We start from the raw sequence: 55,015 nt of genomic DNA on the forward strand, positions 1-55,015 counted from the left end.
AGAAGGAAAAATAACTAATGATCTCAATATAATTTCATGAGGGTGCATGCGTGCTTGGACAGGATGCTCCTCAAAGAACTGGCAGGCAGCGACTCCTATTTACCGTCTCTCCCGGTCTCCCTTCCTCCCAAGTTTCTCTCTGTTATTTATGGGGAAGATGAGAGTCTGTGCCTGGTGGAGTTAGCTGAATTTCGCTTCTAAGTTAGAGTCAATTCCTCGGTTAAAAGCTCGGAAGCTTACTGGAGCTTGAAAACAGAGGAGAGAGAATGAAATTGCGGGCCGAATTGAAAAAATACTTTCTTGCACGTCTCCATGGAACGGTACCCCAAAGAGGGGAGATGGGGGCTCGTTAGTTTCAGTGGCCAATTTCTTTCCAAATTGAGATTGAAATCCCTCTCAGGGATCAGTGGCGCGCGCCGGGTCATGATCGCAGAAAAACTGTTTGATGCTTTTCTCCAGCGAAAATAAAAGTAGCTTTCGACTCCGAGATTGGTGTCCAAAACGGAACCGATGTTAATCGCCAAGTTGGGTTAAACTCACTGTTGAAATCGTCGGGTAATTAGAAAGACCCAGAAGTGAAATCCATGCACCGACGCTCGGTTTCTGCTGCATACCAAAAAACTCTTTTCCCCATTATAGTTGTTGTAAGATTGGAGATTGTTCTAGTCTTTAACGAGCCAACACGGACAGTCCGAAATGAAAGCAGTCTTTTCATACCGAGACGATGATTAGTGAGTTCGATCTCTCGCATGTCGGGCCCTCTAAATCAATCAGCCTAAGGCCACATCAAACTGTTACTTGGTACTCGTCTATAGCATTGATATTTTGTTACATGTAAATGAGCCACTACTTATTCAATATGGTGATAGTTTACGCAATTAATCGAAAAAATTATATATATCCTCACCTTGAGTAAGTTTTACAATCATATTTGGAGTTGCATGATTGGTCTTGTGATCTCGATACCCATTTTTTTATGGGGTTAATTTCTTAATATTTTTAATAAAGTTTTTGTGACAGAAGTTGTGGTGAAACTGGATTCAAACCGCCTACCTTGGTCATGTGTTGATTATAATTGAGCTAAGTTTCTTATGCGAGTCTCACATTAGAATTAGTTACAACATATCGGCCGAATTCAGGAAGCCAAAGAAGGTCGGAATGGGTAAATTTGTAAATTCTTACGAAGAGAGAGAGAGAGAGAGAATCCGCTAGTTTAGAGGCTGAGCCTGGTGTCACCGAAAGAGTCGGAAATGGCAGGAGAATGGGCCACACACGACGTCAGCTCGACGTCATAACAGTGAATTGGCCCAGCCGGTTGACACGTGGTTCCCGCCTGCCTCCTCTGCTGCATGTCGTCCCCGTTCGGCCGCTGCCCAGGTAAGCCCCTCCCTGCCAATCGCAGGAAATCGGGAGACCCCGACGGCCCTGGTTCACCGACGCAGAAGAAAAAACCAAAGAAGACGGCGCAACCAAGTGGCCAAGTTGGGCCCATTGTGCTTGAAGCCATCGGCGAGTCTTCTCGTGGGAGGATGAAAGCGAGAGAGAGGCGGCGGACAACCATTGATGTTCTCTGGGTGTTTGACGATAAGGCACTTTTGATGGGATTTGAATCATTCAAGGCCATAAAAAACAAAGTTTGTTCTCCCTCAAATCCCTGTCTTTCTCTTCCGTCTCCCATAATCTCATCCCCCTTCTGTTCATCTCCGCTTTAAATATTGCTTCATTTGACCATTTTCAGTACACTAATCTCACTGTCTTCGCTGCTAGGGGTGGCTTCGAACCGAGCTGGTTCGTAAGCCGGTTCGGTTCGGCTCGATTCAATTCGTCATTTATCGAGTTCGAGCCAAGCTCGAACACCGAAATTGGCTCGTTTACCTTAACGAGCCGAGCTCGACCGAAGCTAGGTTCGGTTCGTCGACTCGCGAGGCGGCTCGAAATGAGTCGGATCGATATGAATCGGTAATGAGATCGCGAGCGAGCGGGGGAGCGGGAGTAAGAAGGAGAGCGAGGGGGGAAAAATTTCTACTCCTCCCTCGTCACCGCCGACCCCTTCCATCAGTTGTTGTCGCCGCTTCTACCGTCGTCGTAGTTGTTCGCCGGCGTCTATACCGCCGTCGCAGCTGCTCGCCGGCCGCCTCTGTGGCCATCCATTCGATTTCTTCCTCTCCTCGCCGTTGCCTCTGTTTCCGTCACCGCCGCTTTCGTCGCCGCCGACTCCGTCATGGCCATCATCCCCGACGATAGGTCCTCCCCGATGCCGTAACCCCCTTCCCTCCGCGTCGTCTTGGGCAGAAAACCAAAACAGGGGAGAAATAATCTCCCCCTTCCCTCGCGAGAAGATGATCTTGCATGTGCGATTTCGCATGTGCGAGATCATAAAATAAAAAAAAAAAAACTTTTTCCTCTGGAAAAAATTAAAAATAAATTTTATATAAATAATTTTCTATAAACTATTAGTGTCTCATTTTTTTTAAACATTTTCTAATTGAATTTTTTTATTAAAAATCATATAATTTTCTAAGTAAGATTTTTTGTACCAAGATGGGGTAAAAAACTGTATAGAAAATTTTTGAATAAGTATTTAACAGTTGATGCTGTAATACTTTTAGCATGAAGCAATTTTTATTGCAATTTTGTGTTTGATATTTTATTTAATTAAAAATTTATCGATAAGTATAATAATATATTAGATTGATTATTAATTTTTATTTATTTCCCTAGAAGAGACAATAAAAGGTCCATTTAACTTTCCTAAGAAAATTTTAAAATATTTCCTATAATTTTCTAATAAGTCACTAATAGTAATAAGATTTTATTTAAAGGTTTTTTTGGGAATATGTATCATAGGAAAAATATTTTTAGTTTTTCCTAGAATATAAATTTTTATTTAGGGGCACTAAGGATTCAAAAATTACAAAACAAGCTAGACAACAATTGGAGTAAAAAATATTAATATTGGTGCATTTTAATCCATTATTGAAATTCAATCCTGAACCTCCCCTATCATTATATTTTTAAAAAATGTATGCATAATTTTATATATAATTTATTCAAAGCCACCCCTACGTGCGAGATCATAAACAAGGAAAAAAAAAAACTCTTTGTCCCTTCCTCATGGCTCTTAAATAAATTGAAAAGATATTTTAGTAGAAATACGTTTCTAGAGACTATTAGTGGTTTTTTTAATAAATGTTGAAAAGACATTTTTAATAGAAATATAGGGACCATTAGTGCCTCATATTTTTTCAAAATATTTTTCTAATTATAAATTCTTTTTAAAAAATCATATACTTTCCAAGTAAGATTTTCTTGCCAAGATGGGTTAGAAAACCATATAGAAAAATTTTGAATAAGTATTTGACAGTTGATGATATAATACTTTGAGCATGAGGCAATTTTCATAGCAATTTTGTGTTTGACATTTTATGTGATTAAAAATTTATCGATAAGTATAATAATATATTAGATTAATTATTAATTTTTATTTATTTCCTTAGAAAAGGCAATAAGAGGTCCATTTAACTTTCCTAAGAAAAATTTAAAATATTTCTAGTAATTTTCTAGTAAGTCTGTAATAGTAATAGAATTTTATTTAAAGGATTTGTAGTTTTTATTTGGGTGATTGTAAATTGATAGTGATATTTTATTTTATTTTGTTGTGTTTGATTATTGTGTGGAGTTTATTTATAATGTTATGCAGTGTATGGAGTGTTTAGATTATTTTATGGAGTGTATAAATAATTTCATGAAGTGTTTATGGAATGTATAGACAATTTTATGGAGTGTCTATGGAGTGTTTATGCAGGTATTATGTATATTGATTATGCCCAATTTTAAGTAGAGGTCATGCCCAATCTTATACACATATTATATATATAAGTTATGCCCAATTTTATGTAAAATGTATGCATAATTTTATATACATTTTAGTTGATATAAATTTTTTGAAAAGTTTTAAATGTATGTTGAGGCTCGAGCTCGGCTCGAAATATTTAAATCAAGCTGGACTCGAACATAAGCAATTCGGGCTCGGCTCGATGCCACCCCTAGCTGCTGCCTTCCTCCCTCTTTACCCAATCACACCCAGAAGCAGTCTCTTTGAAAGTACCCACTTCTGTGCTCCAACTCATGCTTCCTGGTTGCCACCATCTTCATTAAATGGCCTTCACCCCTCCACCCACCCAGATTGCTGCTAAACGTTAATAATTTTCCGCATGCAAATGTACAGTTGGGTCAGCGAATGTATTGTATGAGATACGTACAGTTTGAGTCTTGTGTTGAACTGTGAGAAGACGGATACATTGCAGGGAATGTTGAGAAAGAAATTTGATTGATTAGGCTGGAGGTGACGGACAGTTTGCCCACTGAAAGCGGGAAAGGCTAAGCAACCTTTTTGCTTGCTATATTATCTAATTTACTTTTAATGCTATGAAACATAAGTTTTTGTTTCTAATTTGATCAGTCAAGGAAAATTTCTAATCAAATACTTGATGAATTCCTATTTGGAATACTTTCCACTATAGAATCAAAACATAAACTTTCTAATGATAGACTATCCCGAATTAACAACACTTTCTTAAATTAGACTTTCCAAATACAAGATATTTCTAGGATCAAAGTGTCTTCAAAAAAGAAGATAGAGTTGAAGTGAGACAAAAAAATCTCTGATTATAAGACAAATATGGTTAAAAATTTGGATTTTAGAAGAAAATTAAACTCAATTCACATCCATGTCTGGAGAGATAATATGAGAGAAAATAAGAAAAAAAAAATATATTTTCAATAAAACTGACCTTTGGTATTTTGGATATCAATATTTCAAAAAAAATAAGTCAGAATCACATATGATTTGTTTTTAAAGAAACTAGACTTGAAGAGATTTAATTTGATACCTAATTTGATACAAAAATATTATTTCTTGAATATTTTATAACCTCTTCATTTTCTTCATTTTGTTACTTGACCCTTGCTGACTCAATCAATACCTTTCCTCCAAGTATAACTTTACTTCATAAAATATATTCTTTTGAGATACAAATCTAATAGACTTCAGACTCTATAATCAGGCTGAACTGAATACTTTTTCTTCTTTGGCCAGCATGACCATTGACTCTTCTGATATTGATATCTCCATCTAGAAAACTCAGATCGAGAATTGGTTGAATTGGTAAGAAATTAGACTTACAAATATTTCTCTTGATATATAATTTTTCATATAAAGTCTCATTCTTGAGACATAAAATGGCTTGGAAGTTGAAGCTCTTTACTATTGCTTGAAAATTTTTGGCCACTTGATCTTTGCTGCTTCAGATGTCGATTTCTCTTTCTAGAAAAATCCGATTTCAAAGATTCTTTTTGAGTTGGAAACTACACTCAAAGATATTTCTAAAGATATATAAATTTTAATATGAAACATAGGGTAAGGGAGTGAAACATTCAATGAAAAAAATAAATTAGAAAAGAAGACTAAGGGGGGGTTAGTCCACAATGAACTTGTATTGAAGTGAAGAATTGAATTGGAGTAAAATTAATTGATTCAACTTGAACTCATGTTTGGGTGTTAGTATAGACGAGCTCAAGTGGCTGGAAAACAGATCCAGTGTTAGTGCCCCCAAATGAAAATTATGATATAAAGAAGAGAATGAATAACCTTTTATAATATACTTAAATAGAACATATACATAAACATATAATTAACAAAAATAAACGTGGTTACTACACTTATAAGTGATTTAACGTAGTATTAGAATATATTAATATCCTAATTAATGAAAAATATATTATATTACTTAATGATTATAATTTATTATAAATTAAAACAATAATTACGTGTGACTAGAATAAATTATACAAAATTAATAAAAAAATTAAAAAATAACACAAGAGAATATAATAAATAAAGCTAATGGTTTAATTAATTATAATAATTGGATAATTAAACCAATTAATGATTACAGTTTATTATAAATTAATATACTAATTACGTGTGACTAGAATAAATTATTTAAAATAAATAAAAAAATTTAAAAATAACATAAGTGAATATAATAAATAAATAAATTATTTTTTAATAACATAAGATATAGTTTAACATTAAAACTCACTATTTTAATAAAAAATAAAAAATACATAATAAATAAATAAATATATTAATTTATCAATAACATAATATATATTTTACATATTATTAATTAATAATATATTTACAAAAAAATAAAAAACTAATGGTTTAATTAATTGGATAATTAAACTAATTATGACGATGGTTTAATTTTTCCTAACTTAGGAAAAATTAAACATTGTCTTCGTCTTCCTCAGCAGCGGGCCAGTGGGCAACGGCGACAGAGGCGACACTCCGACGGTACGCCGAGAGGGAAAAAATAGGGAGACCGAGAGAGAAGAGAAGCTGGGAGGCCGAGGGGCTCTGCGATAGAGAAGAAGCTGGGAGGCCGAGGAGCTCTGCGATAGAGAAGAAGCTGGGAGGCCGAGAGGCTCGGCCTCTGCGTCAGAGGTTGAGAGGGAGAGGAGAGGGAGGACGGCCGACGGGGGTGGGGGAAGAAGGAGGAGAAAAAAACACTTTGCTGAACGATCACGGAGGAAGCAGAGATCGTCATGAGATGAAGGCCGAGGAGAGGGAGAGCAGAATAGCGGGGGGTTGGGGGGGGGGGGGGGGGCAAGCATCGCGCGTGGAAAGCTGATGATTAGCAACATAGGTAGGAAACAACTTTCCCCCGTTTTTTGCCTGAGTGAATGAAATGGTGTAATCTCACTTCAATTCAAGTCTTTCTACACTAACGTCATTTTTTGATGAACTAGGTAATGCAGGGGGTATTCATTCCACTTCATTGTGGACTAACACCCCCCCCCCCCCCCCCCAAAGGAAAATGAGAAACTCCTTTTTTTTTCCTTTTTCTTTTTCTTGTTCTTGTTCTTCTTCCCTTTCTTATCCATCTTCTTCTCCTTTTCCATCTCAAATCTTTTCTTACCCTGATACCATGTTGATTTCTAGGGACAACAAATAAACCCAAGAGATCTCAAGGGAATGAGAGAAGAGAGGAACTCGAGCTCTTGAGAAAAAGGAGAAAAGAAACCATGGAAAAGAGAAAAGGAAAGAGAGAGGTGTAAGGACAAATTTGAGCTAAGAAGAAGACGCTTGAATACTCTACCCCATGCTTGGAGGCTATATTTATAGTTGTGTGAAGGTGTTTACAATGATTACAATGCCCTTAGGGCTACATGCTTCAAAAGAAAAAGACATAAGAGGACATATACCAACTTACATAATTATAATTCTATGCCATATATATGAAAGTTTTCCTTATTTACTAGCCATGCCACCCCTACACACGTGTATGTCTCTTAACATTAATAAACCTTCATATTTCTGACATATACAACAACATTTATCTCAAGGAAAAAAAGAGAAGAAAAAACTTATCTTTGTGAACCAAAAGAGGTTCAAATCGATCCTTGATCAATACCTCAACTTCAACCGAGAGATTTGACAAAAACTTGATTAACCAACATCATAATTTCTGGATTCTAAGCCTAATATTCCGATACCATATTAGATTTAGGATCCCATGATAGGTACTCGGACAAGAGGGTGAGAGAGGAGATAAAGTAGAAGAAGATAAGAAGAAAATGAGAGGAAGAAGGAAGAGAAGAGAGCGACTGCTAGGGAGAGAGAGAGAGAGAGAGAGTTTGAGAGAAAAGTGTAAGGAAGAATTTGAGAGAGAAGAAGGGAGACTTAATGATCTACCCCTTGCCTTGAGCCTCTATTTATAGTTTATAAAGGAAGGTTACAATGATTTCATTGCCCTTAGGGCTACACACTCTCAAAAGAAAAAACATAAGTAGACATACATCATCTTCTTTATTTACACCCTTGTGTCATCCTTATGAGGAGGACACTAATTTACATCATTTTTCGTCTCTTTGATGTGGGGAAGGTATTTACCTTAATGCCTCTTTGAGATGTCTCCTAACATGATCAATTGATCGATCAATCACTTTTAAGTGATCAATAATCAAAGTGCTAATTTTTTCAAACGGGAAAATAACAACTAGTTTGAGTTGGGGAACCTATAAATACTCCACCAAACCGTGTATAGAGGAGTGAATGAGCATGTATTGGAAAATACTCAAGCCATTATTCTCTATCTTCCAAAATTCATTTGAAAGTACTTTAAAGTGAAAGAGAGAGACTCACACCTTTGAAAAATCTCGCTTTTTCATCAATCCTTTCATACATATAGTCAAAAAGCACATTCATCATTTCACATCATACTACAAAGGAAGAGAAAACTTGAATCTCTCAAGGAGAAACATCTGTCCAAGTAAGGGTGTATTTTTACCTTTCTTTTACTTGTATTCATGAAAGGTTCATTTAGAACCTATATAATCTAAATAGAAATGCATAACTTGAACTAGAATCTAGCAGCAATCTCTTGGGGAGATTGGCTTTGTACAAATCGTGTATTGAGTTACACGTGACCAAAGAGAGCAGAAATCTCTTTTGTAATTTCAGCTATTAGAACTTTTTAAATAGTAGAATTTTCTCAAGCAAGGGTTCTTGTGCGGTGACTACTACTAGGGGAACATCGACAACAAAAAATTACTTTACTTTTGTGGTGTGTGCATGTTATATTTTATCTTGAATTATTTTTATGCATGCTTTTAGTTACACACACGACTTGTTTTTTAACTTGATAATCTCAATTCACCCCCCTCTTGAGAAGCCACCTCGGCCAATAATTGGTATCAAAGCGGGTCAAATACTTAATTGAATTCAGAATCCCCTTGATTTTGGAAAAGATTAAATGACATCTCAAGATAAATTGATCCTTCCTAAAAGACAATCTACCAACCGTCCACCTTTATTCAATAGAAGAAAGAATGGATATTGGAAGGTAAAAATGGAGTTCTTCCTTCAATCCATGGATTGGGACATATGACATATAACCAAGAATGACCCTTTTTAGCCTCAAAAAGCTTGAAAATGGTGGTCCGGTTGTAAAGGAATTCAGCTGATTATGGAAGAAAAAGAGCAACTCAAACATGGAAATATGGAAAACTAGAGGTCACACATTAAGGAACTATTGAATTTCAGAAAAAGAGAAATGCTTTACTTACTAGTTGTAATTTGTGTACAATGAACCTCTATTTATAATAGAGGAAACAAGTAGAATCCAATTACAATTAAAGTACCCCTGTTTCAGTTACACCCAAAGTTAAACACTAAAAGATAAGTCCTAGAACAATTGAACACTAAATATAAATAGAAAACTAACGTAAATAAAACACCTTTAACTGAGAATCTTCTATGAGACCTCCTCCTGTGAGACTCCTATAAGACAACACCATAATAATTTGGGCTCTATGAGACTTCTTGTTGTTAGAGTCCTGTAAGACTTTTTCATACTTGCTTTCAACACTCGCACTCGAGCTGGATTTTATAACTTCAATTTGCAATTAAAATGATTCTTGGTCTTCAATTGTCTTTAGCTAAAAAGAAGTATTCATAGATGCAAAAACTTCATCTTTTGCACTCCCCCTTTTCGAATATTTTGGTCAGATAAAAATTACCACAACATGTGGAACAATATACTTTTTTCTTCTACTTCTTCTCCTCAAGCTGGGAATAAAACGAACATACAGACCCAACTTAGATAAAAGACTATATGAAAGAATAAAATCACTCCTAGCCATACAAAAAAAACTCCATCACCAGTAAAAAATGGCCATATTCTGAAACACACTCCGTTCAATTTTAAAGGTGAAAAATGGCCCAACTTTAAGGCACAAAAAAGAGACTACTCACTTTTTAAGGGTAGCTAAAACACAAATCACCTATTGGGTGAAGAACAAAAGACTTGACTCAAGTTAGATGTTGGGCACATTCCTATACATTTTAGGTAGTGGTTCTAGGCATTGCACTGAAGTGATAAAAACACAAAATGATAAATTGAAGAAATACTAGAGGAAAATAACTTTAACCGAAAGGAGGCGACTATGCGACACTCATACTTCCAAAGTGACTCTTTTATAAAAAAAAAGACCAGGAGATACTATAATGGTAGAACTTAATAAATTTGGCCAAGTATAACTTTTTTTGGGGTGACCACAATATTTTGGAGTTAACTATGTGGAAGATACACAACCAAGTAACAAAAAACGCAAAATTTGAAAACAACATCAAAACAAGATATTGCATACCTTGAGTGAGCACATCATGGAGTGATTAAGTTTAATTAGAAGAAAAATTTGGCTAAAAACCTCTGGTTTTGGGAGATAAGGAAACTCAATTCATGTCATTGCATAGAGAGATGATAGGACAGAAAATAGAACGAAAAGAGAGATTTTCTAAAGAATTGACCTTCGGTACTTCTGATATCGATTTCTCCAAATATATAGCTCAGAATCACAAATGGTTTATTTATAAGAAACTAGACTCAGAAATATTTAAATTTATACTTATTTTTATATAAAAAACTTGATTTTTGAATCTTTTATGACCTTTTGATTTTATTTATTCTATAGCACGACCCTTGCCGACTCCAATGTGAATACCTCATTAAATATAGATCAAATTGACATGAAATTTTCTCCATATGAAACTATGACTTAATACCTTTAATTAATATTTAATTTTTCTTCATAAATTCTTTTGAGAAAAAGAATCTAATAGATTTTGGACTCTGTAATCTAGTTGAATTGAGTACTCTTTCTTCTTTGGCCAGCATGACCATTGACACTTGCAAAATTGATATGTCCCTCTAAAAAACTCAGAATGAAAATTGGTTTGATAAGGTAGAAAATAAACTTAAAGATATTTCTTTTGAGATAGAAATTTCCATGTAAAGTCTCGTTCTTGTGGCTTAAATGACTCAAAAAGTAAAACTTTCTGCTTCTGTTCGAACGTCTCTTGCATTCTGACCTTTCTTGCTTCAAATATCGATTTCTCTTTGTAGAAAAATCCAATTGCCAAAAATATTTTTGAGTTGAAAAGTAGACTTGAAGATATTTCCTTAGATATATGATTTTCAATATTAATATTTCAGTATGGAGGTGATAACACAAAGAAACCAACAAGTACTGGGACAAAAAAAAAAGAAAAAAAGATAGAATAGGAACCTAAACTACTAGAGATGATAGATCAGAAAAGGATCACATTCTCTCTATGAGTTGACCAAATCAAATCACTGAACCTGATATCATGTTGAATTTCTAGAAAAAGAGAAACATTTTACTAACTTGATGTAATTTGACTACAATGAGCCTCTTTTTATAATAGAGGAAACAAGTAGAATTTAGTTACAATTAAACCACCCTTGGCTATGTGAGACTTCTTGTTGTGAGAGTCATGTAAGACTTTTTCATACCTGCTCCTCAATTGCAACCACTAGAGTAAAAGACTCTAGGATTATCCTATTGATAGCCCAATACGATAATTTCAAAATGAAACCAAGTGAGTCAATAGCTGAAATGAACTCAAGATTCACTCATATAATCAATGAGTTGAATATTTTTGGAGAAGAGATTTCCTTGTATAAGCAAAACGACAAGCTTCTCAAGGTACTTCCAAGGTCATGGGACATGAGGAAGACAACCATTCATGAGAATGCTAACTTTATAACTATATGCTTAGAAGAGCTACTAGGCATCCTTCTCACATATGAGATGGAACTAAAAGATGTTGAGAAAGAATAACCTAAGTAGAAAATCATTGCTCTTAAGGCCAAGATGAGTGCTAAGAGCAACTCTAGTGAAGAAAGCTCAGATGAAGTGAGTTTCATCACTAGTCTTCTTTAACTAATTTATAGGGAAAAAAAGAATTTCAGAAAAGGCCAATTTAGAACTCAAAATCACAAATTTCATAAGAAAACTGATGTTTGTTTTGAATGTGGAAAACCAAGACATAGAATGAACAAATGTCCAATGTTAGAAGAAAGAACCCTATCCTCAAGCAAAGATTAGAAGAACAAGAAGAAGAAAGTCTTGATCTAAGCTTGGGATGCGTTATATGATGGGCTCAACCCCACACGTCCAAGAGGTGGCATATTGGTAAATAAGAAGACTTCTCATAAAGATGGCATGAAGATATAATTACTTGTCTATTTATGTCTCTTCTCTTGTAATGTTGTAGCCCTAAGGACATTGTAAAAACTATAAATAGAGGCCCTTAGCTAAGAGGTAGAGCATTAAGTTCTCTCCTCACTTCTCAATCTCGTCCAAACTCTCCTCTCCCTTCTCTTAGAATCTGATCTCTAAACTCTCTCTCTTTTCTCTCTTCTTCTCTTCTTCCTGTTCGTCTTCTCCTTCTCCTCTCCCTCTTTGGCTTAAGATCAATATGAAGGATTCCTAAATTCTACATGGTTAAGTACCTTTGAAGGTTTCGTGCAAGGTGCCCTTGAAGGAAGAGATTCAACCATGAAAATATAAGTGATTTTTCTGTTTATTTATTTTTCCATACATTCACACTATGTACCGAGCCCTTAATCTCTCTCTATATTACATCAAGACACAAATGGCTTTAATGTAAGAAGTTGTGAAAGCTAATACTTGTTGTTTAAAGGATATCATGACCTTGATCTTCTTGCACTCAAAATATTACAAGTTTGATCAAGATCAATTGCCTACAAGGTTATGAAGACCTATTGATTATGAAATAGATGGTTATACGAAGGAAGAATGATATGAGACTTAGGGGGGGGGTGGGTGGGTTAGTTCTCGATGAACTTGAATTGAAGTGAAGAATTGAATTGAACTTAAATGAATTGATTCAACTTCAACTCATCCTTGGGTGTTAGTGTAGACGAGTTCAAGTGCATTGGAAAACAGATTCCAGTGTTAGTGCCCCTGAATGAAAATTATGATATAAACAAGAGAATGAGTAACCTTTTATAATATACTTAAATAGAACATATACCTATACAAATAATTAACCAAAATAAACATGGTTACTACACTTATAAGTGATTTAACGTGTAGTATTAAAATATGTTAATATCCTAATTAATGAAAAACTATATTATATTACTTAATACAATAAACTATATTATAGTTTATTATAAATTAATACAATAATTACGTGTGACTAGAAAAAATTATTAAAAATTAATAAAAAAGTAAACAATAACAGAAGCGCATATAATAAATAAATAAATTATTTTGTAATAACATAAGAAATATTTTAACATTAAAACTCACTAATTTAATATATTAATAAAAAATAAATATAATAAATAAGTAAATATATTTATCAATAACATAATAAATATTTTTTGTATTAATAATTAATAATATATTGTCACAAAATTTAAAACCATTGGTTTAATTAATTATAGCAACGGGATAATTACACGAAAAATATTAATCAAATATTTTAATTATGACTATTAAATAAATAATTTAATATAGTAATTATAAAATAAATATATTAAATAAATAAAAATATTTATTTTATAAATAAAAATATATATTATTATTCTTATTACGATGGTTTAATTTTTCCTCAACTTAGGAAAAATTAAACCATCGTCTTCCTCATGGCGTGCATCTGTCTTCCTCAGGGCGCGTGTCGTCTTCCTCAGCGGCGAGCTAGCGGGCAATGTCGACAAAGGCGACGCTCTGATGGTACACCGAGAGTGAGAAGAGAGGGAGGCTGAGGCTCGGCCTCCCGTGCTCTGCGACAGTGGTCGAGAGGAAGAGGAGAGGGAGGTCGAGAGAGAAGAGAAGTCAGGAGGCCGAGAGGCTTGGCCTCCTGTACTCTACGACGGAGGACAAGAGGGAGAGGAGTGGGAGGCCGACGAGAGGGAGGGAGGAGAAGAGAAAAAAAAAATTGGCCGAAGGATCACTAGGGGGGGAGGGGGGAGGAGGAGGGAAAGAGCAACGTGTGATTCAATTGGTTGATTCACAAAATAGGTGGGAAACCAAATTCCTCGATTTTTGCCTGAGAGAATGAAGTGATGTAATTTAACTTCAATTCAATTTATTTTACACTAACGACGTTATTTAATGAACTAAATAATATGGGGGAAATTCATTCCACTTCATTGTGGACTAACCCCCCTTAGTTTGATCTCTCATTATTCAAGACTAGTAGTTTAATTGATATTTTTGGATTAAATCAAATTATTTTATGATTTATGGTACCCAGATTCTCCAAACATAAATAAATTGTTTGTGGGACTTTTCTGAGCTAAAAAATAAATTGGTTTTGGTGTTTTATGAAATTTTGAAATTGCTAATTCCTTCTCCAACCCTTTAAGACTTATGAGCAATTTCATTTACTAAAGGAATTTTTTTAAATGAGCAAGGGAAAAATGTCTTTTTATGCGATAAATATGACACATATCATAAGGAAAAGTTAAGCCAAGCTTGGGTGAAGAACCAACCATGAGTTCTTGAGTTTTGAAGAAATAAAGGATTTGAATTGATATTGAATGAGTAATTGATTTACTCCACTTAAGGCACGCTTTTTGGGGTGCGTTTGAAGTATGATTTAGTGGCTAATATAGTGGATAAGAAATTATCTTTATTTGAAAGTGGCTCGTATTTGAAAGAAGATTAAGAACTTATCTTTATTTGAAAGTGGTTGGTATTTGAAAAAACGCTGTTCAAATTTGATTAAGTTGGCAATTTTGAAATTTGAACTATGGAATTTTTTGGCAAACATGAGCCTCCCATGATTGAGGTCTCAGCTTGAATAAAAATTTGAATTGTTTTGAACCATTAAAAGTCCCTCTTGGGTTAAAATTCGGATTGGGAGGAAAATTCCCTTACTCGAGTTACCTATTTTTTTGGACAGCATATCATTGCTTTAAGTGGGTCTCAAGCTTTACAAAGTGACCTTACTTCAATCCCAATCAGCTCTTAAATAGTGGGTTATAGCAATTGGGGCCATCTAAATTGGGATTTTAGTTTGATTGGATCTCAATTGGAATTACAACTCTTCTTGTTTATGCTTTGTTAAGCATTTGTCAAATTAAGATGGCTGAAGGAAATACAAGTAGTAAGAGTGACATACTCAAAATTACTACCATTCCCTTAAAAGGATTATCCAATTATCTTAGTTGGTCACAATCAATTAGAAGATTTCTAATTACTTGAGATATTCTCTATCACTTAATCAAGCCTTCACCACTGATTGATGAAGAAAGTCAATCCCATCTAAAGTGGGTTAAGGATGATAATTTAGTGATTAGTTGACTTATTAATAGTATGGAAGAGCATGTAGCCAACAATGTTGTCCACTTAGAGTTAGCCAAATAGATTTGGGACACTTGTACTAAATTATACTCTAGTACAGTGACTTTACAAAAGTCATTTGATGTATTGCAAAACAAACTCAATACTAAGCAAGGAGATAATATTCATGAATATTTGGCTCTGTTTTGAGGTTTACTTCAAGAGTGGAAGATCACTCAACCATACTCTACCGATATTTCAGTTCAAGAAAGGCAACGAGAAGTTTTAGTGGCATCAATTTGTTTGACAAATATTAAACCATACCTTGAAGTTTCTAAAACCCAACATCTTGGCTCCTCCACACTTTCGTCCTTTGGTGATATAAGTGTCACATTGCTGTGAATCCTTGATCTGTCTCCTAACTCAAATAATGATGTTTCATCTGCTATGTATTCAGATAATAGAGGTACATCATCCTCCAACCGAGCCTGCTAGAGAAATTCTAGAGGAGACTGAACAAGAGGTGGTAGAACTAGTCCTAGTTCCTCTCGCATAGATCTTCAAATATGCACTTATAGTGGCGGTCAAAACCACCTTGTGAAAACTTGTTGAAAGCTTTATGGTAAACCAGAATGGGTCACGGCTATTCCAGCCTCCATTACAAATGATAAATGGGAAGAAAAGGTTGAATCACAAATCGGGAAGGTTACTCTCACTCATGAAGACAATGAAACATTTTAGAAATTGAAGTCATTCATAGGGTCTTCCCTTACATCTTCAATTACGGCTGCTACCACTACTGCTTCATGTATGCTTTCTTCTACTTCCTCTTCTTCATCTTGGATAATAGACTTCGTGGCCTCCGAACATCTCTTAGGTAACAAACTTATGCTAATTTTTTATCTCCATGTATGCCTGATAAGTTTGTTACTATAGCTAATGGTACCTAATCCAAAGTACTTGGAAAAAGATCATCTTCTAATACACCCTCTATCCCACTTCGAGATGTCCTATTTGTTCCTCAATTCTCTTTAAACTTACTCTTGGTAAGTCAGCTCACAAAACATCTAAATTGCTTTGTCACTTTCTCACCCTCTTCTTGTACTTCAGGATCTAACAATGAAGCAAGTGATTGGTGGAGGCCACGAAAAGGGGAGTTTGTATTACTTGGACCTACATCCGTTAGTTGTACTTTCATCATCTCGATCCAAGGTGCAACTTTGGCATAACTGGTTTGACCATCCTTCTACATCTTCTCTTCGATATTTATTTCTTTTTTTAAAGTATTTGTCTACTTTAAATTGTGAGTTTTGTCAGTTAAACAAACACTAGAGGAGTACATATTCTCCTCGCCCTATCAATAAAAGTGTTGCTCCCTTTTCTCCAATACACTCTGATGTACCTCTGAGTGTCTCAAATATTTCTCAAGTTAATTATTTTGTTACTTTTGTTGATGATTTTACCCGGGTTACTTGGTTATATCTATTTAAAGAAACATCTAAAATATTTATTATCTTTAAAGTCTTTCATGATATGGTATGAACCCAGTTTGGTGAGAAAATTCAAGTACTTAGGTTTAATAATGCTAAAGAGTACTTGTCTAGTGAGTTTCACTCCTTCTGTCAAGGTAATGGCCTTATCCATCAAACATCATATGCCTATTGTTGATTTTTAGGACTCCATGAATTTAGATCATGGAGAAAAGGGGATAGAAACCCATTGGGAGAAAACCAGAGGAAGAAGGGTTGTGGACTTGATGTCCTAACCCTCACCTTGAAGCTCTATTTATAGATTAAAGAAATTATTGTATTAAAATAATACCCATAAACTTAGGGTTTAGGGTTTAAGGTTTTAACCCTAGAACTTTAACCTAATTACATCAATTTCATCTCTATGAGATGACCCTTTATTTACAATCCTGCCATCATTGTATGTGGGCCTTTGTGCCTTCTCCTTGATCTGTGGACCTTGAGTCCGTCTTCTACATCTCTTGGATGTATGGGTCTTCCTTGGTTTTATGAGTTTGAGCCCATCTTCCAACACACTTGGATATGTGGGTCTTTCTTGGTCGTGTGGGCTTGGGCCCTATCTTCCAACACCTACAAACCTCAATAGAATGGTGTTGCCGAAGAAAGAACCACCATCTCCTTGAGGTTGCCTGGGGCTTCCTCTACTCCATGAAGGTACCCTACTTTTATTGGCATCATGCCATACTTACAACCTGTTTTTTTATTAATAGGTTACCTTTATTTGTACTTGGTCATAAGACTCCATATTCTGTATTATTTTCTAGTGAAGATCCATTTTCTCTTCTCGTGAAGGTCTTTGGGTGTACTTATTTTGTCCATCTAACTTCTCCTCATAAAAGTAAACTTACTCCTCATTCTATGAAGTGCATTTTCTTGGGTTACTCACGCACCCAAAAAGGTTATGTCTATTACAATCCTACCCTTCGGCGGTTACTTGTGTCTAGGGACGTGAACTTTTTTTAGGACACCTCATTCTATTCCTTCAATAAATCTCCTCTGGGTCTTTCATTCCCTTCGGTCACTCCTCATCCATTTGTGCCCTTTAATGCCGATGTCACTCCGCCCCCCGAAGCATTGGCCAACACCACACCTATGGAGTTTTTAGATCCTACTAAGGTAAGGTCTTCCCCTATTCCATTTGGTCCACAGTCTGATACTCGGCCGATTGCTCTAAGAAATGAACCTTGTATTTGCTCTACTTCTCCTCCTAAATCAAATTTTGTTTCTTGCCATCGGTTGTCTTCTTCAAGTTGTCAATTTCTTACATCTCTTTCTTCCATCTCTATTCCATAGTTCTATTTGGAGACCCTGAAACATCCAGGATGGAAGGTGGCTATGGATGAGGAAATGAATTCCTTATGTGAAAATCAGACATGAAACTTAGTACGACTTTCGACGGGTAAGAAACTGGTGGGTTGTAAATGGGTTTTTATCTTCAAACATAATTCAGATGGTTCCATTGTTCGCCTTAAGGCCCACCTTATCGCTAAAGGATCCACTAAATGTTATTGAATTGATTATGAGGAGACCTTCTCTACTATTGCCAAGTTAAATTTGGTACGTATCTGTTATCGCTTGTCGCTCACTCTTCATGGCATGTCTATCAACTCAATGTAAAAAATGCTTTCTTTAGTGGTGATATACATGAGGAAATTTATATAATTCAACCGCCTGGTTATGTGGTTGAGGGGGAGTCCGTATGCCACTTAAAGAAATCCTTATATGGGCTTAAACAGTCCCCACGGGCTTGGTTTGATAAATTTAGCCAAGCACTATTATGATTTGAATTTCGTTGGTGCTCAGTTGATCATTCGGTATTTATTAAAGATACCTCGAAAGGGAAGATATTATTGGCTATGTATGTTGATGATATTGTCTTAATAGGCAATGATGTGAATAACATACAAGAAGTCAAAAACATGATATGTTATGAATTTAAAACTAAAGATCTTGGACTTCTAAATTATTTTATGGGCATAGAAGTTCTTCGGTCCAAGTATAGGATAATATTATCTTAGAAGAAGTATGTCTTGGAACTCCTCGAAGAAGCATGAATTATGGGGTGCCACCTAACTGACATACTTATGGATGCGAATATTAAATTACGTGCAAGTTCTATAGAAGATATTGATATTGAAAAATATCAAAGACATGTAGGCAAACTTATCTACCTCACGGTAACTAGACCAGACATATCATATGTCATAAGTGTGGTGAGTCAGTACATGCATAAACCACAACTTATCCAATTGCAAGCCTTGGAAAGGATATTACGATACTTAAAAGGAGCCCCAATAAGAGGATTACTTTATAAGAAAAATGACCACTTCAACATAGAAGGTTTCTCATATGCAGATTGGGCTGGATCACCTGAATATAGGAAATCCACTTCTAGATATTACATTCTTGTTCGAGGGAACCTGGTTACATGGAGAAACAAGAAGCAAAATGTGGTTGTGAGATGTAGTGCAGAAGCAGAATACAGGGCTATGGCTCACACAGTCAGTGAACTCTTATGAATCAACTCCCTTCTTAACGAATTACAAGATGGATCTACATTGTGATATGCAAGCAGTTATTCATATCACTTCATATCCGGTCTTCCATGAAAGGACCAAATACATTGAGGTGGGCTGCCACTTTATACAGGAGAAATTTCAAGCGGATATAATCTCCCTCAAACATGTTTCATCACAAGAGCAAGTAGTAGATATTCTTACTAAACCGGTTATGTCTAAGATCCTATCTTTTGTATTTGGCAAGCTAGGTATTTATGGTATTTTCTCTCCTCCAGCTTAAGGGGGAGTGTTAGAAGATGGGCTCAAGCCCACACATCCAAGAAAGAAAGCTCATATGTCCAAGAGGTGGCATCTTGGTAAATAAGAAGACTTCTCATAAAGATGACATGAAGATGTAATTGCTTGTCTATTTTTGTCTCTTCTCCTGTAAGGCTTTAGCCCTAAGGGCATTGTAGTCATTGCAACATATACTCGAAGAACTATAAATAGAGGCCCTTGGCTAAGAGGTAAATCATTAAGTTCTCTCCTCTCTTCTCAAACTCATCCAAACTCTCCTCTCCCTTCTCTGGAAGCCGATCTCTAAAATATCTCTTCTTTCTCTCTTCTTCTCTTCTTCTTCTTCTTCTTCTTCTTCTTCTTCTTCTCCTTTTCCTCTCCGTCTTTAGCTCGAGATCAATATGAAGGAGTCCTAAATTCTACACTTACTAAGAAATACAATTACTAAAATAACTTCTACATCTCGTTACTAGACCTAACTAAAGGCTGAACATGTGCTCACTCTTGTAGCCATCCCCCATAACAAGTCAAGCCCTTGAAGGTTGAGTCTATGGCCTAGTTGAGGGCTGAGTTAGGGATTGAAAGTTCAGGTTCATAATATAGATCACCTATAATTTGATCTATAATACAATGTGTTAATAACCTATAGTCCTTAGGCATACTAGAGCTTTCTTGTTCATTTTCAGATGTGCAGGGCATCTTGATTTAGATTTTGAGTTTGAAATCCCTCTAACTCTTGTGTTTCTTCTAACTCACCATCTCAATTTTGCGTTGCGGTATCCATCTCCTCAAGTTCCACATTTTTTAACTCTTCTACTCTCATTGTATTTTTGTTATATATTCTATAAGTTTTACTATAGAAGGTGTTGAATTTATGGAAAAGATAAAAACTTCATTGACTTGATGTAATCAGAGTACATGAACCCCTATTTAGAATAGAGGAAAATAGTAGAGTCCAATTACAATTAAACTATCATTGTCCCAATTACACCCAAAGTCTAACACTTAAATATAAGTCCTAACATAATTAAATAATTCAACATAAATAGAAGACTAACATAACTAAAACACTTTTAAACTGAAACTCTTCTGTGAGACCTACTTCCATAATAAATTTCGCTCGGTAAGACTTCTTATAGTGAGACTCATGTAAGACTCTTCCATATTTTCTCTTCAACAGAGGAGATCAATGCTAGTGTCAAATTTACTCAACCTATCTTTTGGTTCCTTAAAAATGTAAACCTTACATCTAAAAGTCCTAAAGAAGCAAATGTGGGTAGGTTTTCTGAGTAAAAATCATATGGTGTTTTCTTAAAACTTAATACTAACTCAATTTAAAACATTACAAGCTGTGTTGACAATTTTTGTCTTAAAAGTTTGTGACAAGTTGTATACATGAAGGTTATGTAGATGCCAATTGGGTTGGAATTCTAGATGATTAAAAGTCAACCTCTAATCACTTTACTTTTGTTGAGAAGGATTTTGTTACATGGAAGAGTAAAAAAGAAAATGTAGTGGCTAAGTCTAGTGCCAAGGGAGAGAATCAGGTCATTGCCCATGCAAAGTGTGATATATTGTGGTTGAAGTCCTTGTTCACCATAGGTTGACTCTTACATTTCTTTTGATGATAAAAAAACTTAATTGAGCTAATCACTTGCAAATCTAGTGTTTTAGATGCTTAACCTTCAAGAGCATCTCAAGGTCTAAAGCATCAAAGCCAAAATGAAGACCTCAAGCACAAATTGAAGAACATCTCTTGAAGAAGCACCCAGAAGGAAGAAGTCAACATGAAGACTCGAGTTCAAGTTTCAATAGAAAAATAGTTAAACTCAATCAATTTATGTAAGAGAGTATTTTAACTCCTATCCCTTTAAGTACTTGTGAAGACAAGAGTTTTAGGATATTAAATTGTATATAGACATGTTTAGAATCATCATACATATCATTATGAAACATGTTAAAGCATTTAGAGAGAAATTTCCATGCTTTATAAATATATGCATTTATATCTAGCATTGGAATGATCGATCAGTCACTAACTATGATCGACCATCCATAATTGTGTAGGATAGAATTATAAAGCATAATCGATCAACCATAGCCGATTGATCGATCATCCAAGACATGGCCATTTCATACTATGATATATGATGGATCATCCAATAGAGATTGATCGATCATAGCTGTCCAGGCAAGCTGAATTAGCATGGAATGATCGATCATCCCTCTAGATTGATCGATCAATTAGAACCTTACCAGTAAATGATTTCAAGCATGATCAATAAAATAGAAATACATTGATCGATCATACTTGTATTGCACAACCAGAGGGAATCTTGATTGATCGATCAACCATCTGCAATGAGATATCAAATTAACTTTTTTGGAGCAACAGTAACATATTGATCGATCAATAAGTCACCGTCTGATAGAAAAGTAGTCGTTATGATCGATTAATCGATCAGTCACTTACCAGTGATCAATCAATCAACAGTCTGAATTTTGCCAACATGCAAATAATAGTTAGTTTGAGTTGGAGAAGCTATAAATACCCCACCAAACTGTGAGTAAAGAGAGGCATGAGCATTTATTGTCATATAATCAAGACACAAAACTTTATGAGTGATCCCACCTTTGAAAAATCTTTATCTCTTTCAATCATCCTTGCATGCATGATAGTAAAAGCTCCTTGATCATTCTACAATGTGCTACAATAGAGGAGGAAGTTTGAAATCTTTCAAGTAAGGGTATTTTTTCCCTTTCTTTTATAGTATTGTGAAAGGTTCATCTAGAACCTGATAATCTAGATAAAAAGACCTAGCTAGAGATAGAATCTAGCATCAATCTCTTGGGGAGATTGGGTTGTAAAAAAATCGTGTATTGAGCTACGCGTGTCAGAAGAGAGCTGAATCTCTTAGTAATTTTCTAGCTATTAGAGCATAATAGTGAAAAAATTTCCAAGCAAGGGTTCTTGGGCAATGACTACCATTAGGGGTGTGTTTGGAACCCCATGGAAAAGAAAAAAATAAAAGAAAATGAGAATTTGATCATTATTATTCCAAAAAATAGTTAGTGAAAAGAAGAATTTGATCATTATCTCATTTTCACTAACTATTTTTGTGAATAATAATGGTCAAATTCTAATTTTATTTTATTTTATTTTCTTTTCTTTTCTTCTCTAGGGGTTCCAAACAGGGAATTTTGAGAAGAAAAAAATCTTTTTGTCCCTATGGTGCGTGCATGTTTGTATTTACATTGAATTGCTTATATGCATGATATTTTGTTTACTTACACAAATTGGTTTTAATTTGAATAACCCAATTCACCTCTCCTCTTAAGAAGCAAAATGGGCCAACAATCCTTATTATAAAAGCTTAGGTTCTCTATGACAAAACTTGTGTGTCATCATTGTGATAATCAAACAACATTTCATTTGCACCTAGTTCAATACTTATGAGCATATTAAACATATACAAGTTTCGTCATTTTGTTAAAGATAAAGTGAAAACATGAATTTTTATTGTCAAATAAGTTCCTCTGAGAGTTAAAATGCCAATATTTTTACCAAGGTCATTGGCTCGAGACCACTGCTAAGGGCATAGCTAGAAATTTAGAGCTAGGGGACTAAGGCTAACTTAAAGAATTTGTTGCAATCACACCAAAAACATGCACATGACTTTTCATTTATTATTATATATTATAAAACCTATAATAAGAATTGTGTCAAATTGTTTAAAATATATAACAATGTGCAAAATATCTAAAATTCTACCAATAGTCTACACACATTACACCATAGCTATATTCATATATATATATATATATATAAAGAGAGAGAGAGATGGCTGATCCAATACGAAAAACCATTTGGTGTGAAATATGTGAAACGTTATCTTAGTCGTCCGATCATGATCAATGGTTATCTCAACCATCCGATCAACGGCTATCTCAGTTGTGCGATCATGATCGAACGACTGATACAACCATTTTGCATGTTTCGCACCAAATGACTTTTCATATTGGATTAGCCGGTTATATATATATATATATATAATGAGGAGTACCAAATTAAAAGGTAGATAGTTTTTACTAATTTTGATAAGATAAAAATAATGAAACCAAAGCTCATACCTAGTCCAAAATCATATACATTTTGGTACAAAACCATAAATCAAAGATAAAAATTATTTTTTTAAAATTAATTCTATGTGGGATTTCTTCTTCCATCTTCACTTACGACGACTAACTTATGTGAGAAAATTGGAAATTGGATAAATTTTTTGCCTCTTTATTTATAAAGGTCATATTTTGATGCATTTATCTATTTTAATTTTTTAGTTTCTCCCCCTTAATAACCAAAGTGGTATGCCTCTAACTGCTTCATGATGGATATTCCAGGCCAAATATTTAAGATGCATATACACTAGCTTGAAGGGGTATGTTAAAAACTCTATATCATGTATTTTTGCTTTATATTTTGCTCATGTTGACTTTCTTTCCCTCATCTTAAATCACACTATAGTGGGCATTTTGTACTAGTAATCTCATAGACATATGTATTAGACATTAGGCGAGTGCTCATCAATTGAGCTTTCTTCCACTTTCTATCTCATGCTACCGCTCCTTCTTTCACACATAGGCTCATCTCTTCTTGATCACCCTCTTCTCTTCTTCTCTATTTCATGTCCCTCTCTCTATATAAAATGGTACCATCTTCTTCTCCATCTCATGTTCCTCTCTCTATTTATAATGATACCATGAAACCCAAGATGTTCCTCTCTCTATATATAATGATACCATGAAACCCAAGAGCTTAATACAACTTGTATGTGCTTATGCAATCATAATTGACAATATTTTTATTTTTTATTTTTAAAATTTTATGTTTGTGGTAGTGGTTGATCAATGAGTCACTTCTCTCCTCTATCCTTTTTCATACCCTAAATTTCTTACGTCTATGATGCCCAAACTCAATTTATGACACTTTGATCAATTATAAAATAAAATATAAAGACTATAAAAACATAACATATACTTTCAAGGAAAAAATTACACATCCATGTCGTGCACTTGTGATATTTATGCATTCGTGTTGTGCACCTCTAATATTCAAGCTAGGGATTTTGTCATCATGAAGATGGGGTAGATTGTTAGACCAATGACAAAATCATGTCAATCTCAATCATTTTGATGATAACAAAATGGGTTGCTTGAAAGTATACTACTATGAGGTATATAAATAAACAGACATGGTTCCTAGTCTTCCCATAAATTTCATAGAGAGAGAGAGAGAGAGATAAAGAGAGAGAGAGGAAAACTGAAGGATTTGTGAAATGTTCCTCTTTAACCTTATTACGTGCCTATGTTTCATAAAATTGGCATTGATGCTATGAAAAGAAAATTGTAGATTAATTTGGTTGTGTCATCTCTTTAATTTATGTGATTGAATCCATTGAATAAATTAGTGTGTATGGAAGTGGAATCCGGGAGCCTTCTAGTGTGTCAAACCAGATTTAGAAGAGCATTCACAATTGTTAATGTGGTATTGGAAGGACATAGTGAACTACAGTAGTAAGTTCTGGACTTTTAGTATAAATATTATGAGGTATATAGCAAAATCTCAAAGAAAAAGAATGATCAATTAAGTTGACAACTCAAGACCTGAAGCAAAAACTCATTAAAGATTGTTGTTGTAAAAAATAACTTACACAAAGAAGAAGATTGAAGATTTAAAGACTGAAATCCAAACATCATTGGAAAAATCTTAACAACTCTAGCTAAGTAGATAATCAGTCAAATTTTGATTCTTAAACACAAGTGTTTATTAGAGTATTAGGACATGAAATATTTTCAAAACCATATTTTTAAACCTCATTCAAATGTTTTGGAACCTTTAAATCAATAATTTTTAGTCTTAGTCATGTTTCAAACTTAATGGTATACACTGCAAAATAGCATAATCAATCAACCTTTATAAGACATGATCAGCCATATTAGTAGTAGTCATCTATATAATGGTTGATCGATCAACCATTGTTGGCATGACGAATCAACCTGTGTGCAGGTAGGCCAGTTTATAAAGCATGATTGATCAACCCCTCGAACTTGATCGATCATATAAAATATTGTTGGCAGATGTTGTAAAGCATGATCGATCAATCTATCCAAGTTTGATCAATCAACCCGAATCCTGTTAGGTCAATGTATAAAGCTTGATCAATCAACTCATATAAATCTTGATTGATCAACTTATGACATTGATCGATCAACCTATGACATTGATTAATCAACACAACACGCACACTCGATTATAAGGATACAAATGTAGTCATTGGAGTTTGACTGATCTATCATACCTTTTCATTGATCATTGATCGATCAACCCTTTGTGCATTTTTTTATAAACAATCTAATAATGAATATTATGGCTAAGAGACTTCTATACTGAACCTCATAAATCTTTGGCTCTTTATGGTTGTGCTTATGTGTTTTTTATGTTTCCTATCCGTTTGCTTTTAATTATGCCTTAAGAGTTAAATTTTTTATTTTATAACTCAATTCACACTCCCTGAAACACCACCTGGGCCAACAGACTCTCCATGAGGAAAAAGGACTCGGAGTTGGTTTTGTCTCAACCTTGAAACAAGCATGGTAGTTAGTTCATTTGTGTAACTTACTAGTGGTTGATGTGGATGAGAACTAAGTAGGGACGTGCCCGCAAGATATATCACCAATTTTGAATTTCATATTCAAACAATTAACCTACGGAATTCAAACTTGGTATGTATAATGAGAGTTCAAATCATGATTCAGATCAGGACCTAGGTTTATTAAATGAGCAGCACGCTACTCCAGTCCCCTTGTTACAATAATACAATCATTCAGACTGAGTGGAAAATACTATGAGGTAAGACAGACTGTCTGAAAATGGGATTTAAATCCTATTAATACTGATAAAATATGTGACAAGGGACCCACCCTCTACCAAATGTTCTTCTTACTTAATCATGATTCAAACCCCTCTTTACTAAATTGTTGGGGTTTGCTTACCTTTTCCATAAAAAAAAAACCTAGTTGGGGTTTAATATATTAAATTATACCAGCTGATGTGATTTGTGTCCAGTAAAGAATAAGAGGGTACCTCCGTTTCGGATTAGGTGAGCTCCTATTTCATCATCATCTCTCTTGCACGCTTGCCCGTTTGGATTTTGTGTTTGCTTTGGCTTTGTTCATATTAAATAAAGCTTCAGCAACCATTTTGCAAATGAGACAGGCAACTTCAATTCACAAATAGTAACCATCACTTTTACAGATGTAGATAGATAGAAAATCAACTAATGGAGTCCTTCATTAAAAATCAGCACAGATCGTATACGAAGCAGCCAAATCTACTTGAGGCATTAAGTATCAGCAATTTTATTCTTTTTATTTTTCTTCTTTAATAAGGTAGGCCTCCTCACAAAGAACAAGATACATCTTTATCAAAGATCACACTAAAAAACATATTGTATTACGTGAAACTAGAGAAGACATTGAATACAAACATGTCGAGAATCTCTTCTTTGAAGACATCACCTGTCACATGGAGCTATTAATCGGGCAGCCCAACATATATTACAATATAGCATAAAAAACACATTTTCTGATCAACCATCTCCCAACCAAACCATTAAAAAGGACTTACCGAGTCTGTAGAGACAACTGGAAAATGCTTTACTGGTGTGGAGAGAGGTCATGGGCAAGTTCACTAAGGTCTGTGTCTTCTGCGGCAGCAATTCAGGTAACAGAAGGGTTTTCAGTGATGCTGCTGTTGAGTTAGGAAATGAACTGGTTAGTCTTATCCACCCTTTTGGTGTTCCACATATCCTTACTTTTTGCTGGCTTTCGTAATCTATTCTAGTCTTACAGGTGAAAGGGACAATAGATCTGGTTTATGGGGGTGGCAGTGTTGGACTCATGGGACTGATTTCCAAAGCAGTTTATGATGGTGGATGTCATGTACTCGGGTAAGAGGAGATTTCTCAGCATCTTTTTGTTTACTTATAATTCTAAAGACAAATCAGAATACCCATTTAACACAGTGAAGTGAATGTAACTTGTTTGTTTTTCCTTTCTTATGCTAGAGTTATACCCAAGGCTCTTGTTCCAATTGAGGTATGAGAGATCCTTTTCCCTGCTCTTAAAAGCAAGCCAAGAATGTTTTTGAACATCTTTCTTTGATGTAGTATCTATTGATATGGTTTGCCTGTATCCTTGACTAAGTCATGAGATCTACTTCCTTTTTGATCATTTGTGTGGTACTAAAGAAACCTTAATCAGATATCAGGCCATGCAGTGGGTCAAGTAATGATTGTACCTGACATGCATCAACGCAAAGCAGAGATGGCTCGTCAGGCAGATGCTTTTATTGCTCTACCAGGTGCAGTTACAGAAGGATTTGCTTTAAAACTACATCAGCACTCAAAGTTGCCTAGTTAAACAGCACATATATGTATCAGAATTCATAGCTAAAATGGTATAAGAATGACTTGGTGTAGCACTTTTTTTGTGTAGGTTATAAGAAATAAAAAATAAAAAGTTTCAACATAAAAACTCTTTTTTTCAGTACATCAAAAAAAGTAACTAGAAATATGCAACGGAAATAGAAAAACAAGAACCAGTACAATAATGCTTCTTTACCTGACACTCTCAGGAGGCTATGGAACCATGGAAGAGTTGCTGGAAATGATAACTTGGTCACAGCTTGGAATCCATACAAAACCAGTGAGCTTCTTCTCCAAACCACCAAAGCTCACCTCACTTTAAAACAGTTCTACTAAAGCTGAGGATCTGCTGTGTTCACAGGTAGGTCTCTTAAATGTTGATGGATATTACAACTGCTTGCTAGCATTCTTTGACAAGGGTGTGGAAGAAGGGTTCATAAAGCCTTCTGCAAGGAATATCATCATCTCAGCACCAACAGCCAAGGAGTTGATAAGGAGGATGGAGGTGGTATCAATCTTCTGGCAGTTTAATCCATTTAACGTTCAAAATAATGAACTAGTGTGATAAACATCAGTAGAATGCATAATCTTGTTGGATGATTAAAATATAAAATGCTTTCAAAAGAAATGAAAAATCATGCATCGAATTCTAGTTTTGAGTTAAACTGTTTCTCTGCAGTCAGCAATAAATCCACTCTACTGCTCAATTTACATACACCTAAAAATGTCTTTTGCAAACCAAAGGGTCCCACCAGCTGGCTGGTTTTGATGAATGATTAGGCCTTCCTGAGCTTAGAGAAAAATGTAGTCCACAAGTTATCTCAGAATCAAAATGAAAGATGAATGTCATTACCTAGATGAACTACGCAGTCTATGGCATCCTGCAGAATAAGACCTCCCTGTAACCTAAGTGGGTCCTAACCAGATGTAGGTATCGACTTCTTCACAGTCGATAAGAACCGGAGGTGCTGTAGGTGCTCTGCCTCAAAGTATGGGACCCATTAATGTATGTCCTCTCTCTTTTAAATAAAATAAAATAAACTCTATGGTACTTTTCCATTAAAAGTTAAAGAATTACAAAAAGGGAAGGAGAGGGTGATCCACAACCCTCAGAAAACCAAGGGGAAAGGAACCTTCCGACCATTACATGATGGCAAGATACATCATCCTTAGCATCACATATACCTCTTTAGAGCACTAGAGCGTAATGTTGAAGTGAATGGAATCATAGAGACCTTCCCAGTATCTACATTAGAGACCAGAGTTTTCCAACCATGCTTCAAACCTTACAACAAACTGAAGGAACTACTTCCTTAACAACATACTGACTTTCAACTTGCTTTTCTTGGTCCTTGCAGGAATATTCACCTGTGCATGATCAAGTTGCCCCAGCCAGTTGGACAGTTGAAGCACCACAGATCATCCCAAATTCTTGAAAACATCCTGTGCGGCTCCATAACACTGAAGCAGAACATTATCTTTTATTCAACCATGACAAACTGATTTCAGGAAATTAATTTGGAGAATACTTTAGCTTCTACCGTGAGTGTCACTGAAATGGTTTTGAATTTCTGTACTTTTTATTAAATATTTCATTTAGTATTGAGGAAACCAATACACATACTTGGTAATGGACAAAAAAAAAAAAAAAAAACAAGTTCAGAACTTTGTACATGGAATTGGATACATGCCAATAAGTTGCCAGTTTGGATCTAAGAACTGCTCATTGTAAAGGAGTGAGCTTCAACTTATATCTCCACTACCATTCAAAAAAAAACTCTAAACTTAAATCTTTCCGCCAAACCAAGCAAAGAGATGCAGAATAGAACCAGAAAATAATTTAGGAAACAAATATAGTTCCCCAGCTGAAGTAGGGTTTACAAGCCAATATGATGTTAGAAGAAACTATAGATGTCTTAAAGAATAAAGCTAAAGCCTGCTGAAAGGTTAAGAACAGAAAGAAAGCCTTATCTACAGTATAGAACCCACACACCATAAAAGACGGGTAATTTTGTATATATCAGGCAGATGAATGTCAATAGCCAAGGGAAAAAACACTGGTACATTTCAGTGGCCAACAGCAAACCAATTGCACATCCACCATCCAAGAGCTAAGTGAATGGTGAATATCACTAGCCAAGAATGAACCCACACATAAAAGATGATAACCACTAATTAGACACCAGAAATATTACAATAGTATTTGGGAGGTTTTTTACATATACTCTCACTTAGTTTATAACAGAGATGAGACATCCATGAATATTATTCACAATATGCTACTTTACAACTACAAGGACGAAACCCTTTCTCTGTCACTAGAATTATAACTTGAAAAGATGAAATGGCTTGAAGCAGCATTCACAGAGATCTGACATCTAATGTGGCAGAGCCATGAACTCAATTAAGGCTCCATGACTCGTACAAATGCATGCAGGAATAGTGCGAGAATATTTTTGAAAGAGGTAGACTTTATCAATGCATCTTCCCGGCCATATTGAGACCAAAAGGCAGGACAAATATATTTTGAAACAAAATGCAAGCATAGAACAGAACTTGGTGAATTAGCTCCATACGCAACAGCCTATTGGTGGAAACCTTTCTAACTACCAAGCAAATAGAATGTTCTGCTGCATCAAAGTTCAATTGATCATTTTTCTAAAATTGGCATTGCAATTGTTTTGCAAATCGGTCTTTCACAGGCTGTGTTATGGGACCAGCAAGGTCAGTACTCCACAGTGATTGAACATGTCACACTAAGCTATTGACTCACAACATCTCCATTGTTTCAGTCCTTTCACAACACAAAAGTACCAAAAATTTATTGACAAATGACAGACTGTCACCAATTCACTACAAGATTGTTCATACCTGAAAAAAAATAGCTATCACCTCTGAAGAAGATAGACTAAAAATGGCCTTTTTTATTTTATTTTCATGCCTGAGATATGTAACTGTAATCGATAGCCATATACATAGTAGAAGATACATGATGAAAGAAACCAATCTGCATATAACATTTTAAAAAGGATTTTTTTTTACTATTTAATCAATACAAGGGAAGAAAAGGAATACATCACTGTTGGGTAGCAGAAAATGCTCAACTTTTGAACCCGAAAAACTAATTGATACATAGTAAACAATAAAAGATAATCACACTAACCAAGATTCACAATTACCTCAGCAAGTACCAAGCCCATCCTTACAGTCCATTGTCAAATTATTAAAAGTTTCCACCCTTGTCTTTGCCCTGTACAAAACCTCAGTATCCACAGCCACTCTCATGTAACCATCAAACTCCACAGGCCTGCCATCGTTAAGGGCTTGTGTCTCATTGTACCACTCGCTTCTATTTCCCCACAATTCTTTAAAATCATCCAACAAATAAATCTTAAACTGTGATCTCAATTTATCAAAGTAATTGTAAAACGGCTCGTTAGTCGCAACATATAATTTCCTCCACGGCCTAATCAACTGCTGAAGCTTCATCAGGAGTGAGTCAGGAGAAGTATCTCTATCCAGATGAGGCCACATTTCCTTGTTCTCTGCCTTGGCTCCCCTAACCACATGAACAGCATCAAAATCCCAGTCTAAGTGCCCACTAATCTCTGAAACTATATTCATTAACCTCTTCGATTTCCAAAGCGCATGCCAAGGTCTTTGCACATGCTTAGAAGCAGGCCCTTCACAGACTCTATACCAATAATTCTCTGGCTCCGGCCCATCAAATTGTCGCCAAATGATGGTGCTCTTATCTTTCCTCAATTGCATGGGGGTAACCTTGTAGTTGGCAACCTTACGGACAGATACCCGCTTCTTCTTCTGAATCCGGTCCGAAACCTTCCACTCTCCCAAGAATTGAACCTCTTCAACCACCGAAGCAACTTCTTTTAGGTGCTCGAAATCAAAATAATATCTAAAATCCTTACCTTCCTCATCTTTGTTACTAGGATTGTAAGTTGCAGCCAGGCAAACGCTCAGATCCATAACAAAAGTACGATTGAGGTACTGTGCCTCACCGAGACCACACAAAAAGCTCCAGAGATAGTGATTCATGGACTTGCAGTAGTCGCCCCCGCGCGAGTAGTATAGATACTTGCCTTTGCGGAAATTAGCCTCCGATCCAACCGTAGGGATCGTATCGTTGATGTCATCATCCTTGAGAGGAGGAGTGAGCGTTGAATTGAGCTTCTTTGGCGGCCGCCTGGCGTTCTTGCCGGAATGCCAACCGTCGGCGCCAGTGACTTTAAGGGTGCAGTCATCCCCAAAGTCGAGCGTGAAGCGACGAAAGTCCCTATACTTGCGCCATGACTTCTCCTTCTTATTGCGAAAGCGCCAGGAGACGTCGCACTCGTTGGGCTTAGATCCGGCAACAGGGGTTTGATACTGGATGAAGACGATAGATTTGAAGATCTTGAGATTGAAGGCCTGAATGGCGGGGAGCACCCGCGGATCGGAGCAGTTTAGGGGGCGGGAGGCATCGTCAGGGCAATTGGAGGAGGGAGCAGCAGCCGGGATGAAGGACAGAGAAGCGTTGAAGGAAGGGGAAGGCGCGGGAGGGATTGAAACGAGATCTTCGCCGGTATTGAGGAGGGATTCGTCAGTCTGGAAGGTAGCGTTCTCGACGGAGGAGAAGACCTTGGTGAGGGCTTTGGAAGATTCAAGCCAGGGATCTGGAGGTTGATATGTGATGGCAATTACAGTAAAAATGAGGACAGAGAAGACGAAGAGTGAGAAACAGAGGTTGCTGATGAGCTTTATGATGCTCTGGCCAATGGGTTCCGTGTTACCCATTGCCGTCTGAGAATGTTGAAGCACAGCACAGCACAGCACACACCAAATTTCTCTCAACAGAGAATCGATCTCAGCTTCTATCCTTTCTGCTGCGGTGAGACGGATTGGAGTGGAGTTTGGAAGATGGAAGTGGGAAGCAAGGCGCAAGGGGGTGAGATGGGAGATTCTGGTGGGAGTGGTTGGTAGCATTTGGGCATGACATTTGCAAAATTTACAAGAACACCTAACTTCGTCGTCGCCGTTTTCATTTTTAACTCTACTAATAGTAGTGTCTTCAGTCTTGACTACGACTGGCTACCGCGCCATTTTCGGTCCCTAAAATCGAAAAGTGGGCAGTCGGAGCACCGTTAATGTCGGCCTTCAAGTTCAATCTATGTGGGATCCAAGAGAGACTCCCGACAGATTACCTACTTTGCTTGTCGAAGAAGCAGTCCAACTTAAATTGCAAATCAAATATCACTTGGAGGGTCCACAAAAGGAAGGTTGAATTTGAGACAGCCAGAGCAAATCTCAAAAGCTTTACAGAGCCGAAGCAACGAAAAATGCAGCCTTCTAATAGCCTGTGAGCCAGCTATTAGAATGCAATTGCAAAAACTAAACACTAAGGTGATGGATTGGACTTGCCTTTCTATTAATTGTTCTATGGGAGGTGGAGGAAGAGAGATGATCTCCCGACTCCCCGCATATATTGATAAAGGATTATCTTCGGTTCTGTTTCGGAGATTGATAAGATTTCTTATTCCCTTCGGTTTACGAGATAAGATATTATGTTTATTCTTTCTGTTTCTTATGTACCACCGCCGTGGGCAACGGTGCGATTCTCGCCCGGAAACCATTTTTATAGCCCACTATGTTGAAGATAAGAAAGATCTTCTGGACAAGTTAGATTTGTAATTTTGAATTGATTCAGATATAAAAAAAATAGAAATTTATTATGGTATTAGACTGGCTATCGCCGATCCTTACTCTAGGAAACCGCCGTTTCTATCTGCGGTGAGATTTCTCTTCGTTCGACTCGTCGTCGCTTCCGGCTCTGGCAACGATACCATGAGGTTTAAAACCTCTCGGTAAACAAAAACTCAAAACCGGCTCCGCAGCAGGCCCTGTCGGGGATCTATAGCTTCGCCGCGACCCTTTCCGTCACGGCCTTTGACAAACCTTCGCCATCGCCACTCTGGCTTCTGGTTCCGTAACCTTCAAAACCACGGGCGATATGCGACACCATCGCTACTTCGGCTTCCGGCCCCGTAGCCTTCAAAACTAATGCTACTGGTAACCTCTGAAACATCTTCTTCGGTAAGACTTCTGAAACCTCGCCCTGGCACTGTGACTACCGAACATCTTCAGCTCGCACCGCCTCGGCCAGCCATTGATTTTGATCGGGTGCGCCCGCGCTTGCAGTGGGTAACCGCCACGGCGGTCTTTTCCGGTCAAAGCATTGGACGGACTCCACGGCCACCATTGATAGACACGGCGAGGAGAGGGAAATAAAAGGCTGAAGATTCATTATACACAGACGCCAAGTCTCTAGAAATTAAAAATTGTTGGCACACACATTGAGGCATCTCCAGAAGTGCACGAGAATTTTATTAATTCTTATCTGGCGCCGTCGCCGGGACAGACTTGTGCCGTTGCAAGGCCAGAAGTGTCGGTCTTCACAGGCTAGACAGGCGAACCTTTCCACTCGTCTCCGACTCGGACGGTGCATTACAATATTGATCCATAGTTACCGTTTAATCACGTGACCTTTCAACAATGATATTGCGTATCTAAACTTGGCAATGTCAATCACCCACGGTTCAATCGATCAATAAAAAGACCAAATAAGAAAATCAACAATGAATTGCAATAGTGGATTTGTTGTGACAATCATGTTAAAATCTAGTTATTGAGTTTGATATCTAAGGATATTGCAATAAATGTATTCTATTGTGATGGAACACAAGTAGTTTGGAATGAACTCTGCGACCATTTTTCTTAAGTAAACAACATTCAATTATTTCATATTGTAAACGAGATACATAATTGCATACAACACAATATGTTTGTTGGCTCTTATTTCACCAAACTCAAATGATTGTGGGATGAGAGAGATGTTATTTGTCTTATCTTACACTGTAGTTGTGGAACCATGAAGGAGGAATTATTATATAAGGAAACACGAAAAATAATCAAAACATGAACAACAAAAAGATATATCGCTAAAAGGAGCATAGTTCAACCTGAGGTAGTAGCTTTTGTCGTCAAGAATTCAAGCAAGAAAAATGCTACTTATACGTGTCAAAATATAATGAAGATGGTTACAACGTTGCATATGATCGGGCACATTTGAAGTGCATTTATTGCAGATAACTCAAGAATACAGATTCGGCTAAGCACACAAGAAGAAAAACATCTCAAACTCCTTCCCTTGTACTCGGGAGCAATGCCAACAAATCCTACAAATGCTCAATAATAACAAGTCCTCCATGGCAAATCATGTGGGCAACTCCTCAACCCATGAGGAACTTTCAAGTAAAGTTGTCTACTTCTCTTTTTAAAGTAAGAAAACCACATGAATCCTTGATAGTGAAGCAACTGATCATATTGTTTGCTATCCTGAATTGTTTACAACTTAGAGAGTTGTTAAAAATAAAATAGTGGAATTACTAGATGGTTCTCATGCCAATGTTACACATGTAAGTCAAGTGGTGTTCTCTTCTAGTTTGGTTCTTAATAATGTTATATGTGTCCCGATTTTCCAATTTAAACTTTATTTCCATAAGCAAGCTTATTTATCATGCTCTCTATATCACCGTGTTCCTTGTTCATTTTTGTGCAATACAGGACCTACGCTTGGGGAAGATGATTAGGACAGGAACTGAACAGAAGGGTCTCTACTACCTTGATCACCCACAAAAATTATCTTGTTATTCCATATATTCTCCATCTAGTCTTTGGCATCAATGTCTCAGGCATCCTTCAAATAAGTATATGTTTCGTCTCCTTTTTTAATAAAAACTTTTGTCGTTCAAACAATTGTATGTTTTGCCCCTTAGATAAACATACTAGATTGTCATTTTCTTTGAACACAATCTCTAGCAAATCATCTTTTGAAATATTGCATGTTGATATTTGGGGGGTTACAAATTGCATCTATTTCTGGAGCCCAATTTTTCTTCACCATAGTTGATGACTTTACTAAGTGTACATGGATTTATTTTATGCGTTACAAATCCGAAACTCAAACTCACCTAATTAATTTTATTAGTATGGTAGAAACCCAATTTTCTCCCAAAGTCAAAATTGTGTGTAGTGATAATGGCTCTGAATTTACTCTTGCGCCCTATTACTTGTCCAAAGGAATTGTCTACCAAACAAGTTGTGTTCACACCCCGTAGCAAAACGGGGTAGCAGAACACAAACATAGACACTTGATAAACATAGCACGAGCCTAGCTTTTTCAAGCCCATCTTCCTAAAAGATTTTGGGGGGATGTCATTGTAACTGCTACTTATCTCATAAATCGGACATCTACCCCAATTTTGCAACGTAAAACACCTTATGAGCAGTTGTTCAATATTGTACCTAATTACTCACATTTACGAGTATTTGGATGTTTATGTTTTGCCTCCACTCATGCCCACAAGCCATCCAAATTTGATGCACGTGTTGTCCATTGCATTTTTCTTAGGTACCATTATGGACAAAAATGATATAGAGTATATGATCTTGAACTCTATAGAGTTTGTATCCTGAGATGTTACTTTCTTTGAAAAATAATTCCCTCTTAAACACATTTTTTATGCCATTGAGAGTCTCATGATTCCTACTCCCTTAACCTCCACTTTTTATGATGATCTTATACCAGGCACACCTACTCAATCATAAAGTCATGAAATTTCAAATATTGATAATGTTCCTTCCCCTCACATACCTTCTCCCATTCCCATGCCACTCCCTGCTCGTCGCCTATCTACCAAACCAATTAAGTGACCCAGCTTCCTTCAAAAATTTCATGTGGAAGCGACCCTATTGTCGTGACCTAAACAGTCATCTGCCTCCAACGTGGTCACAACATCAGGTTTACCTTATGAACCCTCTCAAGTTATTTTTTATGCTCATTTATCCACATCTCATAAAACTTTTTCCAACTCATTAGTCATTTCCAAATAACCAACTATTTTCTTACAGGCCATGATGTATCCTAAATGACATCAAACCATGCATGATGAAATTCAAGCACTATAAGCTAACTACACATGGATGCTCATATCTCTTCCACCTGGTAAGAAACTCATTGGATGTAAATGGGTATACAAAGTGAAACTCAAATCTGATGGCACCGTCGATCATTACAAAGCCCACTTGGTTGCTAAAGGATTCAACCAGGTTGAAGGACTCGATTATCAAGAGACATTCGCCCTAGTTGTCAAGCTGGCTACTGTACGTGTTCTACTTAGTGTTTCTATTATTCAATGATGGCATTTTCACCTACCTCCAGGTTTTGGATGAAAGGGGGTGACTCAAGTGTGCAAACTCAACAAGTTATTATACGACTTGAAACAAGCCTCTAGACAGTAGTTCTTGAAGTTTTCCACAACCCTAAAAATTGTTGGATTTCATCAATCAAAGGCAGAATATTCACCTATTTGTCCAATCCTACGAGAGAAGTTTTAAGGCAATACTTGTGTATGTTGATGATGTGGTTTTGGTGGGTAACATCTTTAACAAATTGAAGATGTGAAATGGTTATTATCCAAACAATTCATACTTAAGGATCTTATTCAACTCAAATACTTCTTGGGTATAGAAGGAGCAAGATCTTCAAAGAGGATTTTCATCTCCCAAAGGAAATATGCTTTGGAGATATTAGAAGATGCTGGATTTCAAGGAGCTAAACCTACAAAGTTCCCAATGGAGTAAAACTTGGCTCTTACACAATCCGATGGAGACCTTTTAAATGATCCTTCATCATACATGCGTCTTGTGGAAAGATTGATCTATTTGACCATTACTAGACCACTTTTAGTCTATGTCGTCCATGTTTTAAGCCAATTTATGAAAAAGCCACGTATGCCACATCTTGAGGCAGCACATAGAGTCCTTAGATACTTGAAACAAACTCTATGATAGGGTATTCTATTATCCTCCACAAGTACACTCTAATTAAATGCATTTTGTGATGAAGATTGGGCTCACTGTAAGGACACAAGAAGGTCAGTAATAGGGTATTGTGTATTTCTTGGATAATTACACATTTCTTGAAAAACAAAGAAACAAACAATGATGGCTCGATCAGCTGTCAAGGCAGAGTATCAATCTATGACTACTACATGTTGAGAAATTACTTGGTTAAAGAATATTTTGAAGGACTTGTAAATCAAACATACTCAGTTGGTCATGTTGTATTGTGACAACCAAGTTGCTCTATATATTGCCTCAAACCCGGTCTTTCATGAGCAAACCAAACACATCGAAATTGATTGTAACTTAGTCCATGAAAAGATTCAAGAATGCTTGATTAAGACAACACACATACAAACCAGCAACCAAAGTGTAAACTTATTCACTAAGGCATTGAGTTCATCCTAATTTGAGGTATTACTCAATAAGTTAGGTATCATTAACATACACTCCAACTTGAGGGAGACTGTTGAAGATAAGAAGATTGAAGATAAAGACAGATCTTGTAGATAAGTTAGATTTGTAATTTTGAATTGATTCGAGATATATCCCTTTATAAATATATAACCTAATAACATAATATTATAAAAAAAATAAAAATTTATCAGACTAGGAGAGCATCTGACTTTGTTGGTACAAAACAAGCCTTGTGCCAATTGCACACACCCAACTCCTTAAGGTTTCTCCCTTGCATACAACGTACAAATTTATATAGCATCTTCGCATGTAATTAATCTTCGTTTTGGTTCAAGAATCAAGATAATGGTAATTGCTCATTTACAAGAATTATTAAGAGTACATTGTGTTTCAGCCTTCAGGAAGAGTTTCAAGTACTTCAATTACCTCCAGGTGAAGAAGAATTAGATCTGAATTAAAGACAAAGTTTGTGTTCCAGATGGACTATCCAACATGGAGCAACTCCAACCCAAGTTGAGAAATTCCTCAAAAACACCCAAATCAATCTGCATCTTCCTAGAGAACACAAATGGCAACGAAGATTTCTCTACGCAAACCTTGCTTGGCCTGATGCGATGGATGTCATTTGAATCAAATGTGATGAATTTATATTTTCATTTGATTGGAGGATGATCAGTGAATTGAAGCTCACGTCAAGAACAAAAAATTAAACTATACGCTGCCTCTTTGAACCACACAATCTTGTTTTGTTCAAGACTAGGATAAACGATAGGCCATGCATAATGCATTCCTTGATGAATGAAACTGCAATTAAAGTTTTGCGACAACATAAATAATCAGCTTTTCGTTCAGATGACAAGAGAGCTCGTTCCAGGATGCCAAACCAGGTTATTTTTTCAGAACTCATTCCAGTAGTGGATACTAAACCGGATTAGTTACCCATTGAAGAGACAACATACCTCTCTACCTTAGGGTTTGTTTGCAACCCCATGAAAAATAAAAGAAAATAAAAATATAAGACTTTGATCATTATTTTCAAAAATAGTTAATGAAAATGAGATTTTGATCATTATCTTATTTTTACTAACTATTTTTTGGAATTATAATTATCATAATATTTTTTTTTAGGGTCTAAACAGACCCTTACTGAATTCTTACTGGTGTGAGATGTTAATTCAAAGCATGTAGTAGGTGTCTTAGACAAAAGATTATCAAATATTCTTCAAAGAATTACCAGGGACCCCACTTGAGGGAGTCTCAGGGATGAACTTGTAGTCGCATGCACCATTTAAAACACATTTCTGGTAAGAAACAAATTACAATTAGCAGTTTAAAAAATAAATTCCAATAAAGAATTGTATTATTTTCCAATATGTTATATTTTCAATTGTAATCTAAACCCAGTGTAGCTCAAAACTAAGTCTTAGTCCCTATTCATGTGTCAAGAATACTAAGTCTTTATATTGTGTCTTTTTAAAATTTTAATCATAGTAATAAAAGGTTAAAGGCTTCCTTTTTATGATACATCCCTTTTAATTACTATTAAATTTTAAAAACTAATTATAATAATAATTTAGATCCAAATTAATTTTAAAGAAAATTGAACTCTTATAAGAAAAAATTTCAAGTTTTTTTTTTTTTTTACGTGGCCTTCTTTCAAACATTATTTATCTTAGAGTTGTAGTTCTAAGAATCTTTTTTACACAACAATAAAAATTACTTAAGGTGGCAAAACTTTTAATGGCAAAATTAACTTTTCTAGTGAACATAATATTCAGTGACAAACATATGCAAACAAAAAATCTAAACTGTTGTTGATGAAATAATATTTCATACAAAATAAATACTAATATTACCAAAAATAACCTATTAGCTGAAATGTGAAAAAGAGACATTTCCTGTGGAAAATATTTTTACCATTAAATATTTTTCCACTACTACTTAAGAAAGAAATATCGTCAATCGTTAGTAACTTTTGTCAAAACACATTTTCCCTTATGCAAGAAAAGGATAATTAGCATATTTTTTAATAGTTCGTGGAAATATTTTATTTGGATATATATAATTATAATTATTCAACAAAAAATATAATTTCACTGCCAATAGTTAATATTAGAGTAAAAAAATATATCACTGAGAAATATATATATATTTTTTTTTGAACTTGATATTTCTAGTACTTGTCATAGAAATAATATTGTCTCCAAGGAATGCCTTTTATTATATTTAATTATTTTTTTCTATTTATATAGTTTTTTTAAATTTCCTATATAAATATAATTGAATAAATAAAAATAAATTATTTAATAAAATAATTTTTATGTTTTATTTTATTTTAAATAAAATAAAATATACTTGTATGTAATTTAATTTGCATATATTTTTTATTTTTTATTTCACATAACATTGTTGTAAAAATGATAATTTAAAAATTATTAATCTTTATTAATTATACCCATGAGAGAGACAAGTACCCTTCACTCTCCCTGATTGAGACTAAATGGTAATGAATCTTTTCATTCAAAAATGTGTTTATTTGAAATTTTTAAATAATATAGATAATATTAAAATAAAAACATATTATTAAGATTTTTAAACTATGTAGACATAAATAATACCTAAATAATAAAGTAGGTATTATTATAAAGTCATGAACTTTATCGCAACTAGCAACCAACCATGACATATTTCTTCAAGAAATAATTTTCACCTAAGGGTTGAGTGGGCGTTTGAAAATTTAAGTTTTTCAAATAAAGTTATACACACACACACACACACACACATATATATATATATATATACACTTTTCTCCAATTCTTAGTTTTATATAGATTTCCCCTCAAGTACATAAGGTGAACAAATAAATACATAAAAATATATCTTTACAAAGAGTTGGCGACCAGACTCTTATAACTTTTTGGATGTAATTCCATATGAATAAATTTTTTTTTATAAAAAAAGATGAATAAATATAAAATTAATGTAGATTAATACATATTTTAACATGGCATGTGTTAAAAAATTGAAAGTTAATTCAAGATTAATTAATAAAAATAAAATTAATTTGGCAGTTTTCTCAATTAGGCCCTGTATTTTAACATGCAATTTTTTTAAAAAAAGTCAAGGTAAAAATATGAAAAGTAAAAAAATCAGGATAAAAGCTAAGTGACTGACTTACTGATTATGTTAAAAGAAGTTAGAAGGATTAGAACGTTTGTCATGACAAAGAGAGTAAATGAGTAGAATACAAATAAATAGAAAGTTCGAATGAAAAAGAGGTATATAACCATTGTAAGGAGTAAAATCCACTTAGGAGGTGTAGAACCCACTAGGAGGATAAGAACCCATTGAGCAAGAGGATTCAAACCCATTTGAGCAAGAGAAGTCGAACCCATGGGTGGCTCTGAGAGCAAGAGGATTTTAACCCATCTCGGTAAAAAATAGCAAAAACGAGGCAAACCCCAATTACAAAACCTTACAGGCTCAGTTTCCTCTTGCTCATTTTGGAAAATTAAAGGATTTGAATCCTCTGTATACAAATTTAAATTTACAATCTTTCAGGCTCAGTTTTTGGAGTTGTATGTCTGCAATTTTTATAAGTGAGCTACCGTTATTTTAAGCATAAAAATAAGATTTAATGAATATTTTTCAGATTTTGACCTATTTTTCCCATTTTTGGTAGAAGGCAAAAACATCATTTTTTAGGTCAAAGGAATATTTTTTTGAACATTGAAAAGCCTTATGTTTAAGCCAAACTCATCCCAAATGAATTTCTCTCTTTGCCAAAGCATTTTCCAAGCTTCCGTAGCCTTCACATGATTTGAGAAGTTTTTTGTCCTCTCCCAAGCTCTAAAGGAAGTCAAAATCAACAGTTCTCTTATATTCCAACGTTTATTCTTTCAAATCTTGACTGAATACTTAGATATCTCTTTGTTGAACATGTGCTCTTTTGATTTTGAGATCATATTTGAATCAACATTTATGTTTTAAGTGTTTGTTTGATTCGCTTGTATTTAAAATGAAACCCCAACTTACTAAAGCCTCGAAGTGCTAAAAGATCTTGGGGCTGGACTAGCAATCTTCAAAAGGAATGTGGACCTCCAAAATATATTGTGTACTTCATATGTGATTACTTCCGCTTGAATTTTTATGATTGTGCATAAAACATAAATTATAAGATTGAGCTTGCACTTTTCCTCTTGTGCATCAAAGGTTGGAAATTTCAAGGAGAATATTGTCTCTCCATGTTTCAAGGGTGTAAGTGTTCCTTTATTTTTGTATTTTCATTGTTCTTCTTACGACTGTTCTAGAGCCAAAAAATCTAGATAGGAGAGCTTGCTAGAGCTAGAATGTAGCTAATCAATCTCAAGGAGAGATTTGTGTTCGTGTATTTGAGCATACACGTGGCCTAAAAGAAAGTTGGAATCATTTTTATGTAAATCTCAACTACTAGAGTAATTAGTGAAATTTTCCCAAGCAAGGGTTTTTAGGCAGTGACTACCAATAGGGGAACAATGACAACAAAAATCTTTGTCACCTATTATTGTGTGTGTTTGTCACCTCATAGAGCTAGAAATATAATGGTAAAAACTTACATGAGTCTCATAGAAAGAGGTCTCAATTAAATGTTTAGTTATTTAATCTTCTATTTATGTTTAGTTATTTAATTGCTCTAGGACTTATCATTTAGTGTTTAACTTTGGGTGTAATAGGGATGTAGAATTTAGGACTCCTTCATAATGATCTCGAGCCAAAGAGGGAGAGGAGAAGAAGAAGAAGAAGAAGAGAAGAAGAGAGAAAGGAGTGAGAGTTTAGAGATCGACTTCCAAGAGAAGAGAGAGGAGAGTTTGGACGAATTTGAGAAGAGAAAAGAGAACTTAATGCTCTACCTCTTAGCCAAGGGCTTCTATTTATAGTTTTTACAAAGCCCTTAGGGCTACAACATTACAAGAGAAGAGACATAAATAAACTAGTAATTACATCTTCATGCCATGTTTATGAGAAGTCTTCTTATTTACCAATATGCCAACTCTTGGACATGTGGGCTTTCTTCCTTGGACGTGTGAGCTTGAGCTCATCTTCTAACACTCCCCATCAAACTAGAGGAGAGAAAACATCATAAATACCTAGCTTGCCACATATAAAAGATATGATCTTAGATGTAAGCGGTTTAGTAAGAATATTTGCTACTTGCTCTAGTGATGAAACATGTTTGAGGGAGAATATACCCGCTTGAAATTTCTCCTGTATAAAGTGGCAGTCCACCTCAATGTGTTTGGTCCTTTCATGGAAAACCGGATTCAAAGTGATATGAATAGTTGCTTGGTTATCACAATATAGACCCATAGAACCTCCTTTATAGAATCCTAATTTGATAAGAAGGGACTTGATCCACAAGAGTTCATTGACTGTGTGAGCTATAGCCCTGTATTTAACTTCTACACTAGATCTCGCAACCACATTTTGTTAGGAATTAAAGACCCTAATTCCAAACTAACCAGAGCAATAATAATAATAATCGTAGAGGAAAGGATCTTCTTGGGGCTCCTTTTAAGTATCGTAATATCCTTTCCAAGGCTTGCCAATGGGTAAGTTGTGGTTTATGCATATACAAACTCACCATACTTAAGGCATATGATATGTCTGGTCTAGTTAACATGAGGTAGATAAGTTTGCTTACAAGTCTTTCATATTTTCCAATATCAATATCTTCTCCAGAACTTGCACATATTTTAATATTCGCATCCATAGGTGTGTCACCTTGGCGGCATGCCATCATTCACGTGTCTTTGAGGAAGTCCAAGACATACTTCCTCTGAGATAATAATATCCCGTACTTGGACTAAAGAATTCCTATGCCCAAAAAATAATTTAAAAGTCCAAGATCTTTAGTTTCAAATTTATGACATATCATGTTTCTTGTATGCTATTCGTATCATTGCTTGTTAAGACAATATCATCAACATACACAACCAATAATATCTTTCTTTTTGAGGTATTTTAATAAATACCGAATGATCTACTAAGCATAAAAAAATCCAAATCGTAGTAATGCTTGACTAAATTTATCAAACCTGGCCCAAGGGGATTGTTTAAGTCCATATAAGGACTTCTTTAAGCGACATACGAACTCCCCCTCAACCGCATAACTAGGTGGTTGAATCATATAAATTTCCACACGTATATCACCATTTAAGAAAGCATTTTTTACATTGAGTTTATAAGGGGGTTATGAAGAGTTAGCAGCAAGGGATAATAGGATACATACCGAATTTAACTTGGCAACATGAGAGAAATTCTCCTCATAATCCACTTCATAACATTGAGTATACCATTTAGGGATGAGGCGGGTCTTCAAGCGAGCAACAAACCCATCCAAATTATGTTTGATGGTAAAAACCCATTTACAACCCACTGGTTTCTTATCTGTTAGAAGTGATGCTAAGTTTCATGTTGGATTTTCATATAAGGCTTGCATTTCCTCATCCATAGCCATCTTCTACCCTATATGCCTTAGGGCATTTTGATAGGACTGAGGAATAGAGATGGAAGAAAGAGATGTAAGGAATTGATAACAGCCGAAGAGATGGTGAGACATAATGTTGGAAATAGGATGAGAAGTAGTGCAAGTACGGGGTTCTTTTCTTAGAGAAAGGGGCCGAGTATTAAACTGTGTACCAAATGGAATAGGGGAAGAAGGATTTACCTCGGTAGGATCCAAAAACTCCATAGGTGTGGTGTCAATTGATGCTTCGGGGGGTGGAGTGACATCGGCATTAAAGGGCACAAATGGACAAGGGATGGCTAGAGGGAATGAAAGACCCGGAGGAGCATCATTCAAGGAATAGATCGAGGTACCATAAAAAAAAGTCACATCCCTAGACACAAGTAACCATCGAAGGGTAGGATTGTAACAAATATAACATTTTTAGGTGTTACAGTAACCAAGAAAATGCACTTCATAGAACGAGGAGCAAGTTTACATTTCTAAGGAGACGTGGCATGGACAAAACAAGTACACCCAAAGACCTTCATGGGAAGAGAAAATGGGTCCTCACTAGGAAATAATATAGAATATGGAGTCTTATGACCAAGTATAGATGATGGTAACCTATTGATAAGAAAATAGGCCAATAAAAGTAGTATACCTTCATGGAGTAGAGAAGGCCCCGGGTAACCTCAAGGAGATGGCGGTTCTTTTTTTCTACAACACCATTCTGTTGAGGTGTGTAGGCACATGATGTTTGATGGATAAGACCATTATCTTGACACAAGGACTGAAACTCACTAGTCAAATACTTTTTAGTATTATCAAACCTAAGTACTTAAATTTTCTTGCCAAATTGAGTTAATACCATAGCATGAAAGGCCTTAAAGATAGTAAATATTTCAGATCATTTTTTAAATAGATATAACCAAGTAACCTGGGTAAAATCATCAACAAAAGTAACAAAATATTTAACTTGAGAAATATTTGAGACACTCAAAGGTCCCCATACATCAGAGTGTACTAGAGAAAAGGGAGCAATGCTTTTATTTGTTGGGCGAGGAGAATATATACTCCTCTAGTGTTTGCTTAACTAAAAAATCTCACAATTTAAAGTAGATAAAGACTTTAAAGAAGGAAATAAATGCCGAAGGGAAGATGTAGAAGGATGGCCAAGCTGCTTGTGCCAAAGCTGTGTCTCATATGGAGAGGATGAAAGTGTAGCTAACGCAGGCAGGTCCAAGTAATATAAACCCCCTTTTTCATGGCCTCCACCAATCACTTGTTTCGTTGTTAGATTTTGAAATACACAATAAGAGGGAGAAGGTGACAGAGCAATTGAGATGTTTTGTGAGTTGAATTACTGAGAGTAAGTTTAAAGGGAATTGAGGAACAAATAGGACATCTCGAAATAGAAGATGATCCCTTGCCAAGTACTTTGGTTTGGGAACCATTGGCTATAGTAACAAACTTATCGGGAATACATGGAGATAAAAAAATTAGCATATGTTTGTTACCTGAGAGATGTTCAGAGGCCCCAGAGTCTATTATCCAAGATGAAGAGGAGGAAGTTGAAGAAAGCATACCTGAAGTGATAGTGGTAGCAGTTGTAGAAGAAGATATACGGGAATGCCTCATTAATTAGTTCATTTTCTGAAATGTTTCATTTCATGAGTGAGAGTCATCTTTCCGGTTTGTGATTCAGCCTTTTCTTCTTGTCTATCATTGGTAATGGAGGTTGGGGTAGCCATGGCCCATTCTGGTTTGCCATGAAGCTTCCAACAAGTTTTGACAAGGTGATTTTGACCACCATAATAAGTGCATACATGAGGCTCTTTGTGAGAGGAACTAGAACTGGTTCTACCACTTCTTGTTCGGCCTCTAAAATTTCTATCACGGCCTCGGTTGAAGGATGATGCCTCTATTACCTGAATACATAGCAGATGAAACATCATTATTTGAGTTAGGAGATGGATCAAAGATTCACAACAATGTGGCACTTATATCATCAAAGAATGGTAGTGCAAAGGAGCTAAGAAGTTGGGTCTTAGCAACTTCAAGGTATGACTTGATATTTGTCAAACAAATTGTTGCTGCTAAAGCTTTCCTTTGCCTCTCTTGAATCAAAATATTGTTGGAGTATGGTTGAGTGATCTTCCACTCTTGAAGTAGACCCTAAAACCGAGACAAAAATTCATGATTATTGTCTCATTGCTTAGTATTGAGCATGTTTTGCAATACATTAAACAACTTTTGTAAAGTAGGCATACTAGAATATAACTTAGTACAAATGTCCCAAATCTGTTTGGTTGGTTCTAAGAGGACAACATTATTGGATACATGCTCTTCTATACTATTAATAAGCTAACTAATTACCAAATTATCATCCTTAACACACTTTAAATATGATTTATTTTCTTTATCAATCGGTGGAGAATGCTTGGTAAAGTGACCGAGAAGGTCTCGTAAACCTCTCTTCCCAGAGAGTAGAAAATAGAAACACAATAGATTTGTCATCCTCTAAAGTTGGTGATGAGCTCGGTATAGAAAGGCTAGCGCAGAACAGTAGGATTGACGTTGTTTTCAATAAAAAAATAGCAACAAAAATCGGGCAGAAATTTGATAACAGCCACGATGAACCAACAACTTTCTAGTTTTAAAACATCCTAGCCAAGCAGCATCGGGAATCAAGATAACAACCAGCCAGCCAAATCAGGTTTTGTGCATAGGTATGGAAAGACCAACTAAGGAGATGAGCCAGCTGGTTAAATTATTTGGGATAGAAATCGGATCCCATGATCTTTAAACAGCTATGCAACAACAACAGGGAAGATCAATCCAATGAAGCCAACAAGGAGATTCTTAAATCAGGAAGTTGCCATCCTCCAGAAGTGGCAACCATGTGGCTTTGCGACAGATTTTCCAAAAAACAAAGATCCCAGAGAAGCTGAAAATCTTCCCGGATTACCAATAATCATCGAGATATAACTACCAGAATGGCCTTCTCAAGAAGGCATATGAGCTCTTTGTGCTCTGTGGTGTAGAAATGGCACTTATTGTCTTCTCCAGCCGTGAACCAGGGAGCACGGACAAGAATTTTTCTGGATTCTGGGGTCCACCCAAAGCGGAGAGATAACAAAAAGACACTAGTTGTTTGAGCTTCTGATCACTGGTGACATTTCTGATCGAAAGTGATCTCCGACCTCGGCTAACATTGGCAATTCTTACAAGGAACAATTTGGACGTGCTGTTTTTAGAAGAGAGGTCAGCAAATTTGGTAGAGGCATTTTGATTTTTGTGAGCATGATTTCACAATTATTTATTGTGCAGATTAAACGGGAAGATCGGCACTCTATCTTACTTCCTAGAGAGCCAGTCTCTTGTTTCCTTAGCCTTTACTCTTTTCTTCAATTTCTGAATAAAGATCTCATTGGCCTAACTCTAATTGTGCTGATTAGTATCAACAACGGTGCTGCAATTACTGTTGTGTACAATCACTAAATAACATGTATTCGATTTGGAAGCTAGATTAAAGCAGGCATTTCTCAACTTGAACTGGACTGAGACAACAAGATAAGCTAGACTAGACTCACGTCACCAGGCAGTAGAAGAAAATGAGCAGTAATAAAAAATGTAGTTCCTGTAACTGAGAAAAACGAACCATTATATGAGAGAGAAAAAAGAAAAAAAAAGTTTCCAGAATCCTGAAAACCATACCTGTGTGTCCAGAAAATCAATGCTCTGATACCATATTGATTTTCAGGACTCCATGAATTTAGCTAATGGAGAAAGAGAGAGAGAGAGAGAGAGACCCATTGGGCGAAAATAAGAAGGAGAAAAGGGTTATAAACTTATGTCCTAATCTTCCCCCTGGAGCTCAATTTATAGATTAATAAAACTATAATATTATAATTATGCCCCTGGAACTTAAACTATTTACATCAATGCCATATTTATGAGATAACTCTTTATTTACCATCCTATCATCACTGTATGGACCTGTGAGCCTTGTCCTTGGTGTTGTGGGCTTGGGCCCATCTTTCACACACTTGGACATGTGGGCTTTCATTGGTCGTGGGCCCATTTTCCATTAAAAACATTGTGTCCAGTCTACTAGCCAATAGGTAAAGTAGGGATCCTATCGTGCTTCTATAGATTTTTTTATCTATAACTCTACCTGAGTTGTCTGAGTCAAGTTTCAAGAACAAACTCATGGGTGTGCTAATTGACTTTAGATTTTCAATGTTGAATCTCTTAAACAATCCTTTAGTGTTTTGGACTAGTTTATGAAAGTTCCATTTCTAGTTTACATCACTTGAAGTCCAAGGAAGAATGTGAGTTCATCCATTAAACTCATATGAAATTAATTCTTCATTACAATAGCAAATTCTTGACATTGTGAGGGGTTTTTAGAACCGAAGATGATATCATCCACATAAATTTGAACAATAATCAAGTTTTTGATCATGGTTCTTGGTAAATAGTGTTTTATCCACACTACCTCTCTTATGACCAAAATTTTCAAGAATTCACTTAATCTGTCATACCACGTTCTAGGAGCATGCTTTAACCTATATAGTGCTTTATGTAGTTTGTATACATGGTCAAGCTTGCTCATGTCTTCGAATCCTTCGGGTTGTTCAACGTCTACTTTCTCTTGAATGTACCCATTTATGAATGTGCTCTTGACATCCATTTGGAAGAATTTGAATTTCATATGACAATCATAGGCTAATAAGATTCTAATTGTCTCTAGTCTTTCCATGGGTGCATAGCTTTCTTCGAAATCAATTCCTTCTTCTTGGCTATATCTGTAGCAACTAACCTAGTTTTGTTTCTCACAACTTGATTTTCCTCCTTAACTTTGTTCCTAAAGACCCATTTGGCTGCTATGACTTGCTGATTTTGGAGTCTAGGCACTAGAGTCCAAATTTTGTTTCTTTCTAATTGGTTTAATTCTTTTTGCCTTGCTATGATCCAAAAATCTTCTTTTTCAGCTTTGACAAAGTTTTTGGGCTCTATTTGAGAAATGAAGGCACTATTTACCATAGTTTCATGAGTTGTTCTCCTAGTTGCAATTTTTCCTTGAGGGTCACCAATAATTTATTCTAGGGGGTGATAAGCCATGAACAACTATGAACCTATAGTTCTTTGGCCCCATAGGTGGTTCTTCTTGGTTATTTGGGTCATTTGGGTTTTCCTCAAGATTTTGGTCTTGAGGTTGAGTTCCCGGGGATGAATTGAAGGGGTTTCCCTCTTCATCATAAAAAAATGGTCTTGAGGTTAGATTTGGTGAATCAGATTCATCAAACTCAACATGCACTGACTCATCAACTCTCATAGATGTCTTGTTATAAACTTTATATGCCTTGCTATGAGATGAATAACCAAAGAAAATTCCTCTATCAACCCTAGAGTCAAACTTCTCTAATATTCTCTTTGGTTCTTTTAATAAAAACACTTTGCATCCAAAAGTTTGAAAATAAGTTATGTTGGGAAGGGTGCCCATATACAACTCAAAAGGAGTTTTTTTGAGAGTGCTTACTCAGTTTATGATATAGCAAGTGTTATTTATGACTTTACCCTAAAGTCTATGTGGCATGTTCAATGCATGTGCGTAGCTCTTGACATTTCAATTGAAGTTCTATGTCTTCTCTCAACAAAACTATTTTGTTGAGGAGTTTGAGGAGTTTAAAATGTATGGTCATGCTTTGATATATATTTTTTGAATTATGAATTTTCAAATTCTACTCCATAGTCACTCCTAATTTTGATAAAGCTATAACATTACTCCTTTTGAACATTTTCACATAATTTTACGAAGGCTAGAAAATCATCATCCTTGTGTACTAGGAAATCTACCCATGTGAACCTAGAATAGTCATCTACCACCACTAGGGTTAGAAACTTTTCGTTTGGGCTTAAGGTTCACGTAGGTCCAACTAAATCCACATGGATTAGTTGAAGAGCTAGAGAGGTTGAAACAACACTCTTGGGCATGAAAGATTTTTTGTGTTGCTTTACAAGTTGGTAAGCATTACAAGGTTTCTCTCTTACAATTTTTTTATTTGTTAGTCGTTTTAGTAGTTTTTCTTAGCTAATTTTTTCAAGGAATCTATTCTACATGTACGAGTCTCTTATGCCATAACTAATATTCATCAATATTTTCATCCAATAGATGGCACTAGTTGAAGATAAATCAACCATGTTTACAACATAGAGGTTTCTATGTCTATGTCCCTCTAAAACTAGTTCATCATTTTTATTTTTTACTAAGATTTTGTCCTTCTCAAATGACATTGTGTTTCCTTTATCAAAAAATTGACTAATTATAAGTAAGTCATGCATCAACCCTTCAATAAAATAGACATTAGATATGAAAGAGGTTGAGGTACTGATTTTATTAATTACTTTAAAGGTACCTTTGCTATCGTCTCCAAATGTTATAGGACCACCATCTTTCAGTTTGAGTTCTAAAAACTTGTTCTTATCACTGGTCATGCACCTCGAGCACCCGCTATCCAAATCTATACATTTTTGGTGCCTTGGCTCGAAGACTAACCTACATCACCCTTAGAGATCGATTCTAAGTTGGGTCCCATTGGGATGACATTCGAAGCGTTGGGTGATTTGAGCATCCAAACTTGTTTTCCTGAGGTTTGGTGGGTTACCACAACCATATTGGTTGTTTTGGGTAACCAACATTGTTCGTTGCCATTTGCATTTTTTATTTGGCAAATGTGGGCATAGTGTCCCACTCCATTGAAATAGTGGCATCAAATGTCAGGAATGGAAATGAACTTCTTGTTTTGGATATTCTTGTTCTTCTCAATTTTCCTCCTTGGTGTGTGTTTTTTATAGAGCTTTGACTTATTGTTCTAATTCAATGCTCTTCTTTTCAAAGGCAAGTCTATCACATGATCACTTGTTGATTACTCCACGTTGCCTTGAAGCATTAGCCATATGAATTTCATTTGCTTCCTTCAAGGCAATGAGCTCTTCCTTGAGCTTTGAATTTCTCTTTGTATTTATTTAGACTATGAATAGAATTTTCCAAAAGTAATTCTAATTCACTTTAATTGTCTGTGCCGCTTACCTCTTCCGAAGTGGTTGACTCTTCTTCTTCTTCAATTGTCATGAGTCCAACATCACTTTCTTCTTCCTCGGAATGGTTGGACTCTTCTTCCATAGTATCCAAACCAAAGACTAGGACCTTCTTCTTCTTGTTCTTTGGAACCTTGCTTGTGGATAGGGTTCTTCATTCTAGGTTTGGACATTTGTTTCTTCAATGCCCTGGTTTGTCACACTCAAGACAAACATGAGTTTTCTTAAAATATTTTTCATTTTGAGTCCTATATTGGCCTTTTCTAAAGTTCTTCTTTTGGTACATCTTTGCAGATGTCTAGTATTGAACCTCATCAAAGTTCTCTTCATTAGAGTCATTTTTGGCACTATTTTTGGCTTTAAGAGTAAGTGTTTTTCTTTTGGCTTGCTCTTCCTGTTGGCCTAGGTGGCTTCTCAAGAGGGGGGTGAATTGAATATTTCAAATTATAATCTATGTAAGATGTGTATATAAAATATCATGCAGATTCATAATTTAGATGGAGAGTAAACATGTACACACCATAACACAAGGATAATGTTGAATTTATGGAAAAGAGAAATACTTCATTGACTTATTATAATCAGAGTACATGAACCTCTATTTATAATAGAGGAAAGTAGTAGAGTCCAACTACAATTAAACTACCTTTGTCCCAATTACACCCAAACTCTAACTCTTAAAGATAAGTCCTAGCTTAATTAAATAACCCAATATAAATAGAAGACTAACATGACTAAAACACCTTTAAACTGAAACTCTTCTGTGAGACCTCCTTCCCTAATAATTATGGCTCTGTAAGGCTTCTTATTGTGTAAGACTCATAATGCCACTTCACGTGATCGTGGGTCCCACCAGCTCGTGTGACCATGGTGGGTCCATATCTTATGGGCTTGGGCCCATCTTTCAACACTTTTGGATATGTGGGTCTTCCTTGGTCTTATAGGCTTGGGCCCATCTTCCAACACACTTAGATATGTGGACCTTCCTTGGTCATGTGGGCTTGGGCCCATCTTCCAACACTCCCCTTCATGCAGGGGGGGGGGGGGAGGGGTAAAAGAACATCATGAATTCCCAGCTTGCTGAAAATGATGTATATGATCTTCTCTTATAAAATGGCAGTCTTCCATATCTTCCAACACTCTCCCTCACGCTGGTGCTCTCCTCCATGAGGCCTAGCTGGCATAAGATAAGTGAGAGTAAAATCACTCCAAGCCGTATGACATCGCTCCATACTCCAATCATAACCCATGCTAGATGTAGGACACACTCATATCATTCTCAAGTAGTGTCACTCCTATCTTTCGCAGGTAGTGGGTTTATACGTAGTGCTCATAAGTGTAGTAAAAATTCCTCCATCACCGTGTCACTCCAAAGAACAACGACTCTCAAGTGGTAGGAGTAATAAATGCCAATTAAGGGGGTAACATATATGTAGTAATAAGCTCCTCCATCACGATGTCCCAACCCGAGCACCGACTCTAACAGGTAGAAATGGGTAATAAATGTCTGTCATTCACAAGACGATGATAAAAGATGTGATACATGATAGATGCTTACGATAAGAGACCCACAAGTATATATATATATATATATATATATATATATATATATATAAAAGTCTCAATGGACTTATAACACCCATATACATGATGGAGTTTAACTCCCAACCGAAGCAACACTCAAAAGGTTGGCCTAAAGGTATGTGAGAGTCAAATAAAGGATGGTAGGAGAAAGGCTGCCAAATAACCAAAGGGTAATGGGTAAAGAGGAAGATAGGATGTTGAGGCTACCAATTTTTCAATAATGATGTCACATCCAAAGAGACACAATAGCCGCAACTGAAATATGCCTGGGCCCATATAACACTAACCAAAATAATAAAAATCCTAGTAAAAAAACCCATGAAATAATCCGATGTGAGTCTGAACCAAATAATATGTTGACCAAGGAATATGTTACGAATACTTCAAAATAATAATCCAGCTAGAAAAATAGGATCGAGTCGAGCCAAGTTAGGTATCACCAATAATTACCACAATTATTATTACGAGTCAGGATTCTTGGTCTTCAATTTTCTTTGATCTTTCTTGTACATCTTCTTCTACTTTTGCCCTTAAGTTGGGAGGTAATGACAGTGATCCCAACTTGAAACAAATAACATATATGTAGTAAATTTTCAGTAGTATAGTATTAGATAACTAGTAAATGATGAAAGTCTTTAAGAGTAATAAGGACACATGAAATAATTTGGCTTAAATTCAGATTTTTCAATGCAACAGGATACTAGTATGACCTTTAATTCGTCCAATGCGAATATATCCTTAAATATAGATTAGATTGACATGAAATCTTATCCTTCTAAAACTAGACTTAAATAAATTTCATCTAAGTATAACTTCTCTTCACAAAATATACTTCTATTGAGATATATAATTTGGTAGATTTTGGTCTCTATAATCTAGCTGAACTAAGTACTATTTCTCCTTTTGCTAGCATAACCATTGACACTTCCAAGATCAATATTTCCTTGTAAAACAATCAGATCGAGAATTGGTTGAAATGGTAAGAAAAAAGACATAAAAATATTTATTTTGATATATAATTCTTCATATAAAGTCTCGTTCTTGATAAAATAAAATAGCTCGAAAGTAGAAACTTAGAAACTTTCTGCTATTGCTTGAACCTCTTTTGCATTTGACCTTTGCTGCTTCAAATATCGATTTCTCTTTGTAGATAACTCCGATTTCAAAAAAACCATTTTCCTTGGAAAATAGACTCAAATATCTTTCCGTCAATATATACTATGAAATATGAAAAAATCTGTATAGAGGTGAAAACATAAATCAAATATTGGGTAGAGGGAGTGAAAAAAAGATAAATATGAACCTAAACTGCTAGAGATAATAAAGTAGTAGAGTCCAACTACAATTAAACTACCTTTATCCCAATTACACCCAAACTCTGACACTTAAAGATAAGTCCTAGCATAATTAAATAACCCAATATAATTAGAAGACTAACATCACAAAAATACCTTTAAATTGAAA

At 35.6% G+C, this 55,015-nt stretch overlaps 2 protein-coding genes across 6 annotated transcripts; one reads left to right on the plus strand and one right to left on the minus strand.

Moving 5' to 3' along the window:
* Positions 1-26,864: 26,864 nt before the first annotated feature.
* Positions 26,865-33,003, minus strand: LOC137940012 (uncharacterized). 5 transcript variants are annotated; one of them, XR_011110301.1, is made up of 5 exons: positions 31,179-33,003; positions 29,368-29,460; positions 28,853-28,978; positions 28,196-28,445; positions 26,865-27,986 (listed from the first exon to the last, which is right to left on the minus strand). XR_011110301.1 is itself a non-coding variant. In XM_068784910.1 (2 exons), exon 1 carries the CDS (start codon positions 32,980-32,982, stop codon positions 31,180-31,182), a length of 1,803 nt encoding a protein of 600 aa, XP_068641011.1. In that variant the 5' UTR covers positions 32,983-33,003; the 3' UTR covers positions 28,502-28,518; position 31,179. The 5 variants fall into 5 exon arrangements, 1 of the variants encoding a protein (XP_068641011.1); XR_011110303.1 differs by having other exon boundaries at positions 26,865-27,323; positions 27,873-27,986; positions 28,853-29,460; XR_011110300.1 differs by having other exon boundaries at positions 28,853-29,460.
* Positions 27,251-29,435, plus strand: LOC137940697 (cytokinin riboside 5'-monophosphate phosphoribohydrolase LOG8-like). Its single transcript, XM_068785836.1, has 7 exons — positions 27,251-27,346; positions 27,425-27,522; positions 27,640-27,670; positions 27,836-27,935; positions 28,209-28,279; positions 28,361-28,504; positions 29,358-29,435. The coding sequence occupies exons 1-7, from the start codon at positions 27,251-27,253 to the stop codon at positions 29,433-29,435; spliced, it is 618 nt and encodes a 205-aa protein (XP_068641937.1).
* Positions 33,004-55,015: the final 22,012 nt, after the last annotated feature.

Source organism: Aristolochia californica, unplaced genomic scaffold, assembly GCF_029961685.1.
Source record: "Aristolochia californica isolate CCGP_79_NKW_82.1479 unplaced genomic scaffold, dmAriCali1.0.hap1 SCAF_9, whole genome shotgun sequence".
In the NCBI taxonomy this organism is placed as follows: domain Eukaryota; kingdom Viridiplantae; phylum Streptophyta; class Magnoliopsida; order Piperales; family Aristolochiaceae; genus Aristolochia; species Aristolochia californica.

What these genes read in the sequence shown, in the direction of transcription:
- LOC137940697 (XM_068785836.1), top strand. Translation starts at nt 27,251, where the DNA reads ATGGGCAAGTTCACTAAGGTCTGTGTCTTCTGCGGCAGCAATTCAGGT. An exon ending in TTGAGTTAGGAAATGAACTG is followed by an intron (nt 27,347 to 27,424) that starts GTTAGTCTTATC and finishes CTAGTCTTACAG; the next exon opens with GTGAAAGGGACAATAGATCT. An exon ending in TTGGAATCCATACAAAACCA is followed by an intron (nt 28,280 to 28,360) that starts GTGAGCTTCTTC and finishes CTGTGTTCACAG; the next exon opens with GTAGGTCTCTTAAATGTTGA.
- LOC137940012 (XM_068784910.1), bottom strand. Translation starts at nt 32,982, where the DNA reads ATGCTACCAACCACTCCCACCAGAATCTCCCATCTCACCCCCTTGCGC.